The sequence below is a fragment of the Parasteatoda tepidariorum genome, chromosome 9 (assembly GCF_982258835.1).
Source record: "Parasteatoda tepidariorum strain Cologne lab strain chromosome 9, Ptep-v5.0, whole genome shotgun sequence".
Classification (NCBI taxonomy): domain Eukaryota; kingdom Metazoa; phylum Arthropoda; class Arachnida; order Araneae; family Theridiidae; genus Parasteatoda; species Parasteatoda tepidariorum.
The window spans coordinates 58,321,758-58,373,259 of record NC_141763.1 but is presented as its reverse complement, the minus strand read 5'-3'; the positions used below and the strand labels follow the sequence as shown (position 1 = coordinate 58,373,259).

Genomic DNA, 51,502 nt, shown 5'->3' with positions numbered 1-51,502 from the left:
TGCTTTTAAATTTTAGAGGCATTAGTAATCTAGTAACAAATTCATTAAAATGTTTTTCTTCCACAACAGTACTACTGCTTTTAAACTTTATAGGTATTAGTAATACAGTAACAAATTCGTTAAAAGTTTTTTTCCCACAATAGTACTACTTTTTAATTTTAGAGGTATTAGTAATCTAGTAACAAATTCATTAAAAGGATTTTTTCCACAATAGTACTACTTTCAAATTTTAGAGGTATTAGTAATCTAGTAACAAATTCATTAAAAGGATTTTTTCCACAATAGTACTACTTTTAAATTTTAGAGGTATTAGTAATCTAGTAACAAATTCATTAAAAGGATTTTTTCCACAATAGTACTACTTTCAAATTTTAGAGGTATTAGTAATCTAGTAACAAATTCATTAAAAGGATTTTTTCCACAATAGTACTACTTTCAAATATTAGAGGTATTAGTAATCTAGTAACAAATTCATTAAAAGGATTTTTTCCACAATAGTACTACTTTCAAATTTTAGAGGTATTAGTAATCTAGTAACAAATTCATTAAAAGGATTTTTTCCACAATAGTACTACTTTCAAATTTTAGAGGTATTAGTAATCTAGTAACAAATTCATTAAAAGGATTTTTTCCACAATAGTACTACTTTTAAATTTTAGAGGTATTAGTAATCTAGTAACAAATTCATTAAAAGGATTTTTTCCACAATAGTACTACTTTCAAATTTTAGAGGTATTAGTAATCTAGTAACAAATTCATTAAAAGGAATTTTTCCACAATAGTACTACTTTCAAATTTTAGAGGTATTAGTAATCTAGTAACAAATTCATTAAAAGGATTTTTTCCACAATAGTACTACTTTCAAATTTTAGAGGTATTAGTAATCTAGTAACAAATTCATTAAAAGGATTTTTTCCACAATAGTACTACAGCTTTTGAATTTTAGAGGATTACGTTTTCAGAATCTAGATCAGGTAATACTAATAAAAGGCGGAGTTATTGTATTTTTTGATATAAAATTCTTGTTAATTCTTTTTATTTTAGTGTTTTAGATTAAGTTATAATAAATATTAAAGAAAGCTTTGTAACAAAGATAAGTTCTTTTTTTCCTGCCGAAAGTAACTTTTGTTATTGAATGTGATTGAAAGGACTTTAATCTTCAGGATGTATAAATTAATAAAACATATCAAGAATCTAAAAATTATGTATTTATGTTTATAAGTGATTGCGAGGATAAATCAATTTCTGCTGTATTATAGGAATTGAGTTAAGCAAATACCGCATTGAGATAACTTCCTTGAGAGACTTTCTTTGTATAAAAAAAGTGCTATTGTATTAAGTACAATATTTAATCGTTTGTAAATATGTTTCATAAATTCAATGGTAAATAAAAAGCTGTTTTTTCTTAAAAAATAATTAAAAGTACAATGCAAGAGGTACTTTTAGTAATCTCATTCTAACTTTCATTTAGTGCACGTCGTACATAAAATTAAAAAAAAAAACTTGTCCAGTTTTAGATTTGCTAAGAATTTATAACATTAATAATAAAAATATAATTCTGAATCTACTATTTTTACATAAAGCAATTTAAAAATCTAATATTCATTTGAATAGGAATTAGTGTATCAGATATATTTTGTATTATTAATGTATTAAATTTGAAATTGTCATACGTCTAGCGTATTATAAAATGTAAATGCTATGTGGCGTTAAATGTTAGGTAAAAATTTATAAAAATAATCTCAAAATAAGTAAAATGAAGATAAGTATAAGACAAGAAAGCTAGTCACATCAATAAACTATTTGAAAGGAAATATTTTTCTGAAAAATGAGAGAAGTCAGCATTTCCGATATTTTTTTAAATTCAAATTACTTAACTGAACCTTTTATAAGGCCGTGGTAAGTATATTTACCACCAATTTTAAAAGTCCATGATAAACTATTTTACCACTTTTAATACTGTTTCGGTAAATGTTGTGATAAATTAGTTGCTAATAAAACTTGTAGAATGAGAACAATTGCTCCCACTCAAAGATAGACCACGAGATAAGTGAAATAGAATTTGCATTTCATATGGAACTTTGAATTTTTGATATGTAGTGGTGAAAAAAAAATACTTAAAATGAAAAATACTAAACTAAAAATAGCTTAAATTTCGTTAACCCTAGAAAATATTTTTTTTACAAAGAGGAGCAAGAGGGCAAGTCTCTGAGTACGTTATTGAAATTTGCGACCGTAATAAGATAATTGTGTTTTCTTTTTCTTAAATCAATTAAATATTCAAAAAAGTATTTTAAAATACTTTTACTAGAAATAGATGACCCATTGAAATGTTAAAATAACGATCAAATAAATCCCCATTTTATTTCGCGCGTATTAGCTCACGAATTTCAATAAAGATTCTTTCATTAGAAAAGTATTATAAAATACTTTTATAATGAGAATAAGTATTATAAAAATGCTCCCATTATAAAAGTAGTTCTATGCATACAAATTAAGCGAACATTAGCTTCCACTTTAAATTAATAACAGTAAAACGTGCACATAATTTCTTATATGAATAAAAGTCTTTTTTATGAATATTATATAGTGAATACAAATGATTTGCTCAACCAAAATAAATGTGAATAATGAAATCATGTTAATACCACTAATTACCTTTTTAATAAAAATACCATATGTCCTGAAAGGATGACTAGCCAACAACGAGTCAGTAAAAATTTGGAAATAAAACTTTCTATCAGCAATCAATATCTACGAAAGCCTTGTCTATTTTTCTTTGCAATGATATAAAAAGGGATAAATGAAAGAAATTACAGTATATTAACCTGTTAGCGCCCAGAGTCATATTTATAGGACAGTTTCGTTTTCAGGGCCGGGATAGTCTGGTTGGCAAGGCGCTCAACTCAATTATTTTTTGACCTAACTCTACCTTTTCAGTAAAATATGAATTTAGGTCTTTAGCTTGGCCAGAAAATTTTAAATTTTGAAAATCATTAAAGCCAAAAGGAGGGGAAAAATAATGCTCATGAAAAATTTCAACTATTTCCCGATAAGAATTACAATTTAAGCAGTTATTAACATATAATTTCAAAGCTGAACCTTTAATGAATTTTTGAAAATTTTTAAATTTCCATTCCTTATTTAATTTAGCATCTATAGTTTGTTTCTCGAAATGTTTGCGCCAGGCTGTGAATTGAACACCAATGTCGGGCTCAAAGATTAATATATCTAGATATTATCTTGTAGTACATATCTATATTGAGTTATATAAATAACTAGTGGGCCGCGACCCCTGCTCGCTAACGCTCACCAACCCCCGAAAATTGCTACGCAATCTTATATGGTTTGCTAATCAAACCAAGCTCGCTTCGCTCTCTACTAACTTAGGTACATTGCAAATGCACAAAATTCTAAGAATTCAAAACAATAATTCAAATCCATATAAAAACTTTTTTTTTTTTAAAAATTACATCTTTTTAGTAAATACTAAGTCATTAAAATAAATTTGAATTCAAATAAATGACATGTAATTCGTTAAACCTATTAGAAATGTGCTATAGTATAATTTGTGATATAAATCAAAAATCGTCAATTAAATTCGTGAAAAAAAGCGCTTTCGACAAAATACTAAAATAGAGATCTATCGACAAAGACTACTCACTTCTGCCTAGCTTAATAGTATGAGATTGCCGCAGCTGATGCTCTCTGTTTATTTCAGTTTCCATTTTTAAAAGCGCTATATGCTGAGCCACCTCAGCTAGATTTGGCATGTGACATTTTTAGCGGCAATCATTGGTCGATTCGCCATGTAAGAGAAATAGTAACGTAAACAAAACAAAGCAAACGTTGCCACCGGCGGAAAAGAAATACAGCCAAAATTTGGGAGCCACGTAAGAGAATTATATATATTAGATGCTGAGGAGTTCATATACAAAAATAAATTAATTGTTTATAACTGTAGACCGTGTAAGGTATACACGCATCCAGTTGAAAGGTTTCCAATATGCGTAATTCGTGTCACGCAAAGGGACAATGGCCGTCGTTACCCTTATTGTACTACACCCATATTATGTTACCCATAATGTGTGTATTATAAATCATAGATATTTCATTATCTACTGCAATAAATGCATTAGTTATTATTACGATAAACCGTGTCACCTTCAAATTTAGTTTTTAAAAAAATCGTAAACATTTGCAATTCGAGTTGAGGAGGATAAACGACCCGAGTCATGCTTAGCCATAATAAGTTATAAAGCATAACGAATTAATTATTTTCTATAATAAAGTACCGTGGTATATACTGTATAAATTGTAGTATAGTGCTCCAAAAAAGGGGGGGGAAAAACGGACCATCTTGAATAACTTTTGATTATGTGAATTCATGTTTTTGGTCTCATTTAATGGTTCGAGGGGGTGACCTTAAATATGCTGATTAATTAGTGCAAACGATATTTCACGTTACGAAATCATACAGAAAAACGTACTTTCTCTGAATAAACATAACTTTTAATCGACGATTTCGGATTTCTGACCCCCAAAATATAGAGGGTTGCCACAATTTGCGAAATATGGTCCCCATAGTTTGCCAGAAGAATAAATCAAAGCTTGGCCACCGTAACGTTAATTTTACTTTTTACGTATTTCACCATGTCTCGAGAACTTCTTAAGCGAATTGAAAAAATTTTCCACACAATTATAAAATTCGTTTATCCAGCAACTACAATTACATACAGAAAGTAAATTTTAGTGAATAGTTATTATTTTATTTAAGAATAGTCGAAAAAATTTGAATTGTAAGGAATAAAATTTTTTACATCATTTTAAAGTATTTCTACTGCACATGCAGTTATTCTTAATTTTCAGAAGGTTTTAAATTAGAGTCAATATGAGTTGTTAAATATGAGTTGTTAATTTGAGTTTAACATTGAAAACACCCATTTTTACTCTGTCCATATTCTTACCACGCATTTTGGGCTATGTTAATTTCCTTAAACACGCATTTTGAGTAGTGTTCTGATTGAAAAGCCCAGCTTTTTAAGGTTGCGTTACTGATGACAAATCAACAATTTAATTTAATGCTACTATGTTACTTAATTGTTTATTTTTTTCTTTAGAATACGAAATAGATTTTTCCCCTTTTTATTACAGAATCTAAAGGTATGAGGGCAAAAACCGTTAAAAACTGCAAAATACTAATTGGCTGTTTCATTATACAATTTCTGGTATCTGGTGCAACTAGACTATCTTCGATATATTTTGTGGAATCTATAACTCGTTATAATGTGGACAGAAAACAAGCATCTTTTCCTTTTGTCATAACATTAATGGTAAAAAATCTTGCAGGTGAGCATGATTTTATTAGTTTATTGATTACATGTGTATAATGAACAAGCAAAATATTTGTCAACCTGGTGATTAATATTCTGTTTATTAAGCTTGGCTTTCATATAAACGAGGAATCATGTTAGAATTTTTACCAGCTTTTGAGATCTGAAAGCATATTTAAAGTAAGTGTTCACAATAACAGGCAATATGTGGACAAAAAATTTGATGGAGGGAAGAATATGTGCAAATAATTAAAAATCAAGGAGGATAAAACGGTTTATGTCCATGAAAGTTGATTTAAAAAAAAAAAAAAAAAAAAAAAAAAAAAAAAAAAAAAATCGAATTTCAAGGCTGTTTGGACCCGGTTTTTCTGAGCACGGCCCATCATGATTGTGTAATAACTTTTTGTTCCAGTCCGAAAAATTGATTTTCCAAGTTATTGATTTGCCAAAACTTGATGTTCCTTAAAATGTAACAAATGGTGATTCAATTGTCATTTTTATGAAAATGGACATAAACCTTTCTTTTCCCTTGGTCTTCAATTGCAAATGATGTTCATTATAGAACATTTTAAATGTTTTAGTTGTTGAATATTGAAATAACTTCTTTCAATAGCTAATAAATTTTTTTTTGTCTGTTTACATATATTTTTTTGTCTATACAACTTACTACATTTTTATTTGAATAATTTTATTGTCCTGTAATTTTGATTCGTTTTCCCCATCAAGAAAATATCGCAAGACGTTTGTGGCTTACGAGTTTTGTTTTCCATTGTGAAAACTACTTCATCTTACAGCAACAGAAATTTGTGATATTATCAATTATTGCAGAATAAATTTCATTTACAATTGCAATAAATCTTTGAGGCGAGATGAGACCCAATGGTTAAGGCACAGAGCTGCCATTGTGTAGCACAGAGGATCTATCCCCAGTATTGTCTTGAAATCCCTACCCAGTTTCAAATCGATGGTTACCAGATGGTGTGGAAATTCTAAACACGTTGTTCACCACCACACCGTTGGTCTCTAAATTGTGAAGCCTTAACCTCCGTCACTTGCTAGGCCGGGTTTTATTTTAAAAATAAATCTTTAAAAACATCGAGTGTTTCGTAAGTAAACAAGAAACAAATGTCTTAAAGAATATATTTTAAAGACAATTTAGTACAAAATAATTAAAAATCTCTTCCGAACTATATTATTAGCTCAAATTCATAAATTTTTCTAGGTCCAATTATGGGATTCCTGGAACAAATAATTGGTATGCAATGGATTATTACCATTGGATGTGTAATGGCCACATTAGGAATTGGAGGCTGTTTCTTTGCTGAAGAAATACTGGTTATTACAATCTTGTGGGGAATAATACTAGGTAAAATAACTAAATTACCATTAAGACATTTTTCTTTTTCTAAGTGAAGAAAATCTTTTTAAGTTACACTCAATATTAAGCATAGAAAACATAAACAACTCACTACATTACATGCGTCAATGTCTAATGAATTAGAAACTATGTAATACACTGTATTTAGTGAAGTTTTAAGAATCACTACAATTGCTGAGGAATTTAACCCATAATCATACTAGTCATTCAATGCTATGTTCGTAAAAACCATTGACTGCTTGTTGAACCAATTGCTGTGGCACATCTTGAGTTCATCGTTTGTTTGAAACCAATGTCCCGCAATTTTTTGAGCTTTTTCACATGATTCAGATTTGAACAGATAGGAGAGGGGGGCTCAAAATTTCCTGACAGATTCGTTAACGTCTTGGCTGCTCATTAGGTCTATCTTTATCGTGCAACAAGTTGGCAAGATTAAAGGGTAGTTTTAAACTGATTGAATTTCTGAATTTTGTAAATATTCACCAAACACCGCTGATCATTAACTCTAGAAAACCGGCAGAGTCATCATTTGCAATCGGCGATTTGCGATCATTTGCAATTGTTTCTCTATTTTGCAAGCTACTTTCAGTAAAGGACTGTATGGACCGGCAACTTTTTTTTAATCATTGCTAGTTACTTTTCAATTTACGAAAGAAATCCTTACTAAAATTTACTAACCCTAAAACGAATTTTCCCCGCTAACTTGGTACAACAATTAAAAATGCATTGACATTTTCGACGACATCGATTAACGATGATTGTGTAAAAGCAGCAAAAACAGCATACACTTAGAAATGAAGCTTTCTTTTTCTGACGTATTTGCAAACATGTAGTCGTGTTTTATTATATTTTAAAAATAATTTCGTCTCAAAATCACGATTTTGAAGAAACGTGAACTTCTGTATGCTTGATGATATTGCTTTTTTAACTCTCGTCAGCTTCCAGCTTCTGCTTTAAATCCGTGTGTACTATATGACAATATGGTATTGGCGCTCAGTTGGCGAACAGGCTTCTTTGGTTTAATGACTCTAATGCTTCTTTCATTTTAAGTTGTATTTCCTATTCAAATGTAATAATATGTAATTAAATATAATGCTTTGATGAAATTTGTATCCTTAAACGACTTGAAGATAATAGTTTTCTTGATTTGGATAAATGTTCGCTTGGAGCATTTTTCTCAGGAAATTGTTTAATCAAAAATATAAAATCTTCGCGAATTTTAACTATTCATTTTTTTAACAGTTTTGTCACAGGTTGGCTGGCCACCTGTAGTTACCAGACTAAACCTAACAGAGTAGTCGAGGGAGATAGTTATATTATAACAACTTTTAATAATACTATAAATAGTTATACACATATATGTCTTATATTTTAATAAATTATTTTTGATTGGATCTATGTCACTTCTATAATGATAACTCAACATCACTTTAAAATAACTTTTACTTTATTGGTCGATCACATTGAAGAAGTTTTACACAAAAAGCTGTGAAACAAATTTTGTATTATTTCTTTTTCAGGCCTAAGCTATGGATTTGCTCATAATATGCAAGCTCCACTTTTAAATCAACATTTTAAGAGAAATAAAAACAAAGCTAATGGCTTTGTTTTAGCAGGAAGTTCCCTTGGAGGGGTCTTGCTCCCAGTTATAGCGACAACTTGCATACAAACCTATGGGACATCTGGTTCTTTTCTTATTTTATCTGCAATTATAGCACATTCAATACCAGCCAGTCTCTTAATAGAAAATCCTACAACAAAACCGTCCTATAGCATCCCAAAAGAAAATATTGTAGTAGTAAATAAAAGTTATAGTAAAAATAGTCTGAATAAAAGTGATAGTAACAAAAGTCTTGTCAATATAATGAATACTGCTGATTATTTATGTATGGAACAAACCAACAAATGTCAATCAAGTTCTAAGGTGGAAAACGATAATTATGAAGGTCTCAGTACTTCAAATTCATCTCCGGATAACAAAACTCTTACCGATATTCAAAGCACTGATGATTATTTAAAAAATGAACAAACCCACAAATGTCTGACAAGCTCCAATGTTAAAAAAGTATCTTCTGAAGATCACAACACTTTAAATTCACCTCTGAGTAACAGTAGGAATGATAAAACTCATGCTAATATTTCAATAACTGTCGATTATTTAAACATGGAGCAAACTTGCATAGGTTTGCCAAGCTCTACAGTTAAAGAAATATCTTATGAAAACATCAGTACTTCAAATTTATCTCTGAATAACAGCAAGAATGGAAAAATTCATGCTAATATTTTAAATACTGCCGATTATTTAAATATGGAGCAAACTTGCATAGGTCTGTCAAGCTCTACAGTTAAAGAAATATCTTATGAAAACATCAGTACTTCAAATTTATCTCTGAATAACAGCAAGAATGGAAAAATTCATGCTAATATTTCAAATACTGCCGATTATTTAAATATGGAGCAAACCCACAAATGTTTATCTAGCTCTACTGTTAAAGAAATATCTTATGGAGATATCAGTACTTCAAATTCACCCCTGAATAATGGTGTAAAGAATAGAAGCCTTTCAAAAATTTCAATCGATGATAATTATTTAAGTGAGGAAAACACACAAAAATATCGTTCAAGCTCTGCTGTTGACAGTATATCATCTGAAAATTTCAACATGTCTAATTCATCACTGAATAGAACTCTTGACAAAAGAAAACAACATACAAATGAGTTGTCTAGTTGCGATTCCCCGTTTTCGAACTTAAATAAAGTCATAAATGAAGAAGAACGATACAAAAATGTAGAAATGTTTAGTAAAATTAAACTTGCGTCTCGTAATTTCCGAATATTTATTGATCCAACTTTTATAGTCATTCTCATTTTTAACGGATTAGTGGCTGCCGTTATGGTAGCTGTGTGGACAATAATTTTAGACTTTGTTCGCGATAAAGAAGTCCCCGAAAGTTTAGAAATATATTATGTCATACTACTTCCGTTAACTGACATACTTGGACGCCTAGGTTCAAGATACATTGCTGACAAATACTTTTTGAGCTTCCCGCAGTTGTGTTTTATCACTTTCTTTATAGATGCAGTGGCATTATTTTTAATCGTTTATGTTAATAACTTTATGCTTGTCATGGCTTGTGAAATAGTTATATCAATTTGCTTTGGAATGACAGTTATTCTACAAATTACTATGGTGGATAACTACATGGATGAAGACTTAAAAACAATGGCCCACAGCTGCAGAGTGATGCTCTATGTTCCACTTAGCCTTATAATATCTCCAATGCTAGGTAGGTTTATTTCTATGTGTTATTTCATGAATTACTTAATACGTGATACCGATAGCGTTGCATACACCGTGCAGCGCCATCTGTAGTAAAGTAGGCTCTCTTGATACACTCACTCACCAGACGGCAACGGGGAGAGAGCTCCGAAAGATGTTCTAACTATAATTGTTTTGTGTTGCAACTAAAGACAGACGGGGTAACGTTTTAGACAACCAACGAGATTACTAAATAGTTACGTTTTTCTTTTTTTCTTTCTTAAAATGATTCCATGGCGATTCCACAATTTCCGTAACAGTATGAGCAGAACTTTTAGAGAGTTTGCATTCTGCCGAACTTTAGGGAATAAATTTTTTTTTTCACTGTAGAACTTTTTAGGGATAAAGAAAGTTTACTTCCTCCATGTTAACCTACGGAGAATTATATGGCTGGAATTTTTTTAATTTATTAATTGATTAAATGATATTTTTCAATAACACTGGGGAACAATTTTTTTGTTGCACTTACACAAATAATTGATCTCACCTGATTCGGGTGTCGAATTTCAAGTCTAAAATTAGTTTTGCTCCTGAGGGTACAGATTCGTTTTTAAAAATGACATTTTCACTCTATTAATGTACAAGTTTTAAAACGTTATATGTAACAAAGAGTCGTGTAAATGTTGCGACAAAGTTCTAGCGAAGTTAGGACAGATCATCAGGATTAAAATTGCATTGGAATATCCGGAAGTGACGTCGTACGCGGATAGGAGTGCCTACCTTTTATGGGATGCACATGGAAAAACTGTTAATATTAGGTAAGCGCCTCTAGTGGTGTATGACGATATTTTAGAACATGGGTTCCTACTTAATGTTAATCCAGATGGCGTATCTTAACTGCTCTAGAAGTTTGCCTCAACATTTATGCGACCCCTTGTTGCATATTACGTTTTTAAACTTGAACATTTCGACAAAAAATAGACTAAACCGATTGCAGATTTGCAATCAGCTATCTGAAATTATCTAAGATCTGTTTAAAAATCTCATGCAACAGTGAAAAAAATTATTATTCCCAAGTGTCATTTATATTTCACATTATTCACTGAAAAGTGTTCTATTGGACCTAGTTAACGAATTTTAAATTTTATGGTTTTAAGTATACTTAAATCTTTTTAGAAGTACTTTTTAGAAATATTTACAAACTTAGGATTTAAAAATTGGTAATTAACTTTCATACAACGTACTTCTTTAAATAAATTTAAGCAAAAATTATTCACAAATATATATAAATTAATGAATAAATAAGAATATTCCAGATAAATAATTCCCCGTAAATTAACATAAAGGAGTTAAAAAAAATTTCTTCTAAGTGTTTTTAAGACCAAGTAAATGAAATGTCCTTACCTATGTTTTATTATTATTAACACTATCTATAAATTCACCTTCTATATTTATAAAGTTAAGATTCTATTATTAGATAGAAATAAACTATAAATTTGTAGTAAAAAAAAGCATGTGCAAAAAAGCCCTATCTAGTGTCTGTTGAAACGCTTTTTTTTTCAAAATTCCTATTTATTTGGAAGCTACTGCAATTTTAAGCTTTTTTTTTCTTTGAAAATATTTAATTATCCATTGTTGTAAGAAAAATTATCTGTCTCGTAAATTTCATTTTATGAGCTCCTGCTGAATTTACAGTGTCAAAAGTAACAAAACAAAAATGAATAAATATAAAATGAGGGAAAGATTAGATGTTGCTAGATATAAATCATAACATTTATATCAAAATTTTTAAAAACATAAGGACAAAAGAGAGATAAAAACTGTTTCCAATGCGAACTATTACATGATGTAAGGTTATCTTTTCCATATTATTGTATCGCATTCTCTGTATTCCTAAGTTTAAATATTTTTTCGAGTGCATTTGATTATTTTTCAAATCCAGTTATCCTTTCATTTCGTTTCGATTAATATATTAATTAAATGTACTAACATAGAATTATAATAACATATTTTGAATAATTTTTATAATGTATAATGTAGTGTGTTTATTATATAATGTATATTTTCGAAGCAAAACCCTTGCAGCAAAATAACTTGGGCTCTCATTGAACCAATATTCACGAATCTTGGCTGAATATAGTTTCAAAAGGATATTTACCGATATTGGCCCTATATAGGATTCTCAGATTCACCGGATATTTTATATTCATTATTCAGCCACTATAGGCCCTATATTGGCAGCATGTAGGTCGATAATTTATCGATCGGACGATTTTGTAATATTGGCCCTATAAACGGCAAATATTCTCCCAATGAGGTGAACCGGGTTCGAATTCAACCGATGGCTGGTCGATACGAATTCCACACCAGGATAGCATCGACCACAGTTCTGACATAAAAAATATAGTCAGTGGTAAACGGATCATGGGTCCTCCTGCCGTCAGGCTAACTTTGGTTTTTTTTCGTGGTTTTCTTCTCCGTGTAACGCAAATGCGGGTTAGTTCCGTCAAAAAGTCCTCCACGAAGGCGAAACAAACATTGTTCTATATTCAATTAAAAATATAATATTAAGGGTCACATGATTGTCATTACTGAACGAACCTGCAGGCATCTTTATGTGCTGAAAGAGTAAACTAAATTTTCTCCTAATTCGGATGCAAAAGCAAAGATCAAATACTAGTAGGTAGATAAAAATATCTAAAAAAAAAGTTTACAAGAAGGTTTTAACATTCTGATTTCTTAAATTTTTTTTATTAGTTAATTTAAATTTTCTTTACCAGAAAGTATTATTAAATCGAATATTAAATTAAACTAGTGGGCTGTGCCCCCTGCTCGCTAACGCTCGCCAACCCCCGAAAATTGCTACGCAATCTTATATGGTTTGCTTCGCAAACCAAGCTCGCTTCGTTCGCTACTAACTTAGGTACATTGCAAATGCACAAAATTCTAAGAATTCAAAACAATCATTCAAATCCATATAACAACTTTAAAAAAAAAAAAAAAAAAAAATTGCATCTTTTTAGTAAATACTAAGTCATTAAAATAAATTTGAATTCAAATAAATGACACGTAATTCGTTAAACCTATTAGAAATGTGCTATAGTATAAAATCTTAAGATAAAATTTCTAAAACTGATATCTCTTTAAAAAGGTTAAAATTTTGGCTATAATTAAGTCTATTAAAAATTTAAATAAGAGAAATTGCAATGGAAAAACCCTGCATAAACAAAACATTGAATTTCGGAAGAAATCTCGTTTGGTGAGAATGCTTTCTCTTGTCAAAAAATACAAAATAAACTGACCTCAAATAAAACTTAAAGGACTTCGAATCAAATAATTAAGGAAACTACTATCACGTTTAATATAAAAGGAAGATTTATTAACTAAACAATAAAATTACAGCATCGCAGTTCCAAAAAACAAATCTCACACTCACTCAAAAAAACAATTTACCTTCTAATTAGTCACCATAGCAACCACAAAACTCTTCTCGTTACCATCTATAAACTGATATATAATAAATAAATTATTTAACAAAAAATACGATGCGCATAAGCACATAATATTTTACACTCTGGTTATTTCCGTTTCCGTTTTTAGAAGCGCTATATGTTGAGCCACCCAAACTAGATTTGGCATGTGACATTTTTAGCGGTAATTATTGGTTGATTTTCCAGCGTTGCCATTCGGAGAGTTGTAATGAGGCTTTTTTTTTTATCGCCGTGTAAGAGAAATATATATATAGATAATATATTGGAACAAATGCTGGTTAGTTTCATCAAAAAGTACTCCACGAAGGCGAAATTTCTCCCAATATTTGATCCAGGAGTTCCCTTGTCTACTGAATTAGCTTCAAAATTACAAGGCTACGGAGTCCACATTGGTAGCTGTAAACTCCAATTTGGGTCGGCTGTTCAACGACGGTTATAAAATAAATATTGGTCCCTAGTTGGTCCCATATTGAGAAAGTTTAAGCCCATTTGGGGCCAAGGTTAAAGTGTTTGGTAGGGAATAATTTTTTTTATAGACTTTAAGGGAAATTTTTTTTAAGAAGATCAAAAGGGAAAAACAGTTTATGTCCATTAAAGCCGATTGTGTAAAAAAGAAAACGAATTTGTGCAATCACAGGAACTGATTTTTTACATCTAAGTCCATCTTTACTGAGTAATAACTCCCGGGGGTGGTTGAAGCATCGGTTATCCTAGTTATTGATTTACCAAAACTTAGTCATTCCCAAAACGCAATAGATGACAATCGAAGTAACTTGTATCATAATTAACTTGTGACTTGTATCTTAATTTTTGTAAAAAATGGAATTAGAACGATCTTACCCCTTGATCTTTAATCATGCATGAGATGAAGCCATGTCGTTGACGGGTGAAGCGAACTTTAAGAAAACAGAAATGATTACCTGTTATAATTTACTATTTTGAAACAACTAACCTCTTTTTCATATAATATCTACTCACATGATTTTATTTTCATTTCTTTTAGGTTATTTCAGAGGTGGTTTTGGTTCTTATGATTATGTATTCTATATTTTGAGCGGGGCTACATTATTTTGCGGCTGCTCAGTATACCTTCTCCCATATCTGGTAAAAAGAAGACACTCTTCAAAGATAACATATACCTAAAATGTTTCTGATGCATTTAAACGAGTAAGAACTCTAATTCTGAAAGTATGCAAGTAGTCTGACGATTCAACCGATAAATGAAAACAGAATTTTTTTTCATAGTTATAAAATTTATGTACATTTGAAAAAGTAAATATGAATGATAATATTTAGGATTATATAATTTCTTTTTTACTTTTTAAGATCTTAAACTTCGCAATGAAGTATTTTATCTATCATTTGTGTCTGAGTTGTCGTTATTAAATGTTAAGAAATAGACAACTCATTTAATTAAATAAATATAGCAACCGTGATAATCATAGGAAGGTAATATAATACCACAATTTGGAAGGCTGAAGGTCAACTAAAAGTAAAACTAGAATGAGGGATGAGAATATATCAGGAAAAGAGAATGGAGATAATAATAGAGAGTAGAGATAATAATAGTGAATAGAGATATAATAGAGAATAAAGATAATAATAGTGAGTGGAGATAATAATAGAGAGTAGAGATAATAATAGGGAATAGAGATAATAATAGAGAATACAGAATAATAATAGAACAAAGAAAAAGTCTTATTTTTATTTAGTATAGGACAATCAGTGGGTGATTTTCACAATTCTTTTTATTAATGCAGGTAATGTGCTCAAACTTTTCAAAACTTATAAAGCCTATGTACTTAAATGAATCTTTATTTATTAATTCTTTGCAAATAAGTAGCTACGTTCTTTGGTTTCGCTTTTACAATTTACTGTTCGAAATTGCAGAAGCAATAGCGGCGAGCTCCAGCATTTCTTCGTTCTTCTTTGTCATTAATTACATAGTATGAAATTAAAATATCGATTACACTGAGGGAAACAACTATTTTTTGTTTTCTGTTTCCTGAGATTTTTTTTACAGAACTTAGATATTGCTGATTTCAAATCTGCAATCGGTTTTTCTCTCCAAGCTGCAATTTTTTAAACGCAATTTTTGGTCGAAATATACAAGTTTAAAAACGTTATGTATAATAGGGTAACGCATAAATGTTGAGAAAACTTCAAGAGGAGTTATGATATATCATCAGGAATAACATTGCATAGTAACCTAATATGAATACCTAATATGAATATGACGTTTACCTAATATGAACATTTTTTTTTCTTGTGCTTCCCATTAGAGGGAAGTGACATTTCGGATCAATTGCAAAAACTAAAAATTACCCTAAATTTTCCACAAAAAGTAAAAAATTGAAAAATCAATTGCATATTGCCTACTAAGTTATGATACAATAATGAATACAAAAACTTAACATGCTTTTTTATTTTGAAATATAAATTGTTTTAAATATAAGACTTTGGATAACAAGATAGTGTACGATTTAAGCGAACAATTTAAGCGAATTTCTTTTAAACTTTGCGAGATTAAAGATTAAAAACATTGTTTGATGAAAAAAAAGTAAACGTGACATGTAAATTAGCTTCCAGTTTTTTTTCTTCGCATATGTATAATTATATAATATATTATTAATATTATAATAAGTGTATTATATCATATCGGTCTTTATCCCTTTGAAGTTTCATTAATATTCCATGTAAAAGTCAACCACCACTATTGTGACAGCTGATTATTACTCCTAGAATTATTACATTATTTTTGAACTTGTGCTTAGCAACTAGGGAATCTGGATAGTTTTGGGCAATAATATCTAATTCTTTGCAATAAAATCGTATCTAAATATTTGTATGCGCATGTGTATTCCATGCACCATTTGAAATAAAATACTTTAAACACTTGATAATTATTTATTTTTTCATGGAACATTTCATGTAAAGTTCTTCCAATGACAAGTGGATAAGTGTTACAGCATCAGGTATTTTAATGATTGTAGCGTTACCATTCAGGATTATGACGAAGGATAAGAAAGAGGTGTACACCGTAGACAGCGTAGAACTGATTTATCGAGTCACATGAGAGTATTTAAAGTGAATGCATTGTCGTTGCGTCCAGAACTTAGCAACGCAAAGTAGTATGATTTGTAGTGGTAGAAACACCATTCTTTTAATCGTCAGATAAATTACTGTGTAAAAGTAATCGCAACTTCTTGTAAGTTGAGATCAACAGCATTAATAAATTAAGTGGCCTTTTCTTGCCTTGGATCTTTGTAAATCCAATATTTATGTACGTTCTTACGAAAACTTTGTCTTAGATACGAAAACTTTGTCTTAGATACGAAAACTTTGTCTTAGATACGAAAACTTTGTCTTAGATACGAAATGTTTGTCTTAGATAGTGTTTGCTTTAAATGGAAACCATTTGACGATGAATGTTGACATTACATTCACCTCCTACCTTTAAAAATGGTACTTTTTCTTGTTCCGGATGCGTTGCATCCAGACTTTACATTCTCTTAAAACGTTCTCTTGTGAACTGCTTAATCAGTTATACAAAATCCTCTTATTTTGACACTGTATTTTTTACACTATCACTTTTCATTTGGATAATCTTATCAAAAATCTGGTTTACCAAAATATGAAAAAGGCATGAATGACGGTTTAAATGAATAAATAAATATATGTGTAACATTGCAACAAGAAAAAAAACAAGCAAAATTTTAAAATAAATTATAATAAAATTGTAAGTTCAGTTACAGTTCAAACAGCTTTTGCAATGTTCAATAAATCTGTTGCACGATACAATGTAAATTGGGAAAGATTTAGTTGACAAATTGACATGACACAGACAAATTGACCTGCATTGTCATACATTGACAGTTGTCATAGTATCCTCTAAAAATTGAACAGTGGCAGCTAATTCAAGTATTAAAAGTTTACCTTTTGATATTTTTTTGTAATTAAATTAAAAACTAAATTATTATTAAATAATAATACTTAAATAATAATACTAAATAGGTATAATATAATAATAAATACTTAAATAATAAGACTAATATTTTTATTCTTTATTGATTTAAAATCTTAAATAGCATTTTTTTTTTGTATTTATTACTTTAAAAATTGTTTTACATTTACCGATGATATGATTTGCTATAAAATAATAACATAAGAGTTTAGCATAAGATTTGTTATAAAATTAACTACAACTTATTAGTACACTTATTGTATATAATGACCAAAATAATTGTTAAAAGTTACAAATTTATTGCTACATGTTTTTGCATAGGTTGATGAAAAAGATGAAAAACATTTTTACTTTTGTAATTTATTGTCGGTCTTTCAAATCTCTAAAAGCTTTAAACTTCATTGATAAGTGTGAGAAATCACAAATCCTGAACATTTCTAAACTTATAAAATGATTCTCTAAGTATCTTTTGAGAAAGATAAAAAAAAAATGTGTTAGTATAGAAGTGTTTCCATTATTTTGTCCAATCTCGGTAAGACTGTATTTAAATGATCTCATTCAAAAATATATAACCTACTACATACAATAAGATAAATCCAATTTTCATTTTCTTGAAACTTTTCTTCGCCTCCATGATGCTACGATAGGTGTAAAAGTTACAAGAATGGCACTTAATACACAAGAAATAGCGATAATGTAAAGTACCCAGTTGTAGGATCCCAATGTACCTCGAAAATATCCTGAAATTTAAATTATTATCATGAATAGTTAATGACGAATAAACATTTGAATACAAATTCTACAAAAATAAAGTTTAAAGTTCAACCATAATATTTGTACCTGATATGACAACCATAAGAAGAAGTTACATTTCTTTTCAATTTGAACAGTAGTAATGTGTAGTAAGATTTATGAAGAATGAAATTCAGGATGATATGGGTCATTCTCACGAAAACTGTCATTTTTTAGTTCATAAAATCTCAAAAAAGTGAAGTGAATAAAAAGCTCTGAAACTTTTTACATTAATAGAAATATGTAATGACATTATAAAGAAAGTATACATCCTATAAATTATACGTAATATTTAAATTAATTAATTTTTTAAATAATTAATTTATAATTAATTAATTTAAAATAATTAATAATTAATTAATTAATTTAATAAATAAATTAATTTAATAAATTAATTTATAATTTTTTAATTTATTTTTCAAATTAATTAATAAGTAAATTAATTATTTTCACTATTTAAAAAGTGAGGGAATGACACTAATACTGAGGGAATGATATTTTATTTAAATACATGTTTTTATCTAAGTTACATCTACCTAAAGTTTGAAAATGATAACATACTAAGTATATCTAATATTTATTATAATTTAGTCTTATATATTTAATAGTTTTTACTGGTTTGGGAAATAAAATTGGCTGGCACGATTGAGCAAAAAAATTTTTTATAATATACTCATCTTGAATCATTCCCTCACTTCAGCGTCATTCCCTCACTTTATACACAAGTGAGGGAATGACGAATTCAATAAAATTTTAAAATAACAGTTAGGCCTAATGAATTTCTGAAGTCAATCACATACAATTATATTCATACAAGAAAGCAGCATATAATTATCCACTTTCTCGATGAAGTTGTATTTTATTTTACTCTGAAAAATGACATGAGGGAATGACAAATGTAAAAAATTTTACCCGGTTTGATTCATTCAAATTTATTCCAGAGCAAAGCTTCTTTAAGTTGAAGATGGAAACATACTGCAATTTTGTTCTATGATGCCAGTTGTTAACTTCTGAAGTTTTTATTAAAATATTTTTATTCTAAGAAGATTGCAGGTGATAAGAACATTGTTGTGAGGGAATGACGCGAAACACTGGGGACAAAGTTTAAAATAGTGCTGTGTTAGTATTTTTATCAGAAATTCAATTTAAAATTGATTTTCTGAATTCCATATTTCAGTATTCTGAAATAAAAAACGCGAATTTGTAAAAAAAAAATTTGTATTTCAGACACAATTTTCTTCTTCTTTTAAATCAGCAGTGGGGACAAGTGAGGGAATGACATATTGGTATATTTTAATTACCTAAAATAAATAAAAAATAAAAATTGATAATTTTATTTTTATTCTTTTGTTAGCTTGCATTCTGAAGGACACTTTCCCTGAATTTTTTTTCTTCGTAAGCTGTAAAACAAACATAAAATATACTGGGGACATGAAAATGACTGTTTTTGTGAGAATGACCCAAATAAAGATTGCGGTTATACTATATTTGGAAGTACTCTTCGATTTGGACGCCAGTATGAGCGATGTAGTTTCAATTATACCAACTCGCATAAGAACTTTTAAATGAGGTTAGTCGATATTTAATCCCTCCCCGCATATTAGATAACATTCATTCCCATTTTTACTCTATTTACTTGTTTTTATTTTGATATAAAATGCATTTGATTAGGATTATACTTTTTTTTTGTTTTTAAATTATGTTTTGTTACTTTATTTATAGGGCAATAACATGGGAACGAAAATAGCTTAAAAAAATTGCCAATTTTCGCCAAGAGACATCTTAAAGTAAATTTTTACGAAAACTTTTAGCAAATTTGAACGATATTAAGGTTCAACACGATCCTAAATTATTGAAATCTGTAGGAAATTAAAAATAAAGGAAAGAAATAGTAAAAAAATATGGTTACGACTGTTCTTACCTATAATTGGAGACTTGGTTAGACAAAGTGCGGAATATAAAACAAAGCGAGAGGTTAATGCCATGCTGTGTTCCTCTTCATCAAAGAATTCATAAACCATTCCAGGAAAAGTTGTTGCAAGTGATCCAGAAAAAACACCAAATATCAAAATGAAAATCATCATTAAAGTGAAACTGTGAGCAAAAACCAAGCATACTTCAACTAAGCCTAAAATCAAATAACAAGTCATACAATACATCGTTTGCGTCATGAAATTGCGACCAGTAATCCAGTTTAAGCCCAAACTCCCAATCATTTCAGCTACTGGAAAGAACATTAGAAAGTACAAAGATAGTTCAGTAGAAAGTCCACGATCTCGACCTAGATCAACGATTATAGTCCAAGTCAACGTTGTCACAAAACCGTGACAGCTTTGAACAAACATCGTCAAGTAAAAAGTGGGATTTACGAACAGTTGCAAGGATTTCATTTTTTTAGGTTTGGTACGATTAGCCACTTTTGAATCGACATAATTCATTTCGATTCCTGCTTTTTGCTTCCCATTTTCATTGAGATTCATAGCTTCCTTTGATTTACATTCATGTATATCATCTTTTTCAATTATTTTGTTCACTAGAAATAAAGAATCGTCTTTAATATCAGGTGGTTCATCTTTCAAATCTAAACATGCATTATCATAGGATCTTTTACAATTATCGGAAATATTTAATATGGTATGAGGAAAAACGGTTGACAAACTTGCACTTCTTCCGATATCAAATCTGTTATTTTCCTTATTTTGTTTTTCTGATTGACTCTCAGTTGCAGAAAATATAGTTTTTTGTGCATTTTTAACATCAGTATTGCTTAATATTGTTTTGAATTCTAGGTTTTTTAAATTGTTTTTTGGATTTTTCAAGATAATAGCCGCAGGAACGCTATTTAAAACTATTGCAGACAAAATCAAGAACATCCCTGAATTACCATATTCTTCACTTAGTAATTGCAAAACTTTAGGCATCACAATTCCGCCCAAACAACCTCCAGCAGCGTATATTCCAAAAGGCATGTTGATACTTTCGGCAAAATGTTGCTTTAATATTTCAGGAATGAAGCTTACACCGAGCCCGAGCCCCAAACCTGCAAGAAAACGGAGTTAGTTTTATGAATTTTTTTTTTAAATTTATTGAACAAAACATTGAGTACAAAACATTTATTATAAAGCTTCAATGTTTAAAAGGAGTAAAGTTATTAAATAAAAATTTTAATTTGTCTGAGGTTTCTAGCCGATCTTTAAAAAAAAATCAAAATATAAATAAAAAGTAGCAGAAATGTTACCATAGTAACATAACTCATGATAAGTATAGTACCGTATTCATTAAGGAAATCAGATGTTCTTTATCAAATAGCTACTTCAAAATCTTATTGAAAATCCCGCGACGAATTTTTGAAATCTCGCCAAGCGACTTTTTGAAGTTTTGCCAAACTATAGGTTTCTAATAGATTTGGTACACCAGAGTAAAGGTGAGTTATTTTTTATTTCATTTTATTAAAAATATTTTTATAAATTTTAATGATTTAAAATGCTTTCTTAATAATAAAAAAATGACTTTAATTTAAGTAATAAGAGCCAACTTGGTGAGATTTTAAAAAATCGCCAAAGGGATGGGATACTCTAGGATTTTACTGAAAATTTGATAACAAAATCTAAAGTCTTATTGAGAATTTAAAAATGATATAGCACGAGACTACTTGTAAGTTAAATTTAGCTTGCGTTTGCGAACTCATTAAAAAAGCTAATTCGATAAAATATCTTATTGAACAATATATCGGGACAGTTTCCGGATGAAGAGCTTTTAGAGCCTTCATCCGGAGAACCCTCATCCATTCAGAGCTCTTACGTCCAAACTGTTCTGACGTTGCCGTTCGAAAACAAACTGAAAAGTTTAACCGTTTGTTATAAATAAAGAATTTTGTGTTGAATTCAAATGTTTTAAAAACAAAATTTTCTTTTTACAAAATATTTTCCAATGTTGCATCAAAAATATTTTTGTCACTTTTGCGTGAAAATAAAAATTTATATAAAATATAATACATGCAGAAATTAAGAATTTGATTGGCGCATTTAAAGTCGAACGAGCAAACCACATTCGGTACAAACCGTGAATTGTATTTTATCGTTCTTTAAGATTTTAACATTTTTATTGTTATCTAATATTCCAAAAAAAAGAAAAACTTTAAAGATTTAGTGAAGAATTATTATTACATTAAAAATAATGACTATTAACCACAGTTAACTATTAACCTATTAACTATTTAACACAGTTAACTATTAAACTATTAACCACAGTTAAACGATAAACATCTCAAAAGTTGAAGAATTTCGGGTAGGTAGGTATTTTATTTGCGTCGCAATAAAGCTACAAAATGGGCTATTGGCAACGGTCTGGGAAGCATCCCTGAGGAAGATCCGAAGACCTGCCGTCAAAATTTTGATCCTCTATAGAGGGGATGGCACCTCCGAGTGTGCTGGAAGGTCTCTATGCAGGCGGATCAAACTGATCACCCACCCACACACTGATCCCAACCAGTGATGCTTTACTTCAGTAATCTACTGGGAACCGTGTCTTCACGTTCAGTCCATTACGGGATGAAGAATTTTGGAGTGGACTGAATAAGCTTCGTGTCGCGGATGAGACCCATTGACTCAAATCTCAAGGAAAAATTGCAGAGAAAGAATTTATGTTTTAAAATTTTTTGTCATGCCCGTTCTTTCATGTCTGACATGCCTATAATTAAAACAAAAAGAGTAATGCCATTTCAAAAGTTCGAAATTTTATCACTGTAACTGTAACCTTGAGAGAAACACAATCGTTTTTAACTTGATTCTTGAGCGTATAGATCCCTCTAATTCTGTTTGCTCAAACGGTGTGCTCTTCAGAGGTTCATATATCGGCTAATTTATTTTATAACTACCCTGTGCTACAGCGTAAACTTTTCCAGAGTCAAAACGCGAAACCGAGAAGTATAGTCGGAACGCTGAATTGTTCAACAGTGAGAAATATTATCGAAACTTAAAAATGTTCGACAGATTTCTGTGTTTCGGTATTGAATGAGGCTATTGTTTGTAGAATCGAAACTATTGTTTATGGAACCAAAGCTATATTATAGCACAAATAATGGCGCAAAAGTATATCTATTTTCGTTCCGTTATTTGTGCTTAATTTACGCAGTTCAAGTTTATTCACTACTTGTATTGAAATACTTGTTACCGTAAATAAATCCCAGGCTTATAATGACTGTTGTGATATCATCAGCGAAGAAACACACTCCAATTCCGAAAGATGCTAAAGCACAGCCCAGAGTTGTGGTTGCACGTAGTCCAATAACTTGTCCTAAATATCCAATAAATGGACCTGCATAACAATGAGAGTTAATCAATGAAACTGAAAGTGCTAGACGAACTTTGCCAAAATAAACGTAAAACATAGCATTCAGCATGCACTTTATCAAATATAATTAGCAAAAAGTGGGTTTTAGGCTTGTTTGGAAAAAATGAGAGCTGGTTTCAGAACGCACTTAATACTATGCATGATAAGAAAGAATTCTGAAACTATTTGATTTACAAAAAAAATCTATTTCTTTTTTATTAATTTATTCTATTTTTACAGCAAGATATTAGTTAAATCAGTTTAGATATTAATGTTCTCTATATTTTTTTGCAAACCGAAGGAACAAAAATTCAGTACTTATTTTTACACAGTCTGTAAATCAGTTTTCTCCACTGCTGTTTAAATAATATGCAAGCAACTTGTGGGTTTTTAAGTTTGTTTTTGAAAACTAGTGGGCAGGAGTTATGTAATATGTGTATATAAAAATACTCAAGTAAAAGAAAAGGAAAAAATTGAACTTGATATTGTATTATTTCAACGAAAATTTTCAGTTTTAATTTTTTACGAGTGGAAACATAATATTTTATTTTGTGGGAAAGTACTTAGGCCACATTTAATTCCTAGACTGATTTAAACCAGACCTGGTCAAACTAAATAGTTTCGTGGGTCAAAGAACGATAAAGCAGTCTTGATTAAGGAACACATGCTTCTAAAGTTATAATTCAAATACAAAGCGAATAAAAGTTCCATTATTATACAATAATTCAAATGTAATAGACTTTTGAGTCTTAATTAATGAGATATTTGTTAATCATTTCTTCTATTTAAGTTATATTACATATATATTTTTAGATTCGATGTTGTACATTTTATCTGGTTTTCCAAAATGGCATCAGGTAATTATGCACGTGATAAATCCTTAATAAATTTCATCGTCAAAAAACGAACAAAATTTTTTAAAAATTTCAGTATTGTTTAATATTCCTTTTGAGAAACACGTCAATATGAAATGGGGATGAAAATTTTGAACATTTTATCATATTTTGCTAATTCTGAAAATGATTATCAAATGCTATTATAAATTTTTTTAATATCATTTACAAATTTGTAAATATGCTTAGACTTGCTATTTTAGTGAAAAATGCAGAGGTTTATTGTTTGTAAATTGGCACTCAAAGGAGAATGAAATTTGCGAATTTTAATTTATTTAACATTTCTTTTGAACACATGCTATGAAAAACGAACATTTCTATAGAATATGAAATAACTCGGCAGAGGCATAGTATGACATGAACTTGTCGGCTGTGTCAGGCCCTTTTTAAACGTTATTTATTTCATTAATTTTATCAGTGCATACATACATACCACGCTTTTAAAAGCAGAATAATTTTCTCAAAAATTTTAACAGTACTATTTGAGTATTGGTTTAATTAAGTCGATTTACTATTATTTTGAACATAATGTCAAATAACAAAATTCTAACATGTATATAAATATATATATGGGCCTCAGTGTTGAAAACACTTAGCAATCATTGTGAAAAATTGGGGTTCGATCCCTGGTGGTGGTTCTAGCCTGAGAAAAAAAGTATGTTCAAAACTATTAGCATATGCTTCAAAACTATTAGCATATGTTTCTGGCTCTAAGGAGAAACCAAAGAGCTCGATAATTTTTACCGAAGCGCTTTAATAATGATTTTAGTAAATTTAATAATAAAATATGGTTTTATAATATGTGTCAAACTTTGGTAAATATGGCGAAAGTTGTTAATTTTACCATGATACCTTAGAGCATGGCATAAAAACATCATTTTATTACGATAAATTCAATTTTAAGTTTTGTTCTTTTTTGTGTGGTAATAAGAACTGTAATTATGAAAACTAAAATTTCCGGTAAATCGTAACCATATGAATGGAAAAATTGCCAAATTGATGGCTTAAATATCGCATATTTTGGTGTTTAATACCAAAATTACGTTTTTTATTTCTTTATTTTTTTTTATATTTTGTTTACCAGAAATGTTACTACCATACAGTATGGTCGGTAATTTCACTGGAATTTTTTTCTCCGTGTAAGCTTCCACAAGATCAAATCAATGGGTACCAACTGTACTGGGAAGTAAAGGTGGTTGGTACGCAAAGTTGATCTCATTCCCTCCATCCGTTGGTCTCGAAATTGATCATCATGCCCGCTCTCCCCTCACCCTCAGTCCCAAAGGGAATAACTCATTTAAAAAAAAAATTTTTTTTTATGAAAAGTACACGCTAATAATGGTATAAAAATTTTTAAATGCTAGCAAAATTTATTTAATTTTGCTAATCTTAAAATTTTTAGGGTGGGAGGGATTTTAAAACTATAGGGTTGGCAACTGTCAATAACGTCGTCAAACAGATGCATAGAATAATTAATTAAAAATAAAAGTTTACGTACCAGTTAAAGATCTTAACATTCCAAACACAACAATAGGAATTGTAGCTTTTTCTCTATCTACTCTGTACTGATCAATAATAATTACGAACATAAAACCAGCCATTCGCATTGGGATGACGACTAAAAAACCAATAGCACCACAAGCAAAAGTTGCAATCCAACTTGTAATGCTATCGTAGCCGGTGGTTTTCATTTTGATATATCAGAAAATTGACTTGAGTTTTTTTTTATAGAAAAGCCTAATGTAAGATTAAAACTTTTAATTTGTAAAGTTGGTTAACACTGGTTAAATTTCAAAAAACTTGGTAAGTAAAAAAAAATCATGGTTTTTACATAAAGCGAAAAAATAAACCTTTAGAAACAAATTTATAAGATTCTGAATAATTATCACCTTTATTTACATTTAGTTCGAATGACTGGCAAATTTAAGTGAAACAAATGGGTTAAAACTTTTGACTTCTTGGTAAATAAATGATAAATGAAAAATTATGCTTTTTCAGATTTCCTTAGATAAATAACAGAGCCGCAGTTAAAAATTATAACTTCTGAAGATAAAAAATTTCACCATACCAGGAAAAAATGAATTAAGAAGCCTTGATAATTGAGTCTTTAATTTTGAAAGTGGTATGAGTCACTAGTATTTTGCATTTTAATAACTTCTCTCATAATCTGAATTAAAACATTTTTAATATTAAATTTTATTATCAATAAACATTACTATAAGAATCAATTGTAATAAACATCGTTGAATGCTATTTGGTTTAGAATTAATGTTACAAATAAAGTACTTTCTCTTCAAACGTTTTTTTTTTTTGTTGATTTAATGACTTATTCCACTTTTTAAATTAACGGCATATTTTGAATTTTTACTTTTATGACTACAAGTAAATACATTTATAAAACAAAATGCGTGAGTAACATGATTAAAATTTTTTCAATTGAATAACTTTTTTGTAGTAAACACCAAGCTACATATAATTCTGCTGGTCAAAAAGGATTCCCGTAAAGAATGCATAGCTTTAAACTTCAATATATATCTATATATATATCTATATATATATATATATATATATATATATATATATATATATATATATATATATATATATATATATATATATATATATATATATATATATATATATATATATATATATATATGTAACATAAAAAGCTTCAATTAATCTTTTTATGTTAGTTACTCTGCTATAAAACTTCATCCTAATTAATTATTCTAAACGAAATACTTTCTCACACTTTTAAAAGCCACATCCTGTTCTTAAATCTATTTTTGGCTCAAGTATGCATGTAATTAAGAGCAGGACATTTTTCCCTTTGCTCTTGCGTGGGAAACATTCGATCTATTTCATAAACCAATAGCAACTACTAAGATTTCCCTCTTTCCCTAAATTAAGACATTTTACGGATTTTACTTTGCAAGATTTTCCCTAACATATAACCAAGGAGCCCAACTTTTCGTGTGCTCTTTTACTCATTCTCATGACTGCTCTTGTCTAATAATTAATAAATAAATTTTGTACCCTCCTTCCCGACCTATGACCTGTTTTAATCCTTCCACTCGGCAACGACGTTATAAGTCGCCAGGATTGAACGGTCGGGAAGGGGTACAGTTCATACGGTACATCAACGATATGGAATATATCTCATGTGAAATTAAATAAATCATCTTCGGAAGAGGGTACATCAAAAATATGGAATAACTTCAAATCATTTGTTCAAATGAACAGCTGGTAAATAAGCAGTCAAATTCTTCTTCAACTTTTGGCAATAATTAATTCATCCTGTATCTTCATCAAAAAAAAATAAACTCTTCAAACGTTTAGTTTATTATAAATTATACCTACGCACAGTGGAACTAAACGATCATCCGTTTTCCATGTCTATGCTGCATATTTTGTCTACGTTCCTGAGAATACTAGAAAGCTGAGCTTCAATTCCTTCCTTTGACTAAAAAGAAAAACTGCATCGAATTCCTGTTAATTAAAATGTTTTATTGAAACTATCCCTTTGAGAAAGCGTTGATTTTGCCACTCTTAAGTGCTGAGCTGGATCTTATCGTCGATGAATAATTGTTCTCACACCCACGATGGTCTACTTAAATATTCGACATTCAAAAGAAAAATAAGCTTCAATTTCTCCGTCACTATTGGTGTTAATTTACGATTCATCTTAACGAAGAAACAAATTTTTTCCCTAGCAGCTCACGTCTTTGGTTTTGGAATTGTGTTTACGGAATTTCAACGCATTCCCATCTCTGTTGTGGTTTTCAAAATATCTCGGACTAATTCGAACTTTTTCAGGTATCCTTTGAGTTAAAGTTTTTTACATTTCTCATAAATCAATTTCTTAAATGATTATGATTTTAATTTTTTCCCATATTTGATGTTTCAAAGTGAAACTACTTTTTATATATTGATAGTATTTACTGTTGAAATTTTTATTTCTTTAAATTTTTATTTTCAGTTAATTGATTTATTTGATTGAAAAGTGTTTCGAGAAATTATTTTCATATTGTTTTATGTGTTACAGCTTCTATGATTTTTTGAGTAGTAGAAATTATATTTTTGTTTTACAGTGATTAGGATTTAAATGAAAATGCCATTTAAATTTTTTTTTCTTTTCGTAATGCAACTGCAATAATTATTGAAATTCAATTTTAATATGTGAATGTAATTATGGTGTGGCAAAAATTAAATCAAGAAATGTTTAAACTAATGCAAATAGTTAGAAAAATGAACAAAATACTTGTTGTTAGAATTTAAATTGAAGTGCAACCAGACATTAATGCTTTAGTCCAACGTTGGTAATAAGTTGTAGCTCAGACATTTCCATAGACAAACAACATAAAGATAGGAAAATGATCAAAAAAATTTGAAAAGTAATAGTAACCAAATTCACTTCAAAAACACATTTAAAATAGAAATGAAAATATTTGAATTCCCTAACAATTGTGACAAATTAAATTACCAATTAAGATCTCTGCACAAAAATTACTTAAGAAAAAATCCAAACGAAATTTTTTGAAAAAAAAAAAGAAAAAAAATTTATGTCCAAAAAGAAAAAAAGAAAGTAATTTGCAAATAAACCAAACTTGCACTTCAGATTAAAAATAAGGAAAATAGCTAGATCAGCCAAAAATTAAAAACTGATTTACCTTAATACCATATTAAATTTGAAAGCTTTGTTTTGGATTTCAATTAGCGATTGTGTTAAACAGGTTGTAATGCAAAATCTGAGAAGACTGATCATCTTTTCTGATTATAAAAGCAATTTGTCTTTACATATTACCTGAAATCCGGGTTAATAATTGCAATAAAAATACTAAGAAAGAAAATAAAAGTATAAAACAGTATAGAAAGTAGAAATAAGAGAGTGAAAAGAAGAAATGTTATAGAAGGTAAATTTTTGGACATAAAAAAAAAAAAAAAAAAAAAAAAAATTCAAATAGCAGAATTGAAAATGATCTTGTGTTTTCTAATATTCTTGAGACTAAATATGATAATGGTGCGTAACATTGTCAAAATTATGTTGACAGAATTGTGCAAATCCAAGAAAATTAATTAATTCCTAACTTCAGTTGATTTTGAAAAAAAAAAAAAAAAAAAATTCCAAATATTTTGCTATTAAAGTGACAAAAAATGTAATAAGGTAAATAATAAATAAAGTGAAATAAAAACAATACTGAAGTCTTGGACTTCAGAATAACAACCACTGTGTCATTTTTTTTTATTTTGTTTTCAAACAAGGTAAACAATACTCAAATCTAATTTCAGATTGAAATTTTTCCTGTATAACTTTTTTTTGTATTTTGTGTTTTACATTTTAAATTACACATTTTTAACAAATTTTTATAAATTTTTGTCATCATGATTGAAGAGTTAACTTAAATAGTGTTTTTATGAAGAATACTTCTTATAGTGAAATAGCTGTGTTGTGATTTTTAAACAAGAGACTTTTGAAACTGAAAAAACTGTTAGTCAAAAAAACTGTTGAAAATGAAAATTTTAAATTTGCTGATGATGCTACTACAGAATTTTAATTATGCTAAAATTTTTACAGTGAGAACATATGTAAATGTTTTATAATTTATATTACTTTTATATATTGTTACCATTACAAATTTGGTTATTTTATTTGTACTTCTACCATAGGGAAGATTTTGCAAATGGATAATTTCAAAATTTTTGGATTCTAATTAAACAATTTTGGCGAGGGGGGATGTAACATAAAAAGCTTCAATTAATCTTTTTATGTTAGTTTCTCTGCTATAAAACTTCATCCTAATTAATTATTCTAAACGAAATACTTTCTCACACTTTTAAAAGCCACATCCTGTTCTTAAATCTATTTTTGGCTCAAGTATGCATGTAATTAAGAGCAGGACATTTTTCCCTTTGCTCTTGCGTGGGAAACATTCGATCTATTTCATAAACCAATAGCAACTACTAAGATTTCCCTCTTTCCCTAAATTAAGACATTTTACGGATTTTACTTTGCAAGATTTTCCCTAACATATAACCAAGGAGCCCAACTTTTCGTGTGCTCTTTTACTCATTCTCATGACTGCTCTTGTCTAATAATTAATAAATAAATTTTGTACCCTCCTTCCCGACCTATGACCTGTTTTAATCCTTCCACTCGGCAACGACGTTATATATATATATATATATATATCTATATATATATATATATATATATCTATATCTATATCTATATATATATATATATATATATAGTATAAGAAGAAATAACGACAATAATTTAATACGCAAAATTAGATTGTTCAATGGTATAAAGTTAAGAGTTAATTATAAATTCGGGAGTTTTCCCGTCTGTATTCGCTGGCGAGGAAGTTATCTGATGCAGTTCTTCTGAGTATTACATGCGGACGGCTGACGCAATCTGCCGTGATATTACACCATGACACTGAAACTCTATATTATTCGGCTATCAGATTCTAGACACAGTTACCTGAAAAAAAAACGAAAAAAGAAAAGAAAAAAAAAACGAGAAAGCAAAGTATTAAAAAAAAGAAAAAAAAAAAAAAACAATTTTTTAATTTACTGACCATGGTTTCATGTGGTCAGGTGACGAAGAAGTGTTAATAGGTCCTTCATGATTCCCGACTTTTAACACATTCTTTTATCATTCTTCTTCTAGGATTCTTCTATCTTCTATCACATATTCTATCATTCTTCTTCACTTTTGCGATTTGGTAGGGACCGTAGAACTTGGTCTTAATTTGAAACCAGATCCAAACTGAGTTCTCTGGATTGTAACCAAGTCTCCTACTCGTTCATTTATTGGCTTTCATTGGCAATTCATTGGCTTTCTTTCTTCTTTTATTGTATTGCCTGCGGTTCTCTTCTTGTATCTTCAAGATATTCCTTTTGGCTTCTTCTCGAATGTTCTCTCTATCTTGGATAAAGGATTCTATTTGCTCTTCCTCCAACATTTGCAGGATTTGTAAGTCCTCTTTTGTTCTCATTTTTACTCCTGTTAAAAGTTCGAAAGGTGTCATCTGAGTGCTTCGAGAAGCTGCAGAATTAATGGTACGCTGTACTGCTGGAACAAATTTGTATCACTTAGTAGGATCTTTCAATCGATAGTTTTGCGAGTATGGGTGTGAGGATTTTGTGCATTATTTCCACTTGTCCATTACCACGGGGAATGCCTGTGTTATTTTTACATGTTCGATAACTTCATCTTGGCAATACATCAGAAAATCTGATGAAGTAAACGCAGTATCTCTGTCAGTAATTATTCGTGAAGGATACCCATAAGTTATCTGTTGAGCTTTTAACTTGTCTATTGTCTCTAGACTCGACGTAGATTTTGTTGGGTTTTCCCAAACAAATTTGGTGAACGCATCTACTACGGTGAAAATATGTTCATAGTTTTTATTAGTTGAAGACATGGGACCAATGAAATCAATATGGTAAGTATCTAAAGGAATATTATTTTTAGGAAACGGGTTCAAAAACCCTTTTCTTTTTCCTGCCTTCCTATTTACTAATATACATTCAACACAGTTACTTACAACATTTTCAACACATTTTTTCATATTTGGAAAATAATAGTTTTGTTTCAGTACATCAAGAGTTTTAGCAATACTAAAATGACCATTAGCATGCATAGATTTGATAATGCCAGTTTGCATTTGTTGTAGAACCATTAACAAATAAGTATCATTCTCAAGTTTATATAAAACATTATTTTTTACCACAAAATCATCTATTGATTTATTTTCCAAAAGTTGTTTAATGGAGTTAATGTATTCATCATTCACCTGGTAAGTAACAATTTTAGAGGTTAATTCGTCACAAGTAATATGCATAATGGGATTCTACTGAGACAATCAACATGTTTCATTTGTTTACCTGGGCGATGTACAATTTCATAGTCAAAGTCTTCCAAAAATAATGCCCACCTAGCAATTTTAGGAGTTAATTGTTCTTTACTCACAGTCTTTTGGAAAGTTGAACAGTCTGTTACAAGTTTAAATTTATTTCCCACCAAATAATTTCGAATTTTTTTCAAAGACTCAATTTTAGCCAGTACTTCAAGTTCATAACTTGAATAATTCTCCTTTTGAGGAGTCGTTTTTTTACTCATATAGTGTATTGGGTGTAATTTGTTATCATCAGATTGCTTGAAAAGAATAGCACCATACCCAAATTTACTTGCATCGGTATGCAACTCAAGCTTTGCTCCTTGTTTAAAAATGCGTTGTACAGGATTTTCAGAAAGTTTTTGCTTTAAAGTTTGGAATGCTGCTTGTTGGTCTGGGTCAAAATAAGATACACTGTTATCTCGAAGTAAATCACTTAATGGTTTAGCAGTTAAAGCATAGTTAAGAATAAACCTAAAATATCCGGTTAACCCAAGAAAACTCTGAAGATCACGAAACACATAATTTACGTACCTCTGGAATGTACTAGGTCTATTACACAACCCAAATGGCACTTTATTAAACTCATATTGCCCATCAGGTGTCACAAATGAGGTATACTTTTTACTATCCTCGTCCACGTCTATATGGAAAAACCCGCTTTTGAGATCAATTTTGCTACATACTTTGGAACCCTGTAATTGGTCTAACACATCTTCAATTAGAGGTAAGGGGTATCTATCTTTAATCGTTTTTGAATTTAACTTTCGGTAATCAATTCATAATCTTATGCTATTATCTTTCTTTTTGCAAAGAACTATTGGGGAACAATAATCAGAGGAATTCTCACTAATTATATTTGTTTTTAACTATTCTGATATTTGAGCATTTACTTTTTGTTTTTCAGAAAAAGATATACGTCTAGTTCTTTGACATACTGGGGTTTCATCTTTTAAAATAATTTTCATTGTCAAATTAGCGTCTTTAATTTTGTTTGGTTTGTAATCATTAATCAACACTGACAGTTCATTTCTAATATAAGAGTCATTATTTGATAAATCAAATTTATCCCCAAAATATGACGTTAGTCTTAAATTAGAGTGTGATAGATTTCTTATTTTTATTTTATTTGAATTAATCACCGATAATTCGGCTCCTGAATCTTTAACCGGGTGGTTTCCATTCAAATAAATCTGAGCATATTTCAACTCGTGCTTAAAATTGTTTTCTCCAAATGACTTGCAGGAATTAACACTAAAGTTTTTATTTTGTAAGTTTTCGGGATTTTTATCATAACTACGGCAAGGCCAAGTGTTGCCAATTTTTTAGCGACCTTTTTAGATAGGTCGCCAAGGGGTTGTAGGAAAAAGGGAAACCCGATCATGACATCACGACGGGGAGAGGAAAAATGGGGGAGGGAAAAGGCGCTCTCTAGGAGGAGAGGACCAAAAAAGAACGGTGTTACTGCCGTGATATCAGGAACGGGGAAAAAATTGAAGTAACAGGTACAGAAGATAAAGAAAAAATATCGCATGAGAAATGTTATCATAGTGTGGCTGGGCGGCGCAGTTGGTTTGTCGTCGGCCTTCTGAGCCCAAGTCTGCGGGTTTGATCCCTGGCCCAGACACCGGATTTTTGGGATGCAGAAAATCCTCAGCGGCCATGTCGTATGCTTATGCGGCATGTAAAAGATCCCTGGAGTGCCTTATTGGCTCTTGGCATTTCCGGCAAAATTAAATTCCTAGTGCACTTTAGCATCCAAATAGAGTCTCGGTGCTGCCATCTAGTGTGGCAGAAACTAGACGTCCAAATTAGCATGGCCAACGGTATCTCGCCCATTGTGGTGGTCCTGAAAGAGTGGATACCACTTCTGGAGAACGCACTAGGTCTGCTCATTGGGAAGACTGATTGTGCAGCTCATAGGAAATAAGAGAAAAAAATGTTATCATAGTATAAGAGTGAAAAACAGAGTTAATAATAAATCAGAGTTAAGAGTGAAAATCGTTCGATTAGCCCCGCCCCCTAAATCGCTGCTAGGTTTTCCATCAGCTCTGATGACGTCACAGTACAGTACAACCACAACTCCCATCATGTTGTGAAACGGTGAAAGCATATGCCGCCCGAATATGAATTCTGAAAAATAGCTCAAAGCAAAAACTGCAAGTGCTGCATTGTACCATGTGTTATAGTTCTACGTTAAACACGCCAAAAAAATTATTTTTTAGTGTACCAAAAGGAGAAAAAAGACAAATGGCACAAAGCCATTAAACGCGATGAAAAAAATACTCGCAAATTGTCTGCAACTACTGCATTATACTGTTGTTAAGACCATTTTACAGTAACCTACTTAATTATAATTTAATTCTATAAGATTGTTTTTCTGATTGATAAGCTTCTCTGAGTGAATAATTCATTATACTGAATTAAAATGTTTATGAAATGTTGTTCAGATCACTTTCTTTCTTTCTTTTTTTTTCTTATTCTTTAAAATGAAAGGATTTTAGTCTCAGAGAACAGTGGTGTGCAGGTTCTTTTTTTTAAAGTTAAAAAATACTATTATCTAGAAGAAAAAATTATCAAAGTTAAAATAAAAAAAGATAGGGGTTTATCATTATTTGCATTTCTTCAAAAAAAAATCAAGAAAATATTTTAGAAGTTAATAATAAAAAAGAGTTTTTTAAAAAAATTTACCTACATTCCAGGTCATATATCATTCATCCCATTCCCTCTAATTGGGATCAACTCATTAAATAAAAACTTCAAAACAGTTCAGACTTTTATACATAGACAAATATAAATAAAAATGAAATAATAGCGATAGTAATTCAATTTGGATAATAACTTGGCTTTTATACATCAATATATTACAAAAGAAACTGAAGGGTGCTAATGAAATAAAACGTTTTATTTTATTAATGCGCCATTCAGTAATTTATAAAATCTTATAATTCTTTTCATTAAAGGTTTATAATAGAACTGGCATTTTACTTTGTTACGTTAATAATAGCAACACTTTTCAATTTTCTTTCGATTTTTGATAAATGATATTGATGAAAAAAAATATATAAAAAGGAAAAAAAAATAAAAAGGAATATATAAATATTAAGAGTAATAAATTTTAAAACTTATACTTGTTTCTTCTTCATGTTAAGTTCCAAAAGTTCTGTGCAAAAAATTATGTTGTTATAATTATGTTATAAGTTTATTAATTTTGGTTCACAAAACCAGAATTGATTTCTAATTCATCATTATTTTCCGACAGAAAAAAAGTATTAACATTCTTTTCAAAGCCTTTATTTTCTGTCTAAATAATGGAAATTGTGCGCAAATTTTTTTCCTGAGAAATCCAGAAAAAATTCAATCATATTTGGCTCCCAAAATCAGAATTGATTTCGGATAATACAAATTAACTCAATGGCGTCGTTTGAAAAGTCAGATACGTCAGGCATTTATTTCGAATAAATAAAAAAAATATGTAGCTATTCCAGAAAGAGAATAATGTATAGATCAGCCTATTTCTTGTCTAAGCAATGGAAATTGTTTGTAAAACATTTTTCTAAAAAATCTAGAACAAATTTAATCACATTTGGTTCACAAAATCAGAATCGGTTTCTGATTCGTCATAACTTTCCGATTCAACAGAAATATTACCATTCCATTTTTAAAGCGTCTATTTACTGTCTAAATGGAAATTGTGTGAGAGAAAAATTTTCTCCAAAATTCAGAACAAATTTAATCGTATTTAAATAAAAAATTAGAATTGATTTCTGATTCGCCATAACTTTCCGATTCAACAAAAATATTACCATTCCATTTTTAAAGCGTCCATTTACTGTCTAAATGAAAATTGTGTGAGAGAAACATTTTCTCAAAAATTCAGAACAAATTTAATCGTATTTAAATAAAAACTCAGAATTGATTTCTGATTCGCCATAACTTTCCGATTCAATAGAAATATTACCATTCCATTTTTAAAGCGTCTATTTACTGTCTAAATGAAAATTGTGTGAGAGAAAAATTTTCTCCAAAATTCAGAACAAATTTAATCGTATTTAAATAAAAAATTAGAATTGATTTCCGATTCGCCATAACTTTCCGATTCAACAAAAATATTACCATTCTATTTTTAGAGCGTCTACTTATTGTCTAAATAATGGAAATGGTGTGTAAAAGACAATTTCTTGAAAATCTCCAGAACAAATTTAATCATATTTCGTTTCAAAATCAGAATTGATTTCTGATAATACAAATTACTTCACTCAGACTTAATCAAACACTTATACCAGATTTTAACTTAACTATTTCTTCCTAGTTAGGTATTTAAGAAAATCTGTGTTCAATAGGTTAATATTAAGAAGAAAGCACTAGACCACAAAAAATTGGACTATATATTTTTTTTAAAACTTAAGCAGTTTCATTTTTCGTCATAAGAAACTTGAATTGGATTTCTCGTATTTTAAAAATGTTGATTCATCAATGTAATATAACTTACGTTTTTGAAATTGGAACTTAGTAATTTACAATCTGAAGAATAGTTCACGATTCAGGAAAGTTTTAATAAAATCAAAAAGAAAATTATTAATTTTCAATGAGAATTCCGATTGTTTCATTCTGAAAATTAAGATGGAAATATATGAGTAATGTGCATGACAAACGCCTTATCGGCAACTTGACAAAGCCGCGATTTGAATGTATCGGCTAAGTATATCCTTGGCAAGTGTTTCGGTCCAATATCATTAACTCATTTGTGACAGGCGTCCGTTCTTCCAAAAGACGGTTGTGGTGTTTTCACAAATTAAGGAACACAAATATTTCGTTATCGGAATTTATTTTGTTGAAACAAATTAGTTCTGTATACCATAAACCAGCACTCAGAGTTTTATTAAAGCTAAAGTGAAATAAACAAATATGAACCATCATTTTTTTCATGAGCAGACCACTTTTTGTGACCTGGCGTTAATGGATTAACTAATTATGATGTAAACAATTTTGTGTATTGTTTACAAAAGGAAAGATTCTGCAAAGATTAAGTGCAGAAGACATTGTAAAGCAAAGGAAAACTTTCAACTGATTAACTACAAATTCGAACTAATTATTTACGTTTCTCAGAACAAGACCAATCAATTATTTTGATTGCAAAACTGATTTGGACAAGTTAGTAAAAGTACAGAAATCATAGAAAACTGTGAAATACTTTAATTTCGAAATAAACACCTTTTCAAAGATATTACAATTCAATTTAAAAATGACAATTATAATTAATATTGAATTGATTAAATTCAAAACAATTTCATATAGTAGCAATTAGAAGCCAGGGATTTTTATTTTTGAGTATTAATCTATAAATTTGAAATAATTATTTACATTTCTTAGAACAAAACCAATTAGTTATATTTATGGCAAATTTGGTAAAAAAAAGCAATAAGTACAGACATCATAGTAAACTGTGAAATATTATAAATAGAATCCACCCCACCAGGGTGCTCCTTCAACTTTGAATTTCCACTTTATTCCCTTTGAGGAATAAAACTCACTCACTTCAGAAATGCTCAAAATAGTTCACATTTTTCTCAATTCAAACTCTGCTCGTTTGAATTCAGTAAAATCCAGGCCAGTAACTGAAAATGGAGGCGACTGTTCCATTTTGTCTTTTGGAAGAGGAGATATAATTTCACTTCCTGATCGAACATTGAATCTTTTACATAAGACGCATCTTCCAATTATTGACTTATTAAATTGCCTACCTTTCGGAATCCAAAATTTCTCTCGTACCCGTGTTAGTGTGTTTGAAACACCAGAGTGTAGGGTCTTTTCGTGTGCTTCTTTCTCTATCAGTTCTGTAAATTTCGTTTTTGATATTATTATATCATATCATTCTTTTTGAATTTGAAGTTTTATTAAAAGTCATGTGAAAGTCAACCATCACTATTGTGACAGCTAGTTATTACTCCTAGAATCAATACATTACTTTTGAAATTGTCGAAAAATAAACTTGTACTTAGCAACTAGGGAATCTCGATAGTTCTGGGTAATAATATCTAGTGCTTTGCAATAAAATCGTATCTAAATATTTGTATGCGTATGTGTAATTTTATGTACCATTTGAAATAAAATACTTTAAACATGTGATAATTCTTTATTTTTTCATAGGACATTTGTTCCAATGAGAAGTGGATAAGTGTTACAGCATCAGATACTTTAATGATTATAGCGTTACCATTCAGGATTATGACGGAGGATAAGAGGTGTGCACCGTAGGCAGCGTAGAACTGACTTATCTAGTCACATGAGAGCATTTAAAGTGAATGTATTGTCGTTGCGTCCAGAACATAGCAACGCGAAGTAGTATGATTTTTAGTGGTAGAAACTCCATTCTCTTAATCGTGTCAGATAAATTACTGCTTAAAAGTAATCGTAACTTCTCTTAAGTTGAGATCAACAGCATTAATAAATTAAAATGATTTTTTTGCCTTGGGTCTTGGTAAATCGGATATTTATGTACGTTCTTACGAAAATTTTAATGTTTGTCTTAGATAGTTTTTGCTTTAAACGGAAACCATTTGATGATGAATGTTCACATTACATTCACCTTCTGCCTTTAAAAATGGTACTACTTTACGTTCTGTTGTTCCGGATGCATCCATCTTATCACAATTTTGCATTAACTTAAAACGTTCTCTTGTGAATTAATTAATCAATTATACGAAATCCTCTTATTTTAACACTGTTTTTTATATTCTATCACTTTTCATTTACATAATCTTATCAAAAAATTGGTTTACCAAAATATGAAAAAGGCGTGAATGATGGTTTAAATGAATAAATTAACATATGTATAACATTGCAATAAACAAAATTAATTTTAAAATAAATTATAATGAAGTTATAAGTTCGATTGCAGTTCTTCGAACAGCTTTGCATCAAACAGCTTTCGCAATGCTCAATAAATCTGTTGCACAATTTAATGTAAATTGGGAACGAAGAAGATTTAATTGACAAATTGACATCATGACACGGACAAATTGAGTTGTTGTCATACATTGACAGTTGTCATAATATCCTCTAAAAATTGAACAGTGGTAGCTAATTTATGTATTAAAAGTTTACCTTATGATATTTTTTGTAATTAAATTAAGAACTAAATTATTGTTAAATAATAATATTTAATATTTTTATTCTTAATATTGATTTAAAATCTTAAATAGAGTTTTTTTTTCGTATTTATAACTTTAAGAAAATGTAAAATTTAATTGATGATATCATTTGCTATAAAATAAAAATATAAGATTTTAGTATAAGGTTTGATATAAAAGTAGAAAAAAAAAAACAAAAAAACAAAGGGGCGCTACAGCCCATAGAGGGCCAAGGACTACTGTGCCCGTCTCAGTTTTCTTGACCTTGGGCTCTGGGGTGCAGGAGCAGATGTTCCGGTCAGGTGGTCAGCCGAACGCGGAACCTCCTATGTTTAGTTTCCAAGCATACTTGGTACTCATTCATCGACCCACTGAAAGGCTGAGACCACCTTGCCCGGCCTGAGTATCGAACCCATCATCTGTGGTACGGGAGCGCAAAACGCTACCACTCAGCCACCGGGCGTCTGATATAAAAGTAACTACAACTTATTTACTTATTAGTGAATTTATAGCATATAATCGCCAAAATAATTGTTAAAAGTTACAAATTTATTGCTACATTTTTTGGCATAGTTGATCAAAAATACTTTTCCGTTTGTAATTTATTGTCTGTCTTTCAAACCTCTAAAATCTTTCAACATTGATAAGTATGAGTAATCGCAAATCCTAAACATTTCTGAACTTATAAAGTGATTCTTCAAGTATCTTTTGAGAAAGATAAAAAAATGTGGTAGTATAGAAGCGTTTCCATTATTTTGTCAAACCTCTGTAAAACTATATTTAAATGATCTCATTCAAAAATATATAATCTACAACATACAATAAGATAAATCCAATTTTTATTTGCTTGAAACTTTTTTTCGCCTCCATGATGCTACGACAGGTGTAAAAGTTACAAGAATGGCACTTAATACACAAGAAATAGCGATAATGTACAGTACCCAGTTGTAGGATCCCAATGTACCTCGAAAATATCCTGAAATTCAAATTATTATTATGAATACATAATGACGAATAAACATTTGAAAACAAATTCTGCAAAAATAAAGTTTAAAGTTCAACCATAATATCTGTACCTGATACGATGCAAATTGTGACAGTCATAAGAAGAAATGAAATTTCGAATAATTTTCCTTTCAATTAACTAGTAATGTGTAGTTAAATTTAAGAAATATGAAATTTAGAACCATATAAAGGCTCGTGTTATTGCTAAGTTGGATGCCAGGATGAGCGATGTAGTTTAAATTATAGCAACCAGCATAAGCACCTTTAAGTGAGCTTAGTCGATATTTCATCCCCCCCCCCATATTAGATAACATTCATTCCCATTTTTACGCTATTCACTTGTTTTTATTTTGATATAAAATGCATTTGATTAGGATTAGACTTTTTTGTTTTTAAATTATGCTTTGTTTTTTGGGCCATTTTATTTATATGACAATAGCATGAGAACAAAAATGGCTCAAAAAATTATAAATTTTTGGCAAGAAGCACCTTAAAGTATATTTTTACGAAATATTGTAGCAGATTTGAATGATATTAAGGCTCAACACGATCCAGAAATTATTAAAATCTGTAGGAAATAAATAATAAAAGAAAGAAAGAGGAAAAAAACATGGTTGCGGCTATTCTTACCTATTATTGGAGACTTGGTTAGACACAGTGCGGAATATAAAACAAATCGAGAGGTTAATGCCATGCTGTGTTCATCTTCATCAAAGAATTCATACACCATTCCAGGAAAAGTTGTTGCAAGTGATCCAGAAACAGCACCAAATATCAAAATAAAAACCATCATTAAAGTGAAACTGTGAACAAAAACCAAGCATACTTCAACTAAACCTAGAATCAAATAACAAGTCATACAATACATCGTTTGGGTCATTAAATTGAGACCAGTAATCCAGTTTAGGCCTAAACTCCCTATCATTTCAGCTACTGGAAAGAACATTAGAAAGTACAAAGATAGCTCAGTAGAAAGTCCGCGATCTCGACCGAGATCAACGATTATAGTCCAAGTCAACGTCGTCACAAAAGCGTGACAGCTTTGAACAAACATTGTCAAGTAGAAAGTGGGGTTTGTGAACAGTTGCAAGGATTTCATTTTTTTGGGTTTGGTACGATTGGCCACTTTTGAATCAACATAATTCATATCGATTCCTGCTTTTTGTTTCCCATTTTCACTGAGATTCATAGATTCCTTTGATTTGCATTCATGTATATCATCTTTTTCAATTATTTTGGTCACTTGAAATAAGGAATCGTCCTTAATATCAGGTGGTTCATCTTTCAAATCGAAACATGCATTATCATAGGATCTTTTACAATTATCGGAAATATCCAATATCGTATGAGGAAAAGCGGTTGACAAACTTGCACTTCTTCCGATATCTAATCTGTCATTTTCCTTATTTTGTTTCTCTGATTTACTCTCAGGTGAAGAAGATATACTTTTTTGTGCATTTTTAACATCAGTATTGCTTAATATTGTTTTTAATTCTATGTTTTTTAAATTGTTTTTCGGATTTTTTAAGATAATTGCTGCAGGAACGCTATTTAAAACTATTGCAGACAAAATCAAGAACATCCCTGAATTACCATATTCTTCACTTAGTAATTGTAAAACTTTAGGCATCACAATTGCGCCTAAACAACCTCCAGCAGCGTATATTCCAAAAGGCATGTTGATACTTTCGGAAAAATGTTGCTTTAATATTTCAGGAACCAAGCTTACACCGAGCCCGAATCCTAAACCTGAAAAATAACGCAATTAGTTTTTTGAAAAAAATATATAATTTATTGAACAAAACATTGAGTAGGGTAAGCCAACCAAAGAAGGAACACTACCCAGTGAAGGAACATTTCATATATATTGATTAAAAATAAGAGTTCGAAAGTTTTTCTTTAGATTGATTGGTAACAATAGCTTACTGCCAAACAATAGGAAGTCATCTAGCAATGTTTTGGATTACCTGGTCAAATAGACTTCTCTGGAAGAATTTTTGAATTTGTTATTATCTCTGCAACACCTTGTTTCGTTGAAAAAATTATAAGGTGAGTGTTTGTATTTATATGTTTGAAGTAGAATTAATTGCATGTAATAGTTTTATTTTTCTCACTGTGAAGAAGAGAATTCAAAATATAGTTATTGAAGTTACGTTTTATATTTTTAAAGCACCATAGCATAATCAAGTACTGAGATAAGGGGGTGTTTATTCACTGGATCACCAAACGATGAAAACCCAGTGAAGGAGCAAGTGTTCCTTAACTGTTTTTTTCTTCCAGTTAATGAAAATAAAAGAAGTTTTTTAATTTTCTTGTACTTTTAGTCATATTATACATCAAAATTCTGTTTAAAAGACAAAAAACAACTTCTAACCAGTGAAGAAACAGGCATGTTCCTTCACTGGGAATACTTCCAGTGAATGAACAGTAATGTGTGAAATATGATTTTACATGACTCTAGGATAAGTAATTCTGCTATATAGAGGACAACCGAAATTTTGTTAAAAATTGTATGAATAATTCCTGAAATAATTTCAGTTCAAAATGTTAATTTAATAGCTTAATTTAAGAAAAATTTATAATTTATATTTATTAATGGGGTGTGTAGTTACATCAAATGCTAAGCAACTTAATAAACTATATTTACAAATCGAAAACTAATTAAATATAATCATAAAAATTTGAATAGAAAATTTTTTCGCTGGCTTGCTTTTGCACCAAGAACTCCTAATAAGCTATCATTATAGGATTGTAACGTGATTATATAATTTATAAAAACTTCTTTACTATGTTAGAATTTAGAAGCAGGCTCCTCAACAAAAAACAGAGTTAAACAGAAACGATACTCAATTTCTTCAGAAGCTTGAGAGGGAAATCACTCAAGATGTGTTGCAAATTTTTAACGCAGCATTGACTGAAGAGTCTAATATCGAAAATGTCCAAGAGCCTGTACTTTTTTCAATATGGAAGAAGTACGTATTAAAAGAAGACCACTTGGTTAAGTCAAACTTAGGAACTGAAGCTAGTAGTGTTAATGAATGCATCTTAGATATCGAATTTGAAATGAGTCCTCATGCTGATCCTCTCTTAGTTGAAAAAAGAAATAATTCTATAAGTAAAATCAGTACTTCTAAAGATCCTCTAGATATAAGTCAACAAGAGATGGATTTTCCTCAAACTTCAAGACACCTCTCCCCCGTCTATTCTCAAGAAAGGAAAGGCATTCTAGAAATGTTCCTGAAAAATCAGAAGAAGTTTGGAAGAACCATTTACATTGGCCAAATATTGATGATAAAAAGAAAGGTCAAATAAGAAGAAAAACGAATAAATTACCCTTTGCACTAACTTCAGAGAAATGGCAAAAATTTCAAGACGCTGAAAGATCTAAAAAAAGTTAAAACAAGAGAATATGGAGAAGAAAAAGAAAGAAAAAAATACTTAAAAATGAAAAAAAGCTTCAAGAAATAAGAGGAAAAAGAGTAAACAAAAGGTGATAAAATAATAATGATAATAAACAGCATCGGATGACACGATGATTTAGATTTGACTGTCAAATTATAAGAAAGAATGATTTTTTTATTTTTTTGTATTTAACATCACTTTAATTTCTAGTTCATGATTATAGAAAAAAGTTAGCATTTTACAAATACGTGTTAATTTCACAAATAGTCTTATTTTTATATATTTGTATGGCTAATAAATTCATGAAGAGCATTAAAAATAACCAAAATTAAGTGTTCCTTTACTGGGCAATTTTGTGTTCCTTCACTTGGTCTTCTTACTAATTGTAATTTGAAAATCCAAAACTTTAAAACAATATTATGTAAGTTCTCTAAATTTTTTTTACATAATTTGCAATTAGTAACAAATATGTTGACACCATATATGGCAGTACTTTTACTTTCGTTACTTGTTCCGCCGGTACAAGTAAAAAGTACGTACTTTTACTTGTACTTCGTTACTTTTAAAAATTAGTACTTTTACTTGTACTTTCGTTACTTTTTTAGGGAAAAAGTACAAGTACTTGTAACAGAAATGTCGAATGAAATTGTAACTTTTTTCTAAAACTTGGTAAGCTTTCTAAAAAAAAATTAAAAAAAAAAAAATTTAAATTAAAAAAATGCTTATATTTTTTTAATTTATAAAATTAATGTGCAATATACATGCATTCACAGCTAACTTCGTGTTCAAATACCTTGACCTTTTAAAATTGTCATTCCTGAAAGGGAAAAGACAGCTCTTTTGATCTTTTTTTGAATGCAACTATCATTGTGAATGGAGTGTTCTCCAGAATTGTGTGTCCAGAACAATCATTTTTCATCTTCTGAAAATTGCCTGTTATAAAGGATGACATGGATAGTAAAGGTTTTGTATACCGGTGGTTTTCATCTCAAGAAAAGTTTCAGAATGGTAAAAAGTGCTCTTTGAAATTCTGTAAACCAAGTATAATGAATTTATACGATTATACGATTTTACTGGTACCTTGCTTCAAATTTAATTGGTTGGTAGAAAAAGCTAGGGAGCAGGCTACAAAAAAATTGGAAAGAATTGTCCAAGCTGAACACCCTGCTATAACTAATAACGTAACAGAAAAAAACAGGGTATGAAACCAGATTTTAAATTTTCTAAAGCTGAAAACATCATGCCAATCACCAGCGACAGAAGAATTTATGACATACATGAGCTCAAATGTCGAAACGGAAAGCATATCAATTTTGAATCGATATCCAATCGTAAAAAAATTATATGTGAAATATAATACTGCAGTACCTTCTAGTGCTCCCGTGGAGAGCTCATTCAGCGTGGCTAAGCACGTTCTGAGAAATTCTCGCAGCAGACTCAGTGACTTTCGAAACGCAATTATTTTGCAAAATGAATAAAAATATTAATTAGCAAGTTATTTTCATTCATTTTCGAGTTTTATGCATTTATTTAATACATTTTAAACAAAAAAATATTATGCATTTATTTAATACATTTTAAATAAAAAATGTTGGATTTTGTTATTACGTTTTGAAATTTCTTTTTGAACTTACTAATAATACATTTTTTACTAAATACATTTTTACCCGGTACATTTTTTACTAAAATTATGCTTTAGCCTGACCTTGTCAAACAACGCCCAGTCAAATCTCTAAGAACTTCAGAACTATTTGTGCTATCGAAAACTATTATAATTACTATTTTAACTCTTGAAAACTCGAAGGTATTAATTTAGCCGCTTAAACTAAAATTCGTTTACAAATTTGAATTATTCCGTTAGGCAGAAATGTTCGGAAAATGATTTTCTCGCATGACTTCAGCATTAGCCATTGTTACAAATAAAACTGTAGACTGTTCTGTTTCAACTTATACTGCACATTCTATTATTTTTTACTAACTCAAAGATCACAAAGCTATCTGAAACCCCGTGTTTGCTTTGTTTATGTTTGTGCTTTTAAAACGCGTTTCTATAGAGTACAACAATTTTAAATCAATGGTAATTTAAATAAATAAAAATAATAAACTAAAAATTAAAATCAATAGATAAAATTTCTTTTTCGTGCAAATCCATAAAAAGTTTGATATTAAATTACATTTGATTTTAAAATTATATTATATGATTATATTATAAAATTTTATTATAATATTCTTTCGAATTTAAAAATAAATTAATGTTCATAACTTTCAAAATTAAAAATTAAATAAATAACAACAATTTTGAAAAAACATTAAAGAACATGAGAATATTATTCAATAAAATTTTAGGTTACTTTGAATTTTAGATTTCCTAGAATTGTACTTTTAAATCGTTACTTTTTTTACTTAGCACTTGTACTTTTACTTGTACTTTTTACTCGTTACTTTTTAAAATAAGAACTTTTTACTTTTTACTCGTTAATTTTTTTAAAAATACTTGTACTTTTACTCTTTACTTTTTAAAAGTAACGTTGCCATATATGGTTGACACTGTCATTTAACGAAAATTACGAATTTCGAAATTAATATGATTTTTAAAAAGGCAAGCGAAGGTTAAGTGTTCCTTCACTGGTTAGTTTACCCTACTCTTCAAACAAAATTTTCTGATTGGTTAGAATTAGCATTTATTATAAAGCTTTTTCATGTATAAAAAAAGTAAAGTTATTTAATTAAATTTTTTATTTATCGGAGGTTTCTAGTCGGAGACTTGAGAAGATTTTAACTTTAGTATGTAAATCAAATATTTTTTCTAATATTTAAAGAAAAATGATCGCAACCAGTGATGCTTGACTTCGGTGATCTACTGGGAACCGTGTCTTTACGTTCAATCCATTGCGGTACGAAGAATTTTGGAGAGGACTGAATAAGCTTCGTGTCGTGGATTAGACCCATTGACTCAAATCTTAAGGAAACATTACGAAGAAAGTATTTTAAGTTTTAAAATTTTTTGTCACGTCCGTTCTTTCGTGTCTGACATGTCTATAATTTCTTCTCTGTTTTTAAAGGTTTTTATTGTATTTTCTTCTCGTTAGTGATCATGAAAATAGGCGATGCTTGACAAAAGGTTTAGTGTCGCACTTTCTTGTGCTAAAATTATCGTTCCAATTCCATTTAAGTCCCGCAGTGGACTGATCGTTAAGAGACGGTTCCCAGCTGATCACCGAAGTCAGGCATCACTGGCTGCGATCAGTGTGCGGGTGGGTGACCTACTTGGATCAGTCTGCATGGGGACCGAGGGTGTGCGGTATTAGTCCTCGTTAAACTGTGCTACCGTGAAGTGCTCGACTTCGCGTGCAGGTTGTTGGGCTACCGAAGCGGGGGTGCCATCCCCTCCGCCTAGGATCAAAATTGTGATGGCATGTCTTCGGATCATCCTCAGGGATGTTTCCCAGATCGTCGCCAATAGCCCATTGTGCAGCTCTAGTGCGACGTAAATGAACTACAACAACAACAACAACAACAATTCCATTTTAGGTTTTTTACAGTAAGAATTAATTTCATTCATTCATTCAAAAAAATAAATAAATGAGAAATGCCATTTCAAAAGTTCGAAATTTTGTCACTGTAACTGTAACCTTGAGAGATACACAATTGTTTTTAACGTGATTCTTGAGTGTGTAGATCACTTTAATTCTGTTTACTCAAACGGTATGCTCTTCAGAGGTTCATACGTCGGCTAATTTATTTTATAATTACCCTGTGCTACAGCATAAACTTTTTCAGAGTCAAAACACGAAACCGAGAAGTATAATCGGAACGCAGAAATGTTCGACAGTGAGAAATATTATCGAAACTCAAAAATGTTCGACACATTTCTATGTTTCGATATTGAATGAGGTTGTTGTTTATAGAATCGAAGCTATTGTTTATTAAGCTTCATTAGAAGACAAATAATGGCACAAAAGTATATCTATTTTTGTTCCATTATTTGTGCTTAATTTACGCAGTTTAACTTTATTCACTACTTGTATTGAAATACTTGTTACCGTAAATAAATCCCAGGCCTATAATGACAGTTGTGATATCATCAGCGAAGAAACACACTCCAATTCCGAAAGATGCTAAAGCACAGCCCAGAGTTGTGGTTGCACGTAGTCCAATACTTTGTCCTAAATATCCAATAAATGGACCTGCATAACAATAAGAGTTATTCAATGAAACTGAAAGTGCTAGACGAACTTAACTACAATAAAAGTAAAACATAGCATTCAGCATGCACTGTATCAGATAAAATTAGCAAAAAGTGGGTTTTAGGCTGGTTTGGCGATAATGAGAGCTGGTTTGAGAACTCACTTAATACTATGCATGATAAGGAAGAGTTCTAAAACTATTTGATTTACAAAAAAAAAAAAAAAATCTTTTTCATTCATTTATTTTATTTTAATAGCACGATATTAGTTAAATCAGTTTAGATATTAATGTTCTCTATATTTTTTTGTAAACCGAAGGAACAAAAATTCAGTACTTATTTTTACACAGTCAGTAAATCAGTTTGCTCCACTGCTGTTTAAATAATATGGGTTTAATACTTATGGGTTTGCTGTTAAACTTATGGGTTTTTATATTTGTTTTTGAAAATTAGTGGGCAGGAGCTATGAAATATGTGTAGATAAAAAAGTGCTCAGGTAAAAGAAAAGGAAAAAAATTGAACTTGGAAAAACTTAATTGGGAAATAAAAATTCGTTTTGGGAAACGAAAAATGTGGATTAATGCAAGGAATTAAGTTTTTATTTCTTTTTTTCATTTTGCTGACAAAAAGAGAAGAATCCAAATACGCCAAAAACATGATATTGTATTGTTTCAACGAATTTAATTTTTTACGAGTGGAAACATAATACTTTATTTTGCGTGAAAGTACTTGGGCCACATTTAATTCTCAAACTGATTTAAATCAGAGCTCTGGTTAAACTAAATAGTTTCGCGGGTCATTTTGATGTCAAAGAACGATAAAGCAGTCTTAATTAAGGAACACATGCTTCTAAAGTTATAATTCAAATACAAAGTGAATAAAAGTTCCATTATTATACAATAATTCAAATGTAATAGACTTTTGAGTCTAAATTAATAAGATATTTATTTGTTAATCATTTCTTCTATTTAAGTTCCGTTGATCTCAAAATCGATCACTATGCCCGCCCTCCCCTCACCCTCAGCCCCGAATGGAATACCTCTTTTTTCTCTTTTTTTTATGAAAAGTACACGTTAATAATGGTATAAAAAATTTTAAATGCTTGCAAAATTTATTTAATTTTGCTAATGTTAAAATTTTTAGGGGGGGGGATTTAAAACTATAGAATTGGCAACTATCAATAACGTCGTCAAACAAATGCATAGAATAATTAATTAAAAATAAAAGTTTACGTACCAGTTAAAGATCTTAACATTCCAAACACAACAATAGGAATTGTAGCTTTTTCTCTATCTACTCTGTACTGATCAATAATAATTACGAACATAAAACCAGCCATTCGCATTGGGATGACGACTAAAAAACCAATAGCACCACAAGCAAAAGTTGCAATCCAACTTGTAATGCTATCGTAGCCGGTGGTTTTCATTTTGATTTATCAGACTTGAGTTTTTTTTTATATAGAAAAGCCTAATTTATGATTAAAACTTTTAATTTGTAAAGTTGGTTGAGACTGGTTAAATTTCAAAAATCTTGGTAAGTAAAAAAAAAATCATGTTCTTTACATAAAGTGAAAAAAATAAACGTTTAGAAACAAATTTATAAGATTCGGAATGATTATCGCCTTTATTTACATTTAGTTCGAATGACTGGCAAATTTAAGTGAAACACATAGGTTAAAACTTTTGACTTCATGGTAAATAAGTGATAAATTAAAAATTATGCTTTTACTGATTTTATCAGATAAATAACAGAGCCGCAGTTAAAAATTATAACTTCTGAAGATAAAAAATTTCACCATACCAGGAAAAAATGAATTAAGAAGCCTTGATAATTGAGTCTTTAATTTTGAAAGTGGTATGAGTCACTAGTATTATCCATTTTAATAACTTCTCTCATAATCTGAATTAAAACATTTTTAAAGCTAAATTTTATTATCAATAAACAATACTACAAGAACCAATTGTAATAAACATCGTTGAATGCTATTTGGTTTAGAATTAATGTTACAAATAAAGTACCTTCTCTACAAACGTTTTTTTTATTAAATGACTTATTCCACTTTTTAAATTAACGGCATATTTTGAATTTTTACTTTTATGACTTTATGATTACAAGTAAACAGTTTTAATGTTCCTAACTCCCTGTTGAAAGTCTTATTAATTTCCTCTTATTTTTAAGTAAAAATGAATTTGAAATATGGATTTAATCTTTTTTAAATATATATCATGCTATTGGTTTTCCAACTTAATGTTATATATACCGAATATTTAAGAAATTTTAATGAATAACAAAAATAAAGACTAATAATAAATAATAAAAGAATTATTTTCTATAAATTTTAATTTTATTTAAAACTAAATTTGCTATTTTAATATATTATCTTTCAAAGGGCATTTTATCGAGAAATTCTCCCAGGGTATGCACACACCTGCTATTGTAAAGATCTTCATTTAAGACGCCAGGACGATTAAATTACATTAAACCAGAAGCTCTAAATCCTAAATAATTTTTAATGAATCAGTAACATATAAAATAATTGCTATTTTACACTATATAAAATAACAATACTAGTTTAATTGTTATGAACATTTTAAACTTAGTTTTTGATGCATTTGGTATGGTACACTATCGTGAACATAAGTACACTATCGTGAACATAAGAACACTATTGTGAACATAAGAACACTATCGTGAACATAAGAACACTATCGTGAACATAAGAACACTATTGTGAACATAAGTACACTATCGTGAACATAAGAACACTATCTTGAACATAAGAGCACCATCGTGAACATAAGTACACAATCGTGAACATAAGTACACTATCGTGAACATAAGAGCACTATAGTGAACACAAGAGCACTAAAGTAAACATAAGTACACTATCGTGAACATAAGAACACTATCGTGAACATAAGTACACTATCGTGAACATAAGAACACTATCATGAACATACGTACACTATCGTGAACATAAGAACACTATCGTGAACATAAGAACACTATCGTGAACACAAGTACCCTATCGTGAACATAAGTACACTATCGTGAACATCAGAACACTATCGTGAACATAAGTACACTATCGTGAACATAAGAACACTATTGTGAACATAAGAACACTATCGTGAACATAAGAACACTATCGTTAACATAAGAACACTATCGTGAACTCAAGTACACTATCGTGAACATAAGTACACTATTGTGAACATAAGAACACTATCGTGAACATAAGAACACTATCGTGAACATAAAAGACATTGTCTAGCAGAAATTTTTACATCATGGAAAAATTTTTTATAATTAAATATTTTGCAATAATTAAAAATTAAATCGTAAAAATGGGACAAACGTAGAAATAATATGGATTTATATCATATGCTATGGTGCCCCAAAAATAAACGATGATTCAAAAA

The 51,502-nt window shown here is 29.7% G+C and overlaps 3 protein-coding genes across 3 annotated transcripts in view; 1 reads left to right on the top strand and 2 right to left on the bottom strand.

Annotated features, from left to right (window-relative positions):
- LOC107437694 (uncharacterized) overlaps window positions 1–16,356 on the top strand; it is an 18,122-nt gene extending 1,766 nt beyond the window's left edge. The window contains exons 2-5 of the mRNA XM_043046064.3: window positions 5,155–5,349; window positions 6,556–6,699; window positions 8,232–9,998; window positions 14,465–16,356. Of these exons, the coding sequence (XP_042901998.2) occupies window positions 5,166–5,349; window positions 6,556–6,699; window positions 8,232–9,998; window positions 14,465–14,604 (2,235 nt within the window). The 5' untranslated portion in view covers window positions 5,155–5,165 and the 3' untranslated portion in view covers window positions 14,605–16,356. The remainder of the gene's footprint in view (window positions 1–5,154; window positions 5,350–6,555; window positions 6,700–8,231; window positions 9,999–14,464) is intronic.
- A 1,656-nt stretch (window positions 16,357–18,012) lies between these two features.
- On the bottom strand, window positions 18,013–26,381 carry LOC139426679 (putative monocarboxylate transporter 5). The gene is made up of 4 exons (XM_087151885.1): window positions 25,940–26,381; window positions 23,390–23,533; window positions 20,139–21,257; window positions 18,013–18,165 (listed from the first exon to the last, which is right to left on the bottom strand). Exons 1-4 carry the CDS (start codon window positions 26,130–26,132, stop codon window positions 18,029–18,031), a joined length of 1,593 nt encoding a protein of 530 aa, XP_087008011.1. The 5' UTR covers window positions 26,133–26,381; the 3' UTR covers window positions 18,013–18,028.
- Window positions 26,382–40,306: 13,925 nt separating this feature from the next.
- Window positions 40,307–49,728, bottom strand: LOC107437716 (monocarboxylate transporter 12-like). Its single transcript, XM_087151883.1, has 4 exons — window positions 49,314–49,728; window positions 47,935–48,078; window positions 41,120–42,238; window positions 40,307–40,460 (listed from the first exon to the last, which is right to left on the bottom strand). The coding sequence occupies exons 1-4, from the start codon at window positions 49,504–49,506 to the stop codon at window positions 40,324–40,326; spliced, it is 1,593 nt and encodes a 530-aa protein (XP_087008009.1). The 5' UTR covers window positions 49,507–49,728; the 3' UTR covers window positions 40,307–40,323.
- Between the last annotated feature and the right edge of the window lie 1,774 nt (window positions 49,729–51,502).

Coding starts and splice junctions, on each gene's coding strand:
- LOC107437716 (XM_087151883.1), bottom strand. CDS start 49,506: ATGAAAACCACCGGCTACGATAGCATTACAAGTTGGATTGCAACTTTT. Junction 48,079..49,313: donor AATGTTAAGATCTTTAACTG/GTACGTAAACTT, acceptor ATTGTTATGCAG/GTCCATTTATTGGATATTTA. Junction 40,461..41,119: donor AACCAAGTCTCCAATAATAG/GTAAGAATAGCC, acceptor TTTGAATTTCAG/GATATTTTCGAGGTACATTG.
- LOC139426679 (XM_087151885.1), bottom strand. CDS start 26,132: ATGAAAACCACCGGCTACGATAGCATTACAAGTTGGATTGCAACTTTT. Junction 23,534..25,939: donor AATGTTAAGATCTTTAACTG/GTACGTAAACTT, acceptor ATTGTTATGCAG/GTCCATTTATTGGATATTTA. Junction 21,258..23,389: donor AAGCCTGGGATTTATTTACG/GTAACAAGTATT, acceptor GTTTTCTTGCAG/GTTTGGGGCTCGGGCTCGGT.